The sequence below is a fragment of the Lissotriton vulgaris genome, chromosome 2_1, assembly GCF_964263255.1.
Source record: "Lissotriton vulgaris chromosome 2_1, aLisVul1.2, whole genome shotgun sequence".
NCBI lineage: Eukaryota > Metazoa > Chordata > Amphibia > Caudata > Salamandridae > Lissotriton > Lissotriton vulgaris.
This window is the reverse complement of record NC_141687.1, coordinates 362,815,716-362,887,804: the sequence shown is the minus strand read 5'-3', so window position 1 is coordinate 362,887,804 and position 72,089 is coordinate 362,815,716.

Below are 72,089 nucleotides of genomic sequence, written 5' to 3'. Positions count from 1 at the left end.
TTCTATTCCAACTATTCTTGGGGGGTTTCTATTCTTATACGCACTGGACTACCTTGGCAAACCTCCCATGCAATCACTGACCCCAATGGGTGCTTTGTTAATCTTCATGGTTTCCTCCAGGCTCAACCTTTGACGACCGCTGCTATTTATGGCCCAAACAACGAGGACCCAAACTTCTTTGCGCAGGTGTGGCATCACATCTCATCCCTTGGCCCCACTGCGCTCCTCTGGGGGGGGGAGTTTAATTTTACACTGTCCACGGATTTAGATCGCTCTGGTCCCCATGCCTCCCACCCGCGCCCTGCGGCACTCCTAAGCTTCATTATTGCTGACAATTCCCTGTATGACACTTGGCGACACATGCGCCCTGACACTTGAGAGGGTACTTGCGTCACTGGCTCCCAAGTTTGTTGGTTCTGTCTGGATCTCTAGATTACCTCCCCAGATATATTCTCCTGGCTCGCCTCTGTTGATCACATGGAGCGCACACTCTCAGATCATGCACCTGTTCAGCTTGGGCTCCGGATACCGCAATCTCGTTGGCACGCTTTCTCCTGGCGGCTTCCCTCTAACGTGCTGCAAGATAATGTTTTCTGCGACGAGATTCAGACCGCGATCACTAACTATTTTGAGCTTAATGAGGGTTCTGTGGACTCTCCCTCCACCCTTTGGGAGGGATTTAAGGTTGTTATTTGTGGCGAATGTATCTCTAAACACTCCGGGGTCCTACGCTCCATCCGCAGCACTCTCGACAAACTTGAATCGGAAATTAAAGTTCTGGAAACCTCTCATGCTCTTGACCCTGGCCCGATATACTTGCTTTTCTCTGCGAGAAACACACTGAATTTGCCAAGGAGGCCGGCAGAGAGCCGTTTCTTGGCCGGGGGGCCGGAGCGTGCCGCTTTGGCGAGGGCGATCGGCCTGTTAAGACCTTGGCTACTCTTCCCTGCCCGCCACGTGCTGCATCTTATATTACTGCGCTTCAGGATGGTGGCCAGATCAAATCACCTCCTCTGAATAAATCAACACACGATTCATGGATTTTTACAAGCAATTATATAAAGCGGGACCTTCCCCCCGTGTGAGGTCTTTGACCAGTATTTCGACACTCTTGAGCTTCTGTGGCTTGAAAACTAGCACTGAGAATTCCTCAACAAGCCTTTTTCCAAAGAGGAAATACTTGCCACCATCAATGGTATGTCCCCGGCCTTGACGGCTTGCCTGTCTCTTTTTACAAGGCCTTCGCCCCACTTTTGGTGCCGCATCTAGCCGCCATGTATAATAAATCTTTCAAGAGCGGCCAATTCCCACCCTCGCTCTGTGAGGCTATGCTAACTCTTCTCCTCACACCTGAAAAAAACTCACAAACTGCGAGATTCTTATCGCCATCTGTCCCTTATTAATACGGATAACAATATTTTTGGCAAATTGGTCGCTTCGCATCTACTCCTTCTCATGACACACATTGCCCGACCTGACCTCTCCGGTTTTATCCCTGGCCTCGCGACCTCCCATAATCTCCGGACCATCTTCTCAGTCCTCCACCAAATCAAACCAGTACTCACTGCAGTGGCCGCCTTGCTTGACGCCACAAAGGCCTTTGATACCCTGGAATGGCCCTTTATTTTTTTCCTTCTTCCCCGTCTCGGCTTCAATCCAGTCTATTATACGCAAAATTCTGCTCCTGTACTCTTCCTACTGCCCATCTCCAAATTAATGGCCTACTGTCTGACCCTATCCCCAGTGGGCGTGGCACATGTCAAGGGGGGCCCGCTCCAACCTATGCTATTCGCTATCGCAATGGAACCACTGGCGGCCAGACTCTTGGTCTCTATGTACGTGGACGACATCTCTTTATATGTTTGCAACCCCCAAGAAAATTTAAGTCCACTGGTGCGCAAGATCATATGGTTTGGAGGTCATTCCGGCATACAGGTAAACTGGAACAAACCAGTCCTCTTCCATCTCACTGATGGCACCATGCCCTTCACACAAGTCTACCCCTTCGTGTGGGCGACGGGCCCCACTCGCTATTTAGGCATCTGACTGAGTGGGGACGTGGACGAACTCTGGAGGGCTAATTTCGGTTGTGCGGTGGACTGGCTCGAGTCAAAGATTTCCTTATGGTGCCGACTGCCACTGTCGCTAGTCGGTCGTATATCGATTGCCAAAATGGTAGTACTCCTGACTTTTTTATATTTATTCTTGAACGTACCAGTTACCCTCACCGTCCACTTTTTCCGCAGGGTCCGCTCGGTGATCATCTCCCTTATTTGGGCAGGCAAGCAGCCTAGGATCGCGTATGACTTTCTAACTCTTCGGATGTCGTGTGGAGGCCTCGGCGCCCCTAACTTTAAACTCTATGCAATGTGCACCCAGGCAAGCTTTCTGCATTTTTGGCTTCACCCCACTCCTATCCAACCACACAAGGCGGTTGAGGCGGATCTCGCTGCCCCCCTCGTGGCCGCTTACAATAGCCCTGTTCGCCGAGGCCAAACTCACACGTACTGAAATTGAACCTACGCTGTGCTTGGGAGAGCCTTCGCCGTTTTCCAGTGTCCCCATGCTTTCAGCAAACATCACGCCAATTGTTCGGCACAGAGCCTTTCCTCCTCTTTTGCCCTCCAGTATGGCTAAACACACCACCTGTCCGGGGTTGAATGCAGTAGCGGATCTCTACCCCGGGAACACATTCTACTCTCTCGCTGACAACTCTGGTACCATGGACACCCTGCTTTTTTACAAGTTGCGGGCAATTTGCAGGGAGCCACACACTGCTTTCCCCTTGGCCCCTCCCTCGATAGCCGCTCTAGACCTTTTGTATGCGTCCCTCTCTCCTCGAAAGTTGGTGACTAAACTTTACACCCTCACGCTGGCGGCCACCCCTATTTCCACTGCCCGTGCTCGTGTGGCGTGAGGCGAGGATCTCGGCGTTTACATATCCCAAGCTTACTGGCTGTATTGTTGTAACCAGACTAAGCGACTGTCCTCAAATTATCACTTGCGCCTTGTACATTTTAAATACTTGCATAGGCTTTTCCGCACTCCCGTTCAGCTGCACAAGCTGGGTCTTATCCCCAATGACATATGCCTGCTCTGTTCTGTTCCTGCTGCAGACTACTCTCATCTTGCCTGGTTATGCCCTAAGGTCTCCACTTACTGGCGTGAGGTCTGTACTGCCATTTCAGAGATTACCTCCTCGCCGGTTCAGCCTGACCCCCCGCTCTACCTCCTTGGCTTTGTTAAATTTTGCCCTGACACTTCTTGCCACCTGATTGCCATGCTGCTTGTCCTCGCGTGGCGTTGAGTCTCCGTTTGCTGGGGTCGCAAACCTGCACCTAAGTTCGCTCAGTGGCTCGAGGATGCATTGTGCTGCCAGACCTTATTGTCTGAATTCTGGGACCTCATGCCAGCTAGATCTCGCCCGCTCGATATCTGGGGCCCCTCAGTTACCTACCTCCTGGCTCGCACCTCCCAAAGCCTGGCTACCTCTCCCGCGCTCCCCACCGGCACTCTTCCCGTCTACGTTGGTTCACGACCTCCCCCGTCTCTATTCCTCCTCAGTTAGACACGCTCCCTCTCCGTAGCCTGTGCCCCTCCTATCAATCACGCTTCACTGCCCAGTTGTGCCTATATAACATCTTTTTGGATATATGGGTGACTTTTTGCACCCTGACACCCCGTGTTACTATTTGCACCCAGCGTCTTAGGAACAGTGTCCTTTGTTGGTTTGATACCTATATAACATCTGCCATGTTATCGCCATCTGATGTTTGGTGCTATTGGTCTACCTCGTTATTTTCCATTATGCTTATGTATGTGGTGCTTTGTCTCGCTGCAAGAATGTAACTTGTCTATGCAATCTTGTTAATGAAGGTTTTAAATTAAAAAAAAAATATATATATATATATATATATATATATATATATATATATATATACATATATATATTCAAGCTCCGCAGGTTTACCAACCGGCATCAAATCAGCACTCACAGCAGAGATTAAACCAGGTATGGTTTATTTTGCGCAACAATCCAAACCAGACGCGTTTCAGCACTTGCCTTTGTCAGTGTCAGCTGGCGACGGCAAGGCGGAAGTAAATAAAGGCATTACTCACTGAAAGTGAAAACGGACCATAATACAAATAAGGGCGCCATCTTGGAGTGATGAAATAACGCTCATTACAGTGCAAAAGTAAACTCTTTCCGAGCAATGCATACAATGCTGTACATATTGATCACATCTCAATAAGTCACATTAATTGCGATATCCATTTGCAAACATTAAGCCCTGGATGGGCAATTCATTGGTTCAAAACTAAAACCAAAATCATAAATCAGCATCAATTTCATAGCTCGAGTGATCATATTTCTATGCTGGTAAACAATTCAAAAGTTCTGTTCCCCATCAATCTTTGAATTATTGGCAATGCTTAAAGCCTAAATGGCATGGTTAATAAAAATCACAATTAAATTAACAAAACTAACATAACCATGTTAAATCAAATCCAATTCCAATTCATCAAAGGGGTTGAACTGTGAACCAATTGATAGCTTAAAGCATTTTGTTGTAAGTGTAGATAAACTCTGACAGTGACACAGTTCTGGAAACGATCATCGTGTTTATAGGTGTGATAATAGCTCTTCCCCTGCATTCAGTCCTCCTGGTGACTTAGTTTGGAGGTCGATGATATATCGTGACTCCAATCGTCTAAGTCTCCGTTTCTGGTCTCCACCCCTGATGTCTTGAGGGATGCAGTCTAGGCTGAAGAAGCTAAGCTGAGTCCTATCGCTGTTATGGTGGCTAGCAAAATGACAGGCCATCGGATAGCTTTCATCTTTGTTGGCGATGGCCCGTTGATGCTCTAAGATCCTGAGCTTAACTGCTTTCGTAGTGCTCCCTACGTACATCCGTTCGCAGGGGCACTTCAGGCAGTACACCACAAATGTGGTTGAACAAGTGATAAACTTGTTGATTCTGATCTTAGACTCCTTATGTGGCACCTGATAGCTTAGTACCCTCTGACTGTTACTGCAGGCTTTGCATTTACCGCATGGGTATGAGCCATGCATGGCCTGCAGTTCTCCCTTGGACTTTCCCTTTGGTAAGTGGCTTGTGACTAATCTGTCTTTTAGTGACCTTATTCTTCTAAAAGTTATCATTGGGTGTTGTTGTAGGTCCTTTCCAATTACAGTGTCTGATTGCAGGATCCCCCAATTTTTCGACATGATGGCTCTGACTTTATTCGCTGCCACCGAATAGTTCGTAATGAGTCTTATAACGCCACTCCCTCCTTTGGGAATATCAATCTTTTTGTCCTGTAAGAGGGTATGTCTCTCAACTTGTTTTGCTTTCTCCTCAGCCTGTTGGAGGGTAAGTGTAGAATAGCCGCGGGATCTAAAGCGTTTCACGCTTTGTTGTGCGGCCTCTGTGTAATCTCTCTCTAGGGAACTGTTGCGCTTGATTCTCAACAATTCCCCATATATATAATGCACGCATCAACTCTAATTCATTTATAGGGAGTTAATCTATTGGATCGGTATGTAGCAAGAAGCAACCATAACAAATTATTACTAATTTTACTTTTAGGTCCTGATTGTGGGGTGGTAAGAAAGCCTCCGACCTCAGGTCGGAGGCTTACTGACAGACATCATAGGTTTCAATTCCGATCGCCTAATTTCAATGGGAAATTTAAATCGGCTAGTCATTTCAGCTGGCTTCCGACGGGCTCAAGGAGCCCGTCAGCCAGTCGGAACTGGTACTTAATCCCTATATGAAGGCGTTTTCGCTGTCGGGATTACGATGTCGGTTTCAGACAGGCTTTCCATGTCGGGCTTTCCGACATGAAAAGCCTGTTGGAAAGTAACTTTGGATGCCCCTGGCTGGGCCCCCTTTCCATGCGGCTTCCACTGGTGGCCAAGGGGGCTTCTATGATGCCACTCCTGTTAATCCTTGCACCGTGTGGCTGGCACCTTCAGGTGTACAAATACACTTTAAGGGGGGGGTCCAAGGGGAATGAGATTACCGACCCTCTAGTATCCTATCCCCCAATCCAACTATACTGATAACAAAAACTGGATACTAGTGGTCTAATAGCATGAGGCTAAAAAGAAAAGCCACTGTGGCGTAAATTGTGTCTCTAGTGTGTCTATGATATACAAAAAATGGAAAAAGAACCCATCAGCCCACCCAAATGGCTGAGCATCATCATCTGGGATTTTGTAGAAACACTGGTATCTGTTATAGGTATCTCACTAGTTGTTATCGTGAGATATACGAATTTAGATCCACCAGTGATGTGAAGCAGCCAAAAAGACGTAGCAGTGGTGCTGAAAAATAATAGTTTGCAGTGTTGTAAATGTGAAAAACCACAAAACGTGAAGCTAAAATTAACTATTATGATGCCAAAGAACAATTTTAATATGGGGTCATCATAATGTCAAAATTAAAAATAGTGTTAGATAGTATGAATAAATGGTAACTATCTTGTGATGGTTAAAGAGGTCGTCATGTTTCAGCCATTCCAGGACTGTAGATAGACCAGTGGCTTTCTTCAGGACCAATTATATAACACTACTGCTAATAGAAGTGAAAAAACAGAGATACATCCTACCATGTATGAAGTTCCAAACTCTGGAGGTGATGTCTCTGAGATAAGATTCTTTTCCTAAAAGATAACATATGCATACATACAGACACAAACAATTTATTAGACGCCACTGTGAAAACATATAGCTAGTCACATAACTTGATGCTGTATCTACTGTATTCTATCAGCATACTGTATTGATATCCATCTGGTATATCAACTCACCCAGAAATTTCTTGGGATCAAGCCTCACCTCTCCTGGCGCTCGCTCAGGTAATGAGGCCCCGCTCTATAGACGTAGAAGGAAAAATAGCGAAGAAACAGATATTATCCTGCCATTTTCTATCATGTTAACATTCTATCAACCTTGGTAACTGGTAAAGACAAGAGGAAGCATTCTCTCGCAGACCCTTGCATATCTAATGATGACTGTAGATTTGTATCCTTTTATGTTGTATGCAACCCAAAATTAATTTGCAAAAGATTCAATGAGTGCCTAAATGAGTATGGACTGATGTTGAAAATCCAGTGCCTATGTGCATCGGCCAAGCTCTCACCACATGGAGTGAAAGGTAGTAACGGAGTTCATCAAAACCCCGAGCGGATTTTTAAAGAAGTGGTTATCAGGTCCTCCTCTCAACAAGCTCCTCATGAGAGTAGACGCCGCATTGCCAATGCAACGGACAAACGCCAGAGACAAATCCCTCAAAACGCCTTCCATATGTCTAGCAGCCGTACCAGTCCGTCGGTACCTCGGGCTTAGTCCTAAGCCAAGGGGGAGGTACCCGACTGAACAGGAAGGCCGCTATTTATATCCTGTTTGAATGTGTTCCAATTAGAAATGGCCGACCAGAGAGGCACCTATTCGCGGGACTGGAAGATGAGTTTATATCCGGCCCGCGCTCGCTATGATTGGAATATCCAGGTATACTTTCCTCCGATATAGTGTCGGACCAGACAGGGAACTGAAAACTACTCTGAAAACCGGAAGCAGACTCTATATCCGGTTCAGGCTCGCTGTGATTACTAGGGTCATCTGGACAGGATCTCCACCCCCTGGGACTACTACTTCCTCCCCCAAATTAACACTAGCTATTTGCCGGGGTGGAGCACCAGTGGGTGCTGGTTTACCAAACAGGCGACACTTAGGGTCAGTGGCAATGTGACCCGGGTCACCACATCTGTAACAATTGAAGGGCCCTCTTGGAACAGGTCAACCTGTCGGGACCCCGGTCTGCTTCGGGGGTGGGGGAGGCTGAGAACCTTTCTGCTGGTTCCCTTGGGGATTACTTTGGGGCCTCGCTGGAACCCTCTCTGTTTACCCCTGTCCCCCCCACTCTTCTGCGGGGACCCTGCCCACCCTTGGCGGAGTCTCCCATTAGACCCTTGTGGACCCTGGTGCTGAGCCAGCGGTCCGCCTCCTCAGCAAGCTTCCTCGGGTTGGACAACTTGCTATCTATCAGGTGCTGGCGTAGCTCAGGAAAACAATTCTGCGACAAGTGCTCCCATGCCGTTAAATCAAGAAGCCCTTGAAAATCATTCACCTTACTACCCTTCACCCAACCATCCAGTGCTCTGCAGAAAAAGGTGACATACTCCACATACGTACCGCCAGGATGTTTTTCACACCCCCTGAACCTCTGTCTATACATTTCAGGAGTTAACCCAAACCTGGTCATTAAGGCATCTTTCATGCGGGAATAGGAATTGTGTTCTTCAGGGGGCAAATCTAGGAGGGTGTCCTGCCCTTCGCTAAGGAACTTCCCCCACAACCCCGCTCCCCAATCCTTGTCAGGGACCCGGTGGGAAGACATGGCTACTTCATAAGCCCTAAACCACTGTCCTATGTCATCCCCCTTAAAGTATTCCTTAACCACATCTTTGGGTATGTACACCCTGGACTCTACCTGCACCGGCGTTGTGCTGCCACCAGGAGGAATTGTTTCCAAACTTTTTGCTCTTAGCTCCAAATCCTTCAATCTCATGTCATGATCCATTAGGCGTTGTTGCGCTTCGATTGCCAATTTTGGCTTCTCCATTTCCATTTGTCCAGCCAACATTGCTATCTCAATTGCATGTGCCCTGTCTGCTGCCCTGTCTGCCAGCTCCTCTGGTGACAGGCCTCTGCTGGGATCCACAATGCCATCTGGTGGTATGACTTCAACCGCATTCTGTGGCTCTCTTGACTCCTTCCAGGCTCTCAGCGCCTTGATGTATTGGGCTTTCTTTTTGCACCCTGCGTGTGCAACTCTGAACTTTACACAGTAGCCTTTCAACTGCTCCACTGTGTAGCCCTCCAGTCCTCTGTGTTCCCAATCCACATATTCAATTCCAGATATCTCAGAGGGTGCTCTTACAGCAGGGAGTGAGCCAGGCATGGCTTCCAAAAAATGGGAGATTTCTCAACAAAGTTAAAAAAATGGAAATCTGTGGCTGCGTTATAGGTCTACTCTCACTATGTGGTGATAAATAATTCACTGTATGTTAACTACAAACGCAAATTCGCAAATCCTTACTGCTGCGTCCAATGTTAGAATTGGGGGTCTCTGGTTGGCGCAAGTATTCACTTGTGACAAGCAGGGACCCTCTCCTCTAAGTCAGGGCGAAGGATGACCTCTTAGAATTACCCTTGCCCACCCTCTAGGTGCGTGGCGTGAGCAGCCAAGGCTAATCTTCAGGCGTTATTGGGTTAAGCATTTGTAATCACACACACAGTAAATGTACCAATCCCCCCACAAATGGACACCAGGCTGTGGATAGGTAAAAATACGTCTTCTTTATATCTATGCAGATAAGACTTTATTACAAGACCAATATAAAGTTGTTAGCGAAGCCACAGGTTTGGAAAATAATGGCAAGTTCTCTTTTGGTTGGTATGCTGCTTCCTTCAAGTTTCTTTCACTTAGAAATAGTTCTTGTAGTTCATTGGGCTGCTTCTTCTTTACTTTTAGCACCCCAGCGTTGGGTTCTCTGTGCGGTACGTCTCTTTCCTGGGTGCTTCTCAGCGCCTGCACCGGCTGTGCGCGTCGTTCTAGGTTAACCGCTCTCCACCTCATGCGCCTCGTGGACTTGGACGTCATAGGCGTGCTTCCACTTATGAGGCGTACTGGGGGTGGCAGGGGAGGCGAACAGCGCCGGCAGCGTATGAGGCGTACTCGTCAGGAGCTCCTCGCAGTACGGCTCCAACGGCACCCACAGGCGGTGCGAAATGGTACTCTTCGTACGTACGCTACCAGTGCACTCGGACGGCTCGGAAAGGGTACGCTACACGCGTACACGGCACACAGAGCGGGAGATGCGTGTCATATGGGGAAAACAGAAGGGTACGGACCCCAAGTCCGTTGTAGACGTCGTGGCGTGTATCCAGTATATTAAGGGTGAAGCAGGGATGACTCACACTCCTTCAGTGCGTGTCGTAGGGACCTTTGGACTCTCAGCAGGCGGCGGCTTCCGTGAGGCAGGTGCGGCCCAGGTCCTCCAGTACTGTCCGTACTGGGGGCGCTTCAGGGGGCGGCACGGCCTCTTTCCAGGTCGGAGGGCGAAGCGGAGCGGCCGGGTACGGTGAGACGTACGGCGGCCGTCCGAGGCGTAGATCGCGCTCTAGATGGAAATTCCGGCGGGAGAGGGCGAGTGAGGGCACACAACGCGCTCCAGTGGCAGGCAGGCGACAGGAGAGCCCGGTCCAAGGTGAAGAGAGCGACTCTGCACGAGCGAGGCTCCCACAGGACACGGGCGGCCAGGCTCCTGGGTGTCACGGCCCTAGGAGGGGCACAAAGACTCAGCTCCAGCGGGAGAAAGCACACGGTCCAGTTGAGGGCGAGCGAAGGGACCAAGAACCCACTAGTCCTGGGGTTCAGATTAGGGGGCAAGCTCATCCAAGCCCTTGGAGAAAGTTCCAAGCACAAGTTAGCAAAGTCTTTTCAATAAGTCTTCTCCTCTCCTTCCTCAGCAAGGCAGACAGCAGGCCAGTCCTTCTAGCTTCTTCTTCTCCTTCTAGTTGGGCAGAGGTTTGTTGTGGGAAACAGGGTTTCTTGGGAGCAGGGCTCCTATACTTATACTCAGTTTCTTTTGTTGTTTTAGGCCAGGGGGGGTCTTTGCATAGCCTAATTCAGTTTTGAAGCACTCTGTTGTGCTGTTCCTGGCTTTTCCTGGCTTATCCTTTCAGTGTAAGGGGCAGGCACATCAGACGCTCCGCAGGAGGTGGAGCCGGCATTCAGATGACAAGTACAGCCAGGAGTATCTTGTTGACAGTCTTCCCTCTTCCTGGACCAAGTGTCGGGCAGAGTTATCAGTCGCTCCCCAGGGGGCGGAGCAAGCATTGTGGTGGCAGAGCACAGCCCTATTCAGAGTCCAGGGGCACTCCTACCTCCCACTAAGGTGTAATCCTTGCATTCACCACCTGTCATCCCCCAGCCCTGTCACTCACACAACCCAGACAGCAGATACACATCCTAGCAGAGGCGGGCTGAAATGGTTAGGCAAGCAAATGCTAACTTTCTAAACGTGGCATTTGCAAACACAGGATATTAAAATAAAGTTTACTAAAATAAGTATTTTATTATTCTGAGCTCAGGCATACTAAACTTGACTTTCTACCATGTTCCCTGAGCCTGCTGGGATTATATAGTGTAATAATTCCAGCAGCCCATCTTGGCCTAAGAGAACAGGTAGCCTTACAATAGTGAAAAATGAAATTGGCTTTAATTCACCATTAGGACATGCCACACACATCAGGGCTTGTCCTACCTTACACTTACAATGCACCCTGCCCTAGGGCCTACCATAGTACTCCTGAGGCGGAAGCCGGGAGCGGTAATTGTTTTAATCATTTGAGTGTCACTTTCGATAATAACTTGTGTTTTTTAAAACTACCTTACCTTGGTGAAAGCCCTGGGACGTAATTGCAACCTGGCAAACCGCGCAGCGGATCTTAACGCTGTCAGGGAACCTTGCACAAACAACCACTCGCTGACGCCATTGCCGGCGTGCACCGAGGCCACGCCCCCTTCGAGGCCACGCCCCCCCACACTCAGTTTAAAAGGTGCTGAGAACTAGCGCTTCACTAGAACTTGTACTCCTGAGGCGGAAGCCGGGAGCGGTAATTGTTTTAATCATTTGAGTGTCACTGTCGATAATAACTTGTGTTTTTTTTAAAACTACCTTACCTTGGTGAAAGCCCTGGCACAGTAATTGCAACCTGGTAAACCGCGCAGCGGATCTTAACGCTGTCAGGGAACCTTGCACAAACAACCACTCGCTGACGCCATTGCCGGTGTGCACCGAGGCCACGCACCCTTTGAGGCCACACCCCCCAACCCCTCCCAAACCTTAAAATATGTGCCTGTGGAGGAAGCGCAGCGGACGAACGCAGCGGGTGCGCCGTCTGCTCGCCGAAGGCGCGCCTAAGGCAAGCCCGCCTGCGCCCGTCCGCGCCAGAACGGGCCTAGGGCCAGCAACCCTGGACCTTTCCAATCACACAAGTCTGTCATACTCCAGGGACTCCCTGTTTCGACTGAACCAGCCCCTACAGCCTTCCTGCACCAACTCCCTCACAGGGGAGAATCACTGCTCTCGCTGTCCAAGCTGTCCTTTCAAATTTACCCCAGCTCTGAAGAACCAACTCCCCCCGACAATCATTTAAATGGGCCTGTTAAATTGTCGATCCTTACCCAAGCATACCCAGGAAATATATTTGCTACTAGAAGAGGAGAAATTTGATATCCTATTTCTCACAGAAACGTGGCTCAGACCAGATTCGGACTTCGACACTGTCCAAACCCTACCTCAGGGCTTCCTACTGCAACATCTAGACCGAGGGAAAGGTATGGGAGGAGGTATCGCGATTATCTGTAAAAACCAATTCACGTGTCGTTTTCACGACAGCCCTCTATCAAACTGTGAAAACGTACATTTCAGCATCCAACTGTCCCCCTGCAACTCCCTTTCAGGAGTCCTCATTTACCGTCCACCAGGACCCTTAGGTCAATCAATTTTGCAGCTCCCTACAAGAAGTTTCAACTGCTCTTTCGAGCACATTGTCCAACATGATAATCCTAGGGGACCTCAATTTTCATTTTGATAAAGACGACTATGAGACTGCAGCGGAACTACTGGCAGATCTAGCGACTCTTCAGCTTCATCCCCAGAACAACCAACCTACCCATAGGCTTGGACACTTACTTGATCCTATCATATGCAACATTGACGACCTGAAAACTAACGCCCCGATCCCTCTGCCATGGTCGGATCACCTACTCATCCCTTTTAGATGGGAAATACCTAACATCCCTCCCTCTAACAAGCCCTCTGCCGCGCCTTCGCGTCCCTGGGCCAAATTAGACATAGAAAAATGGAAACAAGCCTTAGAACTCCGAAAACCAATCCATGATTTAGACCCTACAAGAGCAGACATAAAGTTCTCCTCTTGGATCGAAAACTCCCTTAATACGATCCCCCCTAAAAAACCACACCTCACCTCCCGTAAAAAAAACCCGGCCCCATTGTTTACACAGGAGACCCGCCATCTAAAAAAACTCTGCAAAAAAGCGGAAAGAGTGTGGCGAAAAGATTTCGACCCTGAACGCAAGAAAGACTATAGACTGACGATTCTTGCGTACAAAAAAGCCTTGAAAATGCACAAACCGTTTTTTTTCAAGAGAAAATCAGCGCGGCTTCCTGCTCATCAAGGGAGACGTTCCAAATCGTCAAACAACTCTTAAAAACACCAGAACCGTCTGGAGCTGTCGACCCCTCAGATATCCAATGTGACAAACTGGCCACATTCTTTGACCAAAAAATCCAAAATATTCTACAAAAACTTCCCCCCCTTCCTAACACGGATCACCCTCCGGTAGAGGTAGAACAGACCAACACGCTTAACACGGGACTTCACTCCTTCAACCTCGTAAGCCCCGACACCTTACACCTATTCTCCAGTCACTAAAAAGTGGCTCCCCTTCAGACCCGGCCCCAGTAAAAATCTTAAAACTGGTAACTCCGGCCATTCTTGAACCACTGGTAAATGTAATCAATGCCTCTTTGACCAACGGAACGGTTCCCCCCAGCTGGAAAAATGCGACGGTTAGGGCTTTATTAAAAAAACGAACCTTGACCCCCTCAATCTCTCCAACTTTAGGCCAATTTCCCTTCTCCCATGCACTAGCAAGATAGCAGAAAAATTCATAAATTCTCAGCTATCCAACTATCTCGAGACTAACGAACTACTCAAGTCCTCACACACAGGCCTTCGCCCTGGTCAGGGCACTGAAATCACGATGCTGACAGTGGTCGAGGAGGCCAGGAAGATCATGGACACAGGAGGATCAGTGGCAGTGATCCTCCTGGACCTAAGCGCGGCCTTCGACACTGTCAACCATCAGATCCTGGCCCAGCGACTTAGCGATCTTGGGATTTCAGGCCTCGCTTTATCCTGGCTTAAATCATTTCTGCAAGACCGATCATTCCAGGTCATAGAGGGCTGATATTCTTCCAGGGAGACCCCTGTATGTTGTGGAGTGCCCCAGGGCTCTTCTCTGAGCCCTACACTCTTCAACGTGTATATGTCCCCCCTGGAACAGATAGTTGCCCCACATGGGATAAAACTCCTAACATACGCAGACGATACACAACTGGTGGTCTCCATCACCCAGCAAAAAAATCCCAACATAGATCTCTATTCCTGCCTGACTGACATTGTTAGCTGGATGGACAGATCTCACTTAAAGCTCAACGCGACAAGACGGAGATCATGGTGATGGGCAATCAGGCCCACCTCCTCACAGACTCCTTGTGCCCCCTTGCATGGGTAAACCACCAACCCCTAAACCCGAGATTAAAAGCCTCGGTCTATGGTTAGACAAAAACCTTACCATGCAAACCCAAGCAAGAAAAACCGCCGGAGTCTGCTTTGGTCTCCTACGATCCACCCGAAAAATCCTACCTCTACTACCTTTCCAATCAAGTAAACTATTGATACAGGGTCTCATCCTATCAAGGTTGGATTACGGCAATGCACTCTACCTTGCTGCACCCCTAAAAGTCACAACCAAACTTCAAGTAGTTCATAATACCGCCGCCAGGATCCTGACCAACACTAGGAACCGCTGCTCAGCCAAACCAGCCCTGCGAGCACTGCACTGGCTGCCCATCAGAGAAAGAGTGCAGTTCAAGTCACTCTGCCTCACACACAAAATTTTAAATGGGAAAGCCCCCCCCCCATACTCAGAGATCTAATTACTCCCTATACTACCTCCAGACCCCTTCGATCATCCAATGCCAACCTTACGAAATTACCTAAGATCTCTCGAGCAGGATCAGGGTGTCGGGGCTTTTCTTATCATGCGTCTAAAATGTGGAATTCCCTCCCCCCTGACCTCCATGCCCAACATAATCTACTGGCATTTCGTAAATCCTTAAAGACATGGCTGTTCCCGTGAGCCTTTCCCCCTCTCTCCTCAGCAGTACTGTTCAGCGCTGGGACGCTCACGGGCAGCTATGCGCTCTAAAAATCCGTTAACATTAACATTAACATAGGGGTGACTAATATGAAGCAAACTGAAGGTTTTGAGGCTGGCAAGGGTGTGCACTTGCTCACCCAGCATGACAGTACCAGACTGCACGCAGGTTCTGCAATGGCAGACCCTAGACACATTTTAAGGCTGCTTTTGTGGGTGGCGCAACCAGTGCTGCAGGCCCACTAGCAGTATTTGCATTTACAAGCCCTGGCACTCCTGGTGCACTTTACTGGGGACTGACAGTAAATCCAATGCGCCAATCATGGAAATCAATCACATATACCTTTTACATTGGGAGCACTTGCACAGCGGCACGGATTGGCCGTGGCGCGGTGCCCTGAGCAGCGGACACCAGCAAAACATCTGAGGCACATCAGCAAAAAGTGGAAGGGAAACTCACGCCAAGGTGCCAGGTCTAACAGGAAACGTACCAAACCCACACATTTCTGAAAACTAGACACCCGGTGGAGTCCAGCCAGGTATGGCTTGCGTAGGTCCCACAACAGTTCCCTACTCAGAATACCCTGCAAACCTCAAATTTTGTCCCAAAAAATCAAAATGTTCTCATATATCTGTGTGAGAAAGTTGTAGGATCACCGGGCTGACAGAAATGTCCTACTATCCAGCGTTCCTCCAGGTCTCCCAATAAAAACAGTACCTCACATGTGTGGGTAGGCCTAGTGGCTGCAACAGAAAATGGCCCAAATCGTACTGTGGAGGCTTCAAAATTACCTATAACAAAAATACCTAGTTTTGGGGGTGGAGGGGACAAATGTTTTATTTGGCCCCGGGCTCGCCGCCATCTAGGGAAGCCTCCCAAACTCACACATTTCTGAAAACTAGACACCCGGGGGAGTCCAATGAGGTATGGCTTGCGTGGATCCCCAACATTTCCCTACTCAGAATCCCCTGAAAATCTCAAATTTAGCTGGAAAAAAACACATTTTCCATAAATATTTGTATGGAATCACCGTCCCAGCACAAATGTCCTACCCCACAGCATTCTCATTAGTGATACCTCTTTTGTGTGGGTGTCCAGTGCAGAATGGGCTAAAAACGCATTTTTTTTTTAAATGTAGCGCTTAGAATTGTCAGTATTATACCCTAAGTCCCTATGTTTTGGGCTCGTCACGGGTCCTTGCCCCACCCACACAAGTGAGGTATCATTTTATTTGGGAGACTGAGAGGAACGTTGTGGGGTAGGACATTTGTGCCGGCACGGTGATTCCACCCAAAAATATTGTTGAAAATGTGTTATTTCAGCTAATTTTGAGTTTTGCAGGGCATTCTGGGTAGGGAAACATTAGGTGATCCACGTAAACCATACCTCGCTGGACTACCCGGGGTGTCTAGTTTTCAGAAATGTGTGGTTTTGGTAATTTCCCAAGATGGTCTCCGAGCCCGGGGCCAAAAACCCAGATGAGACCCCCCCTTGCAAAACCAGGTTGTTTTGTGATAGGTCATTTTGATGTCTCCTCAATAGGTTTTGGGCCCTTGCCTGTCGCGGGTACTTAACCCACACAAGTGAGGTATCATTTTTATTGGGAGACCTGGGGGAACGCTGGGTGATAGGAAATTTGTGGATCCACGTAGATTCCAGAACTTTCCCAGGCAGAAATTTGAGAAATTTGTGATTTGCAGGGGATTCTGGGTAGGAAAACATTTGGGGACCCACGCAAGCCATACCTCGATGGACACCGCCAGGTGTCTGGTTTTTAGAAATGTGGGGGTTTAGTAGTTTCCTAAGATGGCCACCAAGCACGGGGCCAAAAACTCAGGTGACCCCCCTTGCAAAACCAGGTTGTTTCGTGATAGGTCATTTTGATGTTTCCTCAATAGGTTTTGGGCCCTTGCCTGTCGTGTGTACTTGACCCACCCACGCGAGTGAGGTACCATTTTTATGGGTAAACCTAATAAAACGCTGGGTGGCAGGAAATTTGTGGATCCATGCAGATTCCAGAACTTTCCCACACAGAAATTTTAGAAAAATGTGAATTCTTTTTGCTAAATTTGAGGTTTGCAGGGGACTCTAGGTGGGAAAATGTTGGGGGACCCACGCAATTCATACCTTGTTGGACTCTCCCGGGTGTCTAGTTTTCAGAAATGTGTGGGTTTGGTAGGTTTCCCTAGATGGCCGCCAAGCACTGGGCCGAAAACTCATGGAACCCCCCTTGCAAAACCAGGTTGTTTTGTGATAGGTCATTTTGATGTCACCTCTATAGATTTTGGGCCCTTGCCTGTCACAGGTACTTAAACCACACACACAAGTTAGGTGCCATTTTTCTCAGAAGAATTTGGGAAATGCGGGGTGGGTGGAATTTTTTAGATCCACACAGATTCCAGAACTTCCCACAACAGAAATTTGAGGAAAATGTGTTTTTTAAAAATACATTTTTAAGTTTGGAAGGGATTCTGGCTAACAGAACCTTGTGCGAGCCAGACAAGGCACCCCATCCTGGATTTCCCTGGGTGTCTAGTTGTCAAAAATGTATAGGTTTCCTAGGTTTCCCTAGGTGCCAGCAGAGCTAGCGCTCAAAATGTACAGCTAGGCACTTTGAAAAAAAGGGTCAATTTTCACAGTGAAAATGTGGTGTGTCCACGTTGCGTTTTGGGCCGTTTCCTGTTGCGGGCACTAGGCCTACCCACACAATTGAGGTGCCATTTTTCTTGGAAGACTTTGGGGAATGCGGGGTGAGTGGAATTTTGTGGATCCATGCAGATTCCAGAACTTTCCACCACAGAAATGTGAGGAAAATTTTTTTTTTGGGACACATTTTTAGGTTTGCAAGGGATTCTATGTCAGGACCGGAGACTTCAGATTATGCTTCATCTCTCTTTGCTTTATTATCATCCAAAAAACAGCAACCAGAAAGATAAACAACACATTATGAACAATAAAAAAGTACAGCTCCCTACAACCAGGGAGGCATGTGAGTCCATAGTCCTTACACCATTTCCAGCATTCACAGTAGATAGTCCCATGTTTGTCTTTCTTCTTCCTCTTTCTTCACTGCTTCGCAGCCAGTTAAGTACTCTATTGTTGTTTCTCTGATTTGGTACCTTGTTTGGTAATTTGTGGTTATTTGGGAGATATTGTACTGCTTGTGCATAGTCTCTGATATTGCCTTGCACTGTTTATGGTTTGCTTTGCAGATTCCCTCGCTGCCGCTGGAGCGTTTTCATTCCGTTCCTCACGCGGCTAATCCCCTGCTGTTGTGTCTGTTAAGCTCGTATTTGGGTTTTAACCCCTACTTTAGACGCGCTCTTTCGAGCGTTGTATCTGCACAAGTCCTGCATTGGTTATTTACACGCAAACGCGCCCTATCATTCCTAACGCATTTGGTGGTACACGCACAGGGGGGCAGGAGCCCCGGTCAATTTTTTGAGGGTCGTGCACGTTTGGGGGTGTGTGCAGCGCTGATTGTGACCCTTGGGGTTACCAAAAATGTGCGCAGCCTTTCAGCCTGCCAATTCTTGTTGGGTTATTTCTTCCCACTTTATTCTAGGTGCTCAGCACCTATTATTGCTCATAGATGCTGGCGATTAACCTGCCCTCCCGTATTGTCATTTGGGAATTAACTTTGGGTATTGCTCTAATAATTAAACAATGGAAGGTCACTCTGAATACTACGAGGAAGAGGTTCAGGGTTATTTGCCCTGGGATGATGAGTTCTTTGAGGCGGCGGATACCTCAATTTATAGGGTTGTCAATGAGGTAGTTGGCCCAATGGAGCAGCGTCTCTCGGAAAAAATTGTACAGGAGTGTGCGAAACTGGCCGCAGCGCATGCGTATCCCTCTGCGGTTTCTATCCAGCATCCTGGGGATAATCGTCCACCTACTAAAAGCAGTGCCCCGAAGGACGATGATGGCACACAGGGATATACCGAAGACAAGGCTGGCTCTTCACAGCCTTGGCTTCCGTCAACGACACCTTCAACCTCCACCGTTACAGCACAGGAGGATTCTGATATGCTCAACCCCAATGAAATCATGCACCCTGGTTCGGCGTCTTGGGTTCGTGGCGATAAGGTGGCCGGATTTGCGGCTAGCAGGCTACGGAAGCCCCTTGAGAAGGAGCCTCGAGGCTGTCTTCATGCTGAGTGCCTTAGACCCTCATTGGAGAATAAGATCGCGTTCACACCGGAGCTGGATCCCAAGATGGCTACATTTATGGCTAAGTATATGTATATGAAGGATCCCGGGAAGGGCATTGACAGGTCCTGGCAATCCTGTCAAGAAAAACTTCTCGATGCCATCGGTCCAATGACAAAAATATTGGACCTAGTCGAAGAGGTGAAGGTCTCTGGGGCTCCTATTTCTCCTGAAGTTCTTTCTAATTGGGCACATCGTGCTATCATCTTTATGGGCAATGCTAATTGTGCTCTGTCCACCAAGTGCCGTTGCTCTCTTTTGATTAAACTAAATCTGAGGCAGTAGCTGTAGCCGTTTTGGCCACCCCTTTGTTAAAAAACTGGGGAAATTCGTCGCGACTTTCACTTCACTGGACAAAGCCCAGTCTAGTATTAAAAAGGTCTTTAACCAGCGGGTTTTCCATGGTGCCGGGCGAGGCAGGGGCCGCTCTCCCGGCCGCGAATTCCAGCAAAACTCCAGCAGGGGACAAGGCTCTGGTCGAGGACAATATAATACCTCCGCAAATTACACTAACTTCTATCCAACGCGAGGACAACGGTTCCAAGGACGCGGAGGTTTCAAGACCAACTCTGGCGGCAATCCCAACGGTAAGTGTGCTACCAGCAGCTCAAGTGCGCATTGGGGGTCGGCTAGCGGACTTTCGAGGCGCTTGGGCATAACTGCAGAGGCATGGGTTCTCCAAACCATTCAGGGTTTTCCTATACAGTTCCACGGGGACCCTCGACAAGAGGCTCTTCCCCGACCAATTTCTTTCAGCGACTTAAATGTTCAGTTAATGGACTAGGAGGTCTCCGAGCTGCTTCGCAAAGGAGCCATTTGCCGATCAACGTTACATCCTCACGGGTTCCTCAGCAAGGCCGACGGTGGCTGGCGTCCGGTGATCAACCTCAGAGACTTCAACGGCTGGTTAGTTTATCGTCATTTCAAAATGGAGGGAATCCATCTTCTCCGCGACATTCTCCTGCCGTCCGATTGGATGGTCCGCCTAGACTTGAAAGGTGCCTATCTGGTGGTTCCCATCCATCCGCTGCATCGTAGGTTTCTGCAGTCCTGCTGGAAGGGTTTGGTGTTCGAGTTCACCGCCCTTCCGTTCGGTCTGTCTTCAGCACCATGGTGTTTCACAATGGTTCCTCCACGCTCAGGGCATTTGCATGATCGTTTACTTTGATGATTTACTGCTCATGGCACAGTGCCCTCGGGCCCTTGCCTCCCAGCTCCAGCAGACTGTTTCTCCTGCAAGGCCTGGGGTTCATGATCAACGAGGGCAAATCGGTCCTACCTCAGAAGGTAACTTTTCTTGGCTTTGTGGTAGACTCTGTCTAAGCGACTTTGAGTCTCCCGTCCTGGAAAATGGCGAAGATTCGTCACGAGTTGTGCCAAATGATTTCCAAATCCCACATTTCCTTACGACAACTGGCCCGGGTGGTGGGCCTTCTTTCTTCGTCGATTCAGGCAATCTTTCCGGGCCCCTACATTACCGGGTGCTCCAACACCTCAAGGCATTGCACTTGAGAAGGGGGAAATCTTACGACTATGTAGTTCCCCTATCGGAGGAAGCCAGGGAAAGAGATATTGTGGTGGTTGTCCCACATAGAAGCCTGGAACGGGCGTGCATTTTTCGGCTCGGTTCGGGATCTTGTCATCGAATCCGACGCCAGTCGCCCAGGCTGGAGCGCGCAATGCGTGGACTTTTCCACCGGAGGAGTGTGGTCTGCAGACGAGCATAACGTCCATATCAACTGTCTGGAACTGTTAGCGGGGTCCTTTGCAGTCCGTTGTTGGACCAAGGACAGAGTGCAATCCTGTGTCCTTCTGAAAATGGACAACGTCTCCGCGGTCCGTTACGTGAATCGTTTGGGAGGATCCCGTTCTCGAGCTCTGGCAAATTTAGCGAATGACTTTTGGACGTTCTGTCTGGATCATCACATTTCGGTCACAGCTGAGTATTTCCCGACCTGGACCAATCAGATCGTGGACTGGCATTCACAGAACTGCAATTCCAGTAACTGTAAGTAGGATCCCCACATCTTTCAATTGATCTAGTCTCTATGGGGTTCGTTCTCGGTGGACCTCTTTGCCTCCCGGTTGGACAAGCAGATTCCCCGGTTCTTCAGTTGGAGACCCGATTCGATTGCAGTGGCCACGGATGCCTTCCTTTAGGTTTGGACCTCGGAGATCGGGTATGCGTTTCTTCCGTTTTCAATGATAACAAGAGCAGCGGTCCAACTCCGTCGTCAAGAGACAGAAGTGATCATGGTAACACCTTGCTGGAGGTCTCAAGTTTGGTTTCCGGTTCTTCTGGAACTTTCCTGGGATTTTCCAATCCTACTCCCACGGTATCCTCACCTGCTTCTGAGCCCAGACAGGATGCCACACCATCTAATCACGCAGGGACAGCTCCGCCTCATGGTGTGGCGGCTTTCCGGCAGCGTTGGTTGCTGCCAGGCCTCTCGGAGCCGGCTGCAACCCTCTTATCAAAGGCTTGGGTAGACACCACCACGAAACGTTATAGGTCCGCTTGGACAAGATGGATTCGTTGGTATGTTTGAAGGGATTTGGATCCCGTGATCGCAGATGTTGTGCATGCCTTGAACTTGCTGGCAGATTTAGTGTCTGACGGCTGGCGTATCGCTCAATAAATGCAATTGGGGAACACCCTTTGGTCTGTAGACGTGGTATCCGGTTGTCCATGTCTCCGGAGCCTCTGTATTTGGTCCTTTGGGAAATTAATTTAGTTCTGAAGCTCTTTTTATATTGGCAGCCCAATAAATACCTTTCTTTGAAGGAATTGTCTTCGAAATTGGCTATGCTGCTATGTTTGGTCTCATGCAGGAGAGTTTCGGATGTCCGAGCTTTGGACATCTCTGCGAGAAAATTTTAGCCCGAGGGGGTGTTTTTTTTACAATAGGGTGTCGAACCAAGTCTCATACTCGAGGCTTATTGAAGATTTGACCCTAGAATTTCATCCTCCGGGCGAACAGCAACTCTTGATAGCACTCAGGAAATCACACAAGGCTGTGTCTTCTCCTACAACTGCAAGATTGCAAGATGGATGCATTGTTGTGTCATGCAAGAAGCGGGCATTGATACAAAACAGTTTGGTGCTCATTCCACTAGAGGAGCCATGGCCTCCAAGGCGTTTGCCTTGGGGGCGCGTCTGGAGGATTTGATGCAAGCAGCAGACTGGTCTTCGGACTCTAAGTTCAAAAGGTTTTATTTTAAACCGGTTTTGGATGTGGCTCAGTTGGTAGTAAGTAAGCTTTAAACTAGCATAATGTAATGTAATGTATGTGGTCTTGTAAAGCGCACTGCTGCCCTGAGGCGTCGTGGCGCTGTAGACCGCTAGGGAACCCCTGGCTATCCCTGTGAGATGGTCCCTACTGGGTATCTCCAAGGTGAAACTAGGCATCCCGGCGAATGTGGGGGGCCGTTGTAGAGATGAGGCAAGCTAATGCCCAGAGTTGCCGAGTGTGATCCCTGGTTAGAGTAGGCACCGAGGCGAGAATTACCAAGTCCGCTTACCCTGGTCCGCGACCCTGCCGCGTCAGGAATTGAAGCCTGGTCCCGGGACGTTTTTTGCTTCCAGGTCCGCTGCCTCTAACCAGTGAGCCACACCACTCCACTAAAGCCTCCGGTCCTGACATAGAATCAGAATTTGCCAAACAGTGTGAGAGTTCCAATTCTATTAAGGACACGGAGGCGAGGATTATTCGACCCGGAGCACGTTAGTGCGAACCCACCCGTATTGTGGTAAGTAACCATTTTTTGGTGTCTTCTTGGGGGTTTGTTAAGACTGTGTATCCAAACTCGGTTCTATACAGTCGTTCTTGTGGTATTTTGCAGATTCTTTATTTTCTTCATGTTCTGATTTTATCTTGTCCTTTCCAGGAAATGATGGGTCGAAACAGGACCAGTAATGCTTGGGCGTGTCTCGCGCAAAGAAAGAGGAAGAGGAAAATAACAAGGGACTCTCTACTGTGAATGCTGGAAATGGTGGAAGAACTATGGACTCACATGCCTCCCTGGTTCTAGGGAGTTGTAGTTTTTTCTTGTTCATAATGTGTTGTTTATCTTTCTGGCTGCTGTTTTTTGGATGATAATAAAGCGAAGAGAGATGAAGCATAATCCTCGCCTCTGTGTCCTTAATGGAATTGGAATTTACCCTCACACTGTTTGGCAAATTCCGATTCTGGGTAACAAAATCTGGCAAGAGCCAGTCAAGTCACCCCATCCTGTATTCCCCTGCGTGACTGGTTTTTGAAAATGTATAGGCTTGCTAGGTTTCCCTAGGTGCCAGCAGTGCTAGGGTTCAAAATCTACAGCTAGGCACTTTGCAAAAAATGGTTCATTTTCACTGTGAAAATGTGGTGTGTCCACGTTGCGTTTTGGGCCCTGTCGCAGGCACTAGGCCTACCCACACAAGTGAGGTACCATTTTTCTCGGAAGACTTTGGGGAGTGTGGGGTGGGTGGACTTTTGTGGATCCACTCAGATTCCAGAACTTTCCACAACAGAAATGTGAGGAAAATGTGTGTTTTTTTTTACAAATTTTGTTTGCAAGGGATTCTGGGTAATAGAGCTTGGTGAGAGCCAGTCAAGTCACCCCATCCTGGATTCCCCTGGGTGTCTAGTTTACAAATATGTATAGGTTTGCTAGGTTTCCCTAGGTGCCAGCAGAGCTAGGGTTAAAAATGTACAGGTAGGCACTTTGCAAAGTAAAAATGAGGTGTTTCCACGTTGCATTTTGAGCCGTTTCCTGTCGCGGGCACTAGGCCTACCCACACAAGTGAGGTACCATTTTTATCGGGAGACTCTGGGTAAGATAGATTTGTAGAGCAACTGTTATTACCTATTGACTTTCGATGCATTTCTGCCTTCCAAATGAAAGACAATGTGTAAAAAATAAGTCACTTTGAAAAATGCCTATAATTCTCATGTGAGTATGGGTACTCACAATTTCGGATATGTTCTAATATCTACTGTTCCTAAACTCTATATTGTGTTCCAGTTTCAGAAATACATAGGTGTCTCTCATACCGATTTTTTCATGTATATATTTTCCCAAATTAATTGCTATATACCCGGTACATGATAAAACAAAAACATTGCAAGGCGCTTCTCAGTTATTGGCTCTGGGTCTGTCAGATTGTTGGTAAACCCACAAGTCCTATGTATCCCCATAACCAGAAAGGTCCAGCGGATGTAAAGGTATATTGCTTTCAAACAGCTGTCATAATTAGAAGTTGTTACAGGCGAAAACATTGACACAAATGGCTGTTTTGTTCAACTAATTTTCAATTTTTCCTATAGTCAACGGTTAGTTTCTATAAAGAAACCTTGAAGGATCTACACAAATGACCCCTTGCTGAATTTAGAATTGTGTCTACTTTTTCTAAAATTTATAGCTTTTCAGGATCCATTATTGCGTTCATACCCATTTCTGCCATTAGCTGGAAGAAGGTTGAAAGCACAAAAAATAGCAAAAATAGGCTATGTCCCCAAATAATGCCAAAACTGTAAAAATTGTTGGTTTTCTGACAAAAGTCTGCTTGTCCTTGAAAGCTAGGAAAATGGTAGTTTCAGCACCACAACCCCTTTTTTGATACCATTTGCAGGGAAAAAACAGACACTCATCTGTAGCACTTTTTTATCCCATTATTCCCCCCAAAAACTAAATGTAGCTGTGTTTTGGCTAATTTCTGGGTCCCATCCAGGCAAATCCACAAACCCTGGGTACCTTTAGAATCCCCATGATGTTGGAAAAAAAGGACACAATTTTGGCGTGGATACCTTACGTGGTCAGAAAGTTACAGGGGCCTAAGCGCGAACTACCCCAAATAGCAATAAAAAGGCTTAGCACAGGGGGCCTAGCAGCATAGAGGTTAATATTTGTTATTCTAGACAGTAGATCAAAAAATAATATTAAATGGAGAATATGCATAAAAATATATATATGGAAAATAAAATGTGTCTATTTAAAAAAATGTGTGTAGCATAACAATGTGAATAATTTCCTTAACAGAAAATCCTTGAAAGAATAACCTTTCAGGTTTGACCCAAGGAGGTTCAGGTGCATCTTTACATTGAGATAATAACGTACAAGGTTGTCAGATGATGAGAAATGCTTGGTATTGTTTGAAATTGGGGAATCTAACCCCACCCCCAGTTTCAAATTTCTTTAAGTGTCGCTAAAGCAATCAAGTTCCTTTACTCCATAAAAATTATTTAAAAGCCGGGGCTCTGAGTTTAAAATGTAACCTCTAAAGAACAAATAGAATACAAGGGCCAATCATCATTTTATTGGTGCCGGGTCTACCTAACCATAAAAAGGAAAGAGGAGACTGATAGTAAATTTTGTATCTTGGTTTTAAGGTTAAATATGTTGAATGGATTAGTTTTCCTGAGTTTCGTTGTAACTTAAATACCCAAATATTTAATCTTTTATGTGGACCTACATAAAATTGTTGTTTTTAAACTTGTATCACATCTATATTGGATTCAAAAGAAGAACCTCTGTCTTATTTAAGTTAAGTTTATAATTAGAAATGTATGCGTACACTTCAACTTCATCCACAAATGGTTGGTAATGGAGGGGTAGCAATGTATAATAAAATGCCATCATCTGAAGCTCAAATTTTTATTTCCAAATAATTGCATCAGATACTATGAATGAGGCTACCTACCACATCTCAAATATTACAACAGGAGTAAATATAACACAAACAATGAAAATGAGAAGCGCAACCCTGTCTAGTCCTACAAGATAAATTAAATTTGAAGAAAAACAATTGTGGTTCTTAGGGATGTATGTAATAGTTAAAAAAAAAATTAAACAAGGACAAAACCCGTACCATTGAAGAGTTTAGCACATATATAGGCAATTAATGTGATAAAAAAAATCAAGATTAAGGGTCAGAACCACAACTGTTATGGAGGCAAGCAAAATCACATTGGAAAAGATGTCTGCATTGTCTACCCTTTATAAATCCTGATTGGTCAACTTTTATGATATATTTTATGATATACTGCATAACATGCTCTAAACATGTGCCTAATATCCTTGCATATATTGTTACAATCTCAATTCAATAATTAGATTGCCCTATGGTTTTTACAGAACTTTAGATCTTTGGCCTGCTGGGTATTAACATGAGAAAAGCATCCAAATAACTTCCCCCAGTACTTGAACAATAAATGAATAAGATTTTGTTCTGACATGGTTTTTGGCTCTATTTCTGAGTGATGATGACTTTAAGCTTGCTAACATCTTGAATCTGTATTCTTACCTTGTGTTGGCCCTTTTAAGCCCTTTTATCCAGACCTAGAAGCATAAACTAGAGGATAGCTGCTTAATATGATGATAGATCCCTTATTCTTGATTCTAATCCATTTATTGCCTATTGGCTTTGACATAATTATGTGTCCTTTCATCATCCTGCCTATAGTAGAGGGTGGATTCTGTAGTCCTGACTTTATATTACATATTGGTATGGTTTGTGTAGGTACTCTGATAGAGCTAAGTGTTATAACATCCTTCTCAGGCCTACAAGACCCAGAACTAGAGAGACTCCGTTTTGCTTTCTGTCCCTACAGAACTGAGATGCTTGCAGGGTAAAGGTAATGTTTTAGTTTTGAGCTGTTGTCCGCTAGGGGAAAACCAGCCCGGACTGGTTCTTATCGGAAGAATGTGTTTGTCTCTTGGGCCCAGACGTAACATGCAGATGTGCCCTGCGGTTGCGCGGAGAGCTCTGGAGCTAGCACAGGAATTCGGTGGGAGGCAGCCCTCTGTTGGAAATTTCCATGAGGGGAGAGGATTCCATATTAGCGAATTGCAGGAGAAGAGGAGGGTCAGTTTGGTTCTTGAAGAGAGAGGAGTAGGATGGTTGCTGGAGCTGAAGAGTACAGTTCAGTTCAAATGGTTTTCTGGAATGGAGAGAGAAGGCAGATAATTGCTGAAGCTGGAGAGAGCAGTCAGATGAACGAAGTTGGAACTATCAGCTGGAGCTGCCAGTTTATAAGAATGCATTATTGTATTGTATTGTATTGTTATTTGTATAGCGCGGTTGCTGCCCAGAGGGCGTCCAAGCGCTGAAGCATAAGACACAACTGAGTATGACGGAGGGATTTAGGATTCGGTGGACCTTGCAAACAGGTAGGTTTTCAATTGTTTGCGGAAGGAGAGTAGATTTGAGTTAGTCCGGAGCTGTAGGGGGAGTGAGTTCCACATCTTAGAGGCGTTTAAGGAGAACATCCTACCTCCGGCCCTAGCTCTCCTTACTCTGGGTACCACGGCCAGGAAGGCATCCGTAGATCTAAGGTTTCTCTTAGGGTGGTATTGAGTGACTAGTTTGTCAATGATAGCTGGACCCGACTTCCAGAAGGCCCGGTGGGCAATACATAGTGCCTTGAATGCCACTCTCTGTCTCACTGGAAGCCAGTGTAGACTGTTCAATGCGGGTTTAGCTGACTGAGTCCGTGGGATCTGTAACAGGGTGCGGGCTGCACAGTTCTGCACCACCTGTAGCTTTCGCAGGGTCATTTCAGGAGCTCCAACATACAGGGCGTTGTTCGAGTCTAGCCGGGACTGAATTTGGGGATGGGAGGGGTACCCAGGCACGGAGGCCAAAGGGAGGTGAGAAACACTGGAGATACTGAGCCCAGGAGCATGAGCTCAGTTTTGTCTCCGTTAAGTTTTAAGGAGGAGCATGTCATCCACTCCTTGACATCCTCAAGGCATTTCATAAGGCCTGATGAAGTATGTCTGGTACCCTCTTGAGTCAATAAAACCACTAGCTGGGTATCGTCGGCATACGATACAATTTTTATACCGTATGGTTCGACGATCCTGGCCAGGGGTTTCATATATACGTTGAACAGCGCAGGGCTCAATGAGGAGCCCTGCGGTACCCCGCAGTTCAGGGATTTACAGGCTGATACTGTGTCCCCGTCAAAGATCTGGAAAGATCTGTTGTTAAGGAATGAGTCAAACCACCTTAGAGCATCGCCTGTGACGCCGATGTTGCATAGACGGTTCAGCAGGGTGGCTTAGCTGACCGTGTCAAAGGCCGCACTTAGATCAAGGAGGATCACTGCCACTGATCCTCCCTGATCTAGTATCTTTCTTGACTCTTCGGTGATCGCAAGCAGGGCAGTTTCAGTGCCGTGCTTGGGCCTGAATCCTGTCTGGGTTGGGTCCAGAAGCAGGTTGCTTTCCAGGAATTGTACTAGCTGGGTATTTATGTACTTCTCCAGCACCTTACTTACCCAGGGAAGTAATGAGATTGGGCGGTAGCTGGAGTGGTCTTCTGGGTTGAGAGTGGGTTTTTTTAACATTGCGCGAACCATAGAGAACCTGGAGAAGTGTGGCTCAGGGGTTAGAGGCGGCAGACCCGGAAGCTGAGATCGGCCCTGGACCAGGGTTTAATTCCCCGCCTCGGCGGGTCCTGGGCTAAAAATTTCACGGACTCGATAATTCTCGCTCCGGTGCCTTCTCAACTCACGGGTTCACACTCTGCGACTCTGGGCAATAGCTTGCTTAATCTCTACAACGGCCCCTCACGGCGGGATGCCTGGCTTTCACCTTGTGGATACCCTGCCGGGGCTATCTCACAGGGGAATACCAGGACGGGTTCCCTAAGCAAGCGCCGGGAAACCCACTGCGGGTAGCTGTGCGCTATATAAGCTCAAATACATTTACATAGCTCTCTTCCATCCAGTGGGTACTGTGCAGGAGGAGATTGAGGAGTTGAGTAGATCCAGCACCACGGGGAGGGTGGCTTGGCTTGCCTGGAGCAGTATCTCCGGAGGGGCAGGGTTGCGGGGAGAGCCGGATTTAACTTGCCGTGCCAGTTGGTGAAGGGTGTCCAGGTCTAGTGGGGGGAAGCGTTCCAGAGTAGGCTGGTCTGGGAGGGGGGAGGTGCTCAGAGGAGTATGATTGGGTGTTCCTGATATGTTGGCTGCTATCGGGAAGGAGGAGTATATTTGAGAGACTTTGTTATGGAAAAAGTCTGCTAGCTCGTTACATTGTTCCAGCGTTTTTGTCGAGGGGGGGGCAGTGTTCACTTTGATGCAATTTTTTACTAAGTGGAAAATCTCCTTAGGTTTTGAATTGGCTGCCATAATTTTGTCTGCAAAGTAAGAGGCCTGTGCCATCCTGACCCCATTTCTATAGGCCTTGATTGCCTCTTTATATTGGGATTTTTTGTCCGGATGGAAATCAAGTCGCCAAGCTCTCTCTTTTTTCTTAAAACAGTTACCAGTCAGATGAAGGAGCTGAAGCTGCCAGCTGGAGCAGTTGAGCAAGAGGAGTGAAGCTGTGGTGACGGAGGCAGAGAGAGAGCCCTGATTCCACCAGAGAGAGAGAGAAACATTCCTTCTAATAGGTGAGGTAGTCTGAACTAGTTTGCTTTACACTTACACCTTAATCTTGTCTTTTATTTCCTAGGCTATTGTATTGCTAATCCTTTTTCTTTCAGCGGTGTGACAGTCCCTGTTAGTTACATGTGGATGTAGTATAGTAATAAAGCTTTACAGAGACCCCGCAGATCTGTGTATGTGTCTATTCCCATTTTATTGTTATTGTAATAAAGATACCCGAGTTCTTAGTAAACCAGTGTGCATGTGTTGTTCTTATGATAGAGCTAACCTTTCTTCTAACCAGATGCTATATATAGCAACTGATGGATCAAAAGGAAATAGGAGCGCTTAAATCAGGGAATAACTCTTGCATACAATGTGTGTCTCTTGTTCTTATAGTGCAGGTAGCCTTTTCTTCTAATCAGGTATTACAGCCAGAACAGATGCTGCCCCTTATCAGGTAAGTAGCCACTGAATAATTAGGGAGAGAGAGGAGCCCTTGAGCTAGGAGAATAAGTTATACTCTAAGTAATTCGGCCATTCCATAATATTATTGTAGTAGTGAACCTCTAGTGAATAGTGAGAGAAACTTCCCAACATAGAGAGAGAGAGAGCTGAAGGTATTCATAGGAAAGTGATCGTCGTTGGGATGCGGCGTTAATGAGAACACTAGGGAGGATACTAGTGCTTAGATCCGCCGGATTGTGGATCGGAATGTGAGGGAGAGAACACTAGGGAGGATACTAGTGCTTAGATCCGCCAGATTGTGGATCGGAATGTGAGGGAGAGAACACTAGGGAGGATACTAGTGCTTAGACACGCAGGATTGCAGCTTGTCGAGTGGGCACTGACTGTGGTCAGTGTGTATTGGTACCTAATCGGAACTGCCCCAGGGTAGATTAGTCTGGGCCCATGTGGTCGCGAGACTATGAGGTATGAGTGTGGTGTAGGGCATGGATGTCCTTAGTAATCAGTGAGTATTCCTAGTAATCCCTATAGATTTAGTGGTGTTTCTGATGATATGAGCTTGTATATTGAAAGTTCCCCATCCTCAGGTAGGTACCCAGGTGCCAGGACAGATGGGTCCTGAGGAGGGAGGTGGTTACGTTCCGGCTGGGTTGGAGGTGCTCTGAGGAGCTGATCCTATCTGGTCCGAGAATCCGGCCATTACATCTGGCGTAGTTGGGCAGTTTTGAATTAAGCGCAGAGGAGGGAGCCCTGGACATGTATTTGGATAGTTTTGCATAAGTTGTGGGAGAGTGCCCTAATCGCCAGTTACATCTGGCGTAGTCGGGCAGTCGCGCAGAGGAGGGAGCCCTAGACATGTATTTGGACTTAAACCCCTTTAAATTTGACATCTGGGAACAGTCTGTGACTTGCATGGTGAGGTGTAGTGCCTGACCTATGGGCTTGAACAGTTGGAGTGTAAGGAGATTGCAGTACATCATGGCATTTGACTTATGCAGGGTGGAAGAAATGCCTTTCATCTTGGTTTTTGAACTGTCAGGCTTGAAGGGTGTCATTACATGAGGGAGCCAATTCCATCTTGGTGTTGATGCAGTTGTACATATGTGTGTGAAAAATGCTTTTAAATTGCCCATTAAATTGCTTGCTGCATTTGCTTATGCTGTGCAATGTGAAATGTATTTAATGTAATATGACTTGTGGAGTTCCTTGTAAATAGCTCCTTGTAAATATGGCTTGTGAGGGGCATGTTCTCATTTTGACTTGCTGTGTTTCTTGTGAATTGCGCCTTGCATATATGCCTTGTGAAGAGCATGTCATTATTTGAACTTGTTAACTTTCTTGTAAATATGGCTTTTGAATAGCGCCATGTCAATATGGCTTGTACAGAGCATGTTATTGTTACGTTAGGTAGGAGAGAGCTGGATCTCTTTCAAATGCTTGGAGAAAATGTTTTGAAGATGTGCGCACTTGTTATTTGAAAACGTGGAGAGATGAGTTCATGACTTTCCCATGTACCGCAGACATTGGGGAATGATTGTGTTTGAGCTGCCAAAGGGTTAATATCTTGAATTGAGACGGCAGTATTTATTTTAACATGCTGTTTAACATGCATGGTTATGTGAGCTGACACTAAAAGTCAGTGATTGTTTAGATTAATGGTGGTTTGATTTGACTTTTTCATTGGTTGCTGGGTCTGCCTATGTGCTTTGTCAGCTTGCTGACAGAATGGTAACATCTTGCATGGAGAGAAAAGCAGTGTTCATTTAACATTCTATTTGAAATGCGTCCACGAGTTTCTGTGGGTTTGCCTTTGAACACATGATTTAATGTGTCTGACTCGGAGGTCGGAAAGTTATAAATCAACCAGTCGGATTGAGATAAAGGTTTTCAGCTGAGCACGGAGGGTGCTGAGGGTGCTTTAACGGTTGTGAAGAACAAAATAAAACAGACCCATCATAGAATGTGCTTTTAATTAGTGAAATGCAACCGTGTGCTTTTAAAAAAAAAAATGTTCTAGAAAATATACATGATTATTTTTCTAATGCAAGCTGCCCTTTTCTCTAAAGTTCTGTATTTTGCACATGATATGTAGCAGACCATTGTGTGAGTAAACCCACTCAGTTAGGTAATATGGTTAACTGAAAAAATAAATCTGGCCCTTTTTAATAGGTAGAATAGAAAACCTTGCACACTAAATTATGAATTCTTGGTTATGACCCTTGTTTAATTTGATGGTGTTTCACATGTTATTTAAAAAAATAAAAAATGAAATGTGTCTGCATGCAATGTTGTTCTAATATTTTTCCTTTTCAGCAAGTAGCAGTACATTATGACAGAATTATTTTAAAATGCTAGCATGTGACAATGTTACAGAAAAATGTGCTTTTTACCACGTTTAAATCTGCTTCAGTTAGTTAGAATTAATGGTCAGTGTTTCTGGCCTGGGAACGGCTGTATGTTTTCAGTTAGTAAGACTTTGTTTTGACCTTGGCTGATATGAGTCAGGCATCTGTTCGCCGCTCAGAGTTTAGAAAGGGTGGAGGCCCCGTGGGTGACTTCTGAGAGCAGAGAGAGCCAGCTTGTTATTCTTGGCTATGTTACAGATTCTTTCCGCGGAGAAATGTTTATATAAGGGGGGGTCAAGTTGCACTTCCTTACAGTCTATGAATGAAGGTGGTCTGCACTCCTTATTCTCCATTTGTATTCCTTACAGTCGGCACAGACAGCTTCATTGACTTCAGATAAGGGATGTTTGCACATACAGAATAATTGGCAGACGCTTGGCCCTTGGAGTTAGATAAATACAGTAGGCCCAGGAAGCTTCCCTGACTAGAGATTAGAAGATGCTTAAACAGAATAATGGGCAGGAGCTTTGCTCCTGCAATAAGATCAGCATTTGGCAGTGATTCAAAATTACATCGCAGTGTAGCCCGGCTCCTGCTTATTATGGTTGGAGCTGATTCAAAACTCTGAGCGCGAACATCTTTCTAGAGGGAGGGGCTGTTTCTCAGAGGAGTGAGGAGTAGCTAGGCCCCAGCCCTTCTGGCTGTGTATGACAAAATTAGATTTTGCCCAAACAAATTTAAAGAATATGGTATAGGTAGACTGTTTAAATCATTCCTTGGAATTAGAAGAATTCTTTTCATGAATTAGGAGGTTTCTTTCGAAAATAAAAAGCACTTGGGGTGCTTTTTAAATGGAAAATGTGTTTTTGCACGATTTATGATGTGTGTTTCTCGTTTCAGATGGCTGGCTGATGTGTGGGGGCCCTGGATGAGTGTGACTTTCTTATTTTGGAGTGATGTGCTTTTTTTTTTGTTTTCGGAATGAATGCCCCCAACCCCCAAAACCCCCGAGGCTGAATCCAGGATTAGAAGCAGACGTATCAGGCTGAATCCAGGATTAGAAGCAGACGTACCAGGCTGACCAGACTGGGAGGATGTACTTCCTTGGTACCGGATACAGATGAAGATGGAGAATCATGGCCTACAAAAATAAACTGTTTTTCTATGAAGAAACCAACTACAGAAAAGAACTTTTTAATAGTGACAATTTACATTATAATTGACAGTTGGCTGCCTCAGCAGTCAGGTTCAAATCCCATATACTCAATTTTTGAAAAAACATTTTTATTGACCTGAAATCTAATTCCTTGGCCTGCATTCTTGACTCTTGCATTTTTTCCCATGTTTCTATTTCAGATGGACATTATGCCACTTTTGCAGTTACCATATACAGGCCCCACTTGAAAAGAATAATTTTTCTTAGTCCTGTTCATGGTTTTGATGTTTCAGTTTAAAAGATGCAGTGCCACATTTAATAATTTGATCTTTGGTTCAATGACTCCTTTTACTATATGACATGATATTTTGATTTTAGTATGCTACGCTATTTCATTATTGATACACTTGTTTGTCTTTCACCTATTTCATAGTTTTCCTGTTTTCTGCAAAACAGTCTTGTCACTGGAAAGAAAGCAATGTTTTAAATGATGGTGCACATATGTGTTCCACAGCATGATACAGAGGAACTAGGTGCAAACTGTTTTCTGAGTTAGATGACTTCTGACCTTTACCTATTGCCTTTGGCATGGTCTACTATTATTCAATTTTCCCTAGTTTAAGTCTATGATCTTTTAGAAAAATATATACACCACACTTAGATACCTTTCTTTGATATATTGCTTGATATGCATAGTGCTACACCAGCTATTTTATAGGAATGGGGTTTGAGTTTGAGTTTGAGTTTAAAATTACTTTTAAAGCGCACATACACCAGCGGTTTCTTGGCGCTACAGCTAACAAAGGTCCGGGGCCAAAAGACAAGGATAAACTGCAGAAGGTTTTAGTCAAAGGACTTCATGAATAGATGAGCCTTGAGGTGTTTCCGAAATTGTGGGTACAGAGTGAGGGATCGAAGTTCAAGGGGGAGGGAGTTCCAGAGGAGCGGGGCAAGGGTCGCAAATTTCGAGCCTCCCCATTTCTTTCTCCGGTAACGAGGGATGGTGAGAAGGGACTGGGAGGATGAGCGAAGTTCCCTGGTGGGAACGTAAGGGGTGATCTCAGATGAGATGAACGCCGGTGCCAAGCCTAGTCGAGCCAGAAAGGTGATGGAGGCGAGCTTGAATTGGACCCGAGCCCGCACAGGGAGCCAATGTAAGGACTTCAAGAGGGGGGTGGAGTGGTGGAATTTCGGGAGTTTGAAGACCAGGCGGGCCGCCTGGTTTTGGATCTGTTGCAGACGCCGTAAGCTATATGCAGGAATACCTGCTTATAGGGCGTTGCCGTAATCCAGGCGGGACACCACCATGGCCAAAATGATAAGTTTGAGAGCAGTAGAGGAAAAGAAACGGGACACCCTGCGTATGGTGCGCAGTGATAACAAAGAAGAAGAAACCACAGAGCTGACCTGGGAGTGAAGGGTGAGTTGAGAATTGAGTTTTATGCCTAGAGTTTTGACTGAGGTAGAGGGAACAGGTGAGGGGCCAAGAGAGGGGGGCCAGAATAAGGAGGACCAGGGGCTGGATGAACCACCCGTCAACACCAGCTCGGTCTTGTCGGGGTTGAGCTTCAGGTGGTTGTGGTTCATCCAGTCCCGGATATGAAGCATGATAGATTGGAAATTTAGAACAGAAGAGGGGGAAGAAGACAGATTGAAAACAAGCTGGAGGTCATCCGCATAATTAAATACGGCGACCTCCATTTGATGCAGAGAGGAGATAAGAGGGGCGATATAAAGATTAAACAGAAGAGGGGAAAGGGAAGAGCCTTGGGGGACCCCGCACTGAACTTTCCTAACGTCCGCAGTGAAGTCACCCAGACGGACAGCCTGGGTGCGGTCGCTCAGGAAGGAGGATAGCCAGACCAGAGCGGTGCCCCCGATCCCCGCCGCCTTGACACGGGAAAGCAAGATGGTATGATCCACTGTGTCAAAAGCGGCAGAGATCGAGGAGCACCAAGGCCTGGGGCTGGTTAGTATCCATACCCTCCCTGAGGTTGTCCAGGACCGACATGACTACGGACTCCGTAGAGTGTGCGGGGCGGAACCCGGCCTGGCGGGGAGCAAGTGCTCCATGCTTCTCCACAAAGGAGCTCAGAGCGCAGGTGACATGGCGCTCGAGCACCTTTGCCAGAAATGGCAAGAGGGAGATGGGGCGGAAGTTGGCAGGGATTGAGGGGTCCGCACCCGGCTTTTTTAGGATGGGCACAATTACCGCAGATTTTAGAGGGTTCGGTACTACGCCTTGAGAAAGGGAGCTGTTGAGGAGGTGGAGGGGGGGGTCTGGACAGGTGATGAAGATGTGGCGGAGAATATGGGCAGGACAGGGGTCTAGTGGAGAGCCAGATTTGACGAGGGGTACTAAGGAGGTCAGAGAATCCTTGGTTATAGGGGGGAGGGTGGTGAGTTTTCCCTTAGGAGGGGGACATTGGGGGTCAACAAAAGAGGGGGAGGGGGGATGTTGGCTTTGATGGTAGCTATTTTTTGGATAAAATAGTTATTGAGGGAGTGACAGAGTTCTTTGGACGGGGCGGGCTTTAGGGTAGTTCTATCTGAGAACGCCAGGTTATGAACGATCGCAAATATTTCCTTGGACTGGTTTTCTGCAGCGAGGATTTTGGAGGAGAAGTAGGTGGTTTTGGCCTCCAAGATGTCTTTTTCATGTTGGGTCAGGGTGTTAATAAACTCCAATCGTAAAGCGGGGTAATAATTTCTCCTCCAAGCCCGCTCCGCGCGACGTACTGCTAGTTTGGTGGCCTTGAGCTCTTCGTTGAACCACCGGTTGGCGTCCTTCTCACGCTTGGAGGTAATACGTTTTAGAGGGGCAACAGAATCGCAGCCTGAGGAGAGCCACTGTTCAATGGCCTTAACCTGGGAGAGGGTGGATAGGCCATGCAGGGAAGGGAGGGAGGTGATGAGTAGGGAAGATAGATCTTGCGGGTTAACTCGGCCCCAGGCTCGGACCCAGATGTTTTTGGGGCGAGGGGGCTTGGTTGGAGGGTGAATGGGGAGGGCGAATGAGATCAGGTGGTGGTCAGACCATGTACAAGGCGAAATTGAGAGGGACTCCACAGGACAATTCAGGGACCAGATCTGGTCTAACGTGTGACCTTTAATGTGGGTAGGGGAGTGAACATGAGGTGTGAAGTTAAGGGATTGGAGGGTTTCAGAAAATTCTTTTGAAGACGAACATTCTGCTGGGTCAGAGGGCCAGAAGTTGAAGTCGCCAAGAAGTAGGATAGAGGAGTTGTTAACAGTAATTGTAGCCAGAACTTCCAGAAAGTCAAAGAGAAACGGTAAAGGGGATTGAGGAGGGCGGTAGATAAGAAAACAGGTAAGAGGGGGAGTAATAGAGGTAGTGCGGATAGCCAGGTATTCGGTGGTCGCGATGTTTGGCAGGGACAGGGTTTGGAAAGGAAGGTCGGTACGTGCGATGACCGCCACGCCGCCCCCGGCTCTGCCAGTGGGGCGATCTGCCCGGAGGCCATAGTATGGGGCTGGTAAAGTGGCTAGTAGGGCAGGGAGGGAGTCGTCGCAGAACCAGGTTTCCGTTAGAAAAAGAAGATCTGGGGCATGAAGGTCTAGCAGTACCGAGAGTTCATGCGCATGGGCTACTGCAGACCGGGTATTGAGATAGAATGCCGTAAGAGTTTTGGAGGTTGCAGGGAGAGCATTGTCTCTAGGAGAATGGGGGGGGGGGGCTGACTAGAGAAGGGGGGATGTGAAGGGGAGCAGTAGGAGATAGGCCGAGGGAAGAGATGCGAGAGCAGATGGAGGCTGGTAGGGTCCATGGTCCCTGGAGGCTGCGTAGATGGTCGGGGGTATAGGTGGTGAGTGGGGCAGAGTGACGTGCCCCTAGCCCCGGACAGTCGCGGACGGGCGCAGACGGGCTTGCCTGAGGCGCGCCTTTGGCGCGTAATCGTCGCGCCCGCTGCGCCTGTCCGCTGCGCCTCCGGCCCAAACACATCCTTTTATGAGGGAATCAGAAGGAGAGAGGAAAAGGAAGGGGGCGTGGCCTGCAAAGTGGGCGGAGCTTACTCGCTCGCGGTCGATGGCGGCAGCGAGGGAGGATTCCCCAAGGCAGTGCCCAAATCGGCTGTCTGGGACCTCTAGAAGCAGGCAAGGATCGTGGCAAGATGCCGGTGAGTTGTCAAACACAGCAGTGCAAATACAATTTTAAAAACAAGTAAAATGAGCAGCGCTCCTGGCTTTCCGCCTCAGGAGTTTGTTAGTAGGACGCGCTAGTGGTCAGCGCGCCCTTATAACAGATGGAAAGGGGGCGGGGCCTGCAAAGTGGGCGGAGCTTACTCGCTCGCGGTCGATGGCGGCAGCGAGGGAGGATTCCCCAAGGCAGCGCCCAAATCGGCTGTCTGGGACCTCTAGAAGCAGGCAAGGATCGTGGCAAGATGCCGGTGAGTTGTCAAACACAGCAGTGCAAATACAATTTTAAAAACAAGTAAAATGAGCAGCGCTCCCGGCTTTCCGCCTCAGGAGTTTGTTAATAGGACGCGCTAGTGGTCAGCGCGCCCTTATAACAGATTGAAGGGGGCGTGGCCTGCAAAGTGGGCGGAGCTTACTCGCTCGCGGTCGATGGCGGCAGCGAGGGAGGATTCCCCAAGGCAGCGCCCAAATCGACTGTCTGGGACCTCTAGAAGCAGGCAAGGATCGTGGCAAGATGCCGGTGAGTTGTCAAACACAGCAGTGCAAATACAATTTTAAAAACAAGTAAAATGAGCAGCGCTCCCGGTTTTCCGCCTCAGGAGTTTGTTAGTAGGACGCGCTAGTGGTCAGCGCGCCCTTATAACAGATGGAAGGGGCGTGGCCTGCAAAGTGGGCGGAGCTTACTCGCTCGCGGTCAATGGCGGCAGCGAGGGAGGATTCCCCAAGGCAGCGCCCAAATCGGCTGTCTGGGACCTCTAGAAGCAGGCAAGGATCGTGGCAAGATGCCGGTGAGTTGTCAAACACAGCAGTGCAAATACAATTTTAAAAACAAGTAAAATGAGCAGCGCTCCCGGCTTTCCGCCTCAGGAGTTAGTTAGTAGGGTTATCTTTGTTTTCCTGTTATTACACTTTCACTTTGATTCATCAACTCTTATTTAGAACAGTGAGATTAGTTCCAAGGGTGGTCACCCTAGACTTTAAGTTGTCCTGGGAGGTGTGTCTTTTAGTCAGGTTATGTCCTACATCTATTAGTAATAGTTGCCCAGACCTTGAGGACCCTTTGTTATGTTTATTTGTCAGATTTTACCAAATCCTTTCTTAAGTTGACCGAAGTAGCTAGGCCTCATTTAGGCCCCCTTGTTGTTCTCATTTCACAAACATGGCCCTACACCAATAGATTTCATTAGTTATCACTAGAAGTTGAGGCACATTTAGTTCTTAAGTTGACCGAAGTAGGTAGGCCCCATTTAGGCCCCTTGTTGTTTTCATTTCACAAACATGGCCCTACATCAATAGATTTCATCAGTTATCACTAGAAGTTGAGGCACATTTAGTTCAAGGGTGCTTTGGTTAGTTTCTGTTGTTATCAGATCAATCTTAGTTACATATCAGCATTCAGGTCAAGGGTGCTTTGATTTGTTTTCAGTTGGTTGTTAGATTTGTATTACCTACATCAAGTTTTAGGTGGAATTTCCTTAAGTTGTCATCTATCTTAGGGAGTCTTTTGGTTTTTGGTTTTGTTGATAGATTATGTTGATGTTTGTTTATTAGTTTGTTGTTGTTTACAGATGTTCGCAAGTTAAAGTCAAGGGTGCAGTGTTCTGACATGGTTTTTGGCTCTATTTCTGAGTGATGATGACTTTAAGCTTGCTAACATCTTGAATCTGTATTCTTACCTTGTGTTGGCCCTTTTAAGCCCTTTTATCCAGACCTAGAAGCATAAACTAGAGGATAGCTGCTTAATATGATGATAGATCCCTTATTCTTGATTCTAATCCATCTATTGCCTATTGGCTTTGACATAATTATGTGTCCTTTCATCATCCTGCCTATAGTAGAGGGTGGATCCTGTAGTCCTGACTTTATATTACATATTGGTATGGTTTGTGTAGATACTCTGATAGAGCTAAGTGTTATAACATCCTTCTCAGGCCTACAAGGCCCAGAACTAGAGAGAACATTTTGCTTTCTGTCCCTGCAGAACTGAGATGCTTGCAGGGTAAAGGTAATGTTTTAGTTTTGAGCTGTTGTCCGCTAGGGGAAAACCAGCCAGGACTGGTTCTTATCGGAAGAATGTGTTTGTCTCTTGGGCCCAGACGTAACATGCAGATGCGCACTGCGGTTGCGCAGAGAACTCTGGAGCTAGCACAGGAATTCGGTGGGAGGCAGCCCTCTGTTGGAAATTTCCATGAGGGGAGAGGATTCCATATTAGCGAAGTGCAGGAGAGGAGGAGGGTCAGTTTGGTTCTTGAAGAGAGAGGAGTAGGATGGTTGCTGGAGCTGAAGAGTACAGTTCAGTTCAATTGGTTTTCTGGAATGGAGAGAGAAGGCAGATAATGGCTGAAGCTGGAGAGAGCAGTCAGATGAACGAAGTTGGAACTATCAGCTGGAGCTGCCAGTTTATCAGAATGCATTAAAACAGTTACCAGTCAGATGAAGGAGCTGAAGCTGCCAGCTGGAGCAGTTGAGCCAGAGGAGTGAAGCTGTGGTGACGGAGGGAGAGAGAGAGCCCTGATTCCACCAGAGAGAGAGAGAAACATTCCTTCTAATAGGTGAGGTAGTCTGAACTAGTTTGCTTTACACTTACACCTTAAGCTTGTCTTTTATTTCCTTGGCTATTGTATTGCTAATCCTTTTTCTTTCAGTGGTGTGACAGTCCCTGTTAGTTACATGTGGATGTAGTATAGTAATAAAGCTTTACAGAGACCCCGCAGATCTGTGAATGTGTCTATTCCCATTTTATTGTTATTGTAATAAAGATACCCCAGTTCTTAGTGAACAGTGTGCATGTGTTGTTCTTATGATAGAGCTAACCTTTCTTCTAACCAGATGCTATATATAGCAACTGATGGATCAAAAGGAAATAGAAGCGCTTAAATCAGGGAATAACTCTTGCATACAGTGTGTGTCTCTTGTTCTTATAGTGCAGGTAACCTTTTCTTCTAGTCAGGTGTTACAGCCAGAACAGATGCTGCCCCTGATCAGGTAAGTAGCCACTGAATAATTAGGGAAAGAGAGGAGCCCTTGAGCTAGGAGAATAAGTTATACACTAAGTAATTCGGCCATTCCATAGTATTATTGTAGTAGTGAACCTCTAGTGAATAGTGAGAGAAACTTCCCAACATAGAGAGAGAGCTGAAGGTATCCATAGGAAAGTGATCGTCGTTGGGATGCGGCGTTAATGAGAACACTAGGGAGGATACTAGTGCTTAGATCCGCCGGATTGTGGATCAGAATGTGAGGGAGAGAACACTAGGGAGGATACTAGTGCTTAGATCCGCCGGATTGTGGATCGGAATGTGAGGGAGAGAACACTAGGGAGGATACTAGTGCTTAGACATGCAGGATTGCAGCTTGTCGAGTGGGCACTGACTGTGGTCAGTGTGTAATGGTACCTAATCGGAACTGCCCCAGGGTAAATTAGTCTGGGCCCATGTGGTCGCGAGACTATGAGGTATGAGTGTGGTGTAGGGCATGGATGTCCTTAGTAATCAGTGAGTATTCCTAGTAATCCCTATAGATTTAGTGGTGTTTCTGATGATATGAGATTGTATATTGCGAGTTCCCCATCCTCAGGTACGTACCCAGGTGCCTGGACAGATGGGTCCTGAGGAGGGAGGTGGTTACGTTCCGGCTGGGTTGGAGGTGCTCTGAGGAGCTGATCCTATCTGGTCCGAGAATCCGGCCGTTACAGATATATAACTCCAGTAGTTTACTGGCAAAAAATGTAAATGAGAAATAAGCTCAATTGAAAGCCCTACTGTGCCTTGTGCTTTATCTTTATTTTAGGATTTTGATAGCTCATAAAACTTCCTGTAAGGAAATATCTTTTTTAAGATCATCATGATCACTGATTTGTAAATCATGTGTGGAAATACTTTGAAAAATGCATCAAAATTGTTAGTAGAATTATCATAATCTGAATATAGTTGCTTATTAAAATGTTGAAAAGAGGAATTGTCAAAATTGGAAATAGCAGTGGAATTATCATGTTCATTGATAATTCTACCAAATAATGTGTCCTCGCTTTTAATCGTTCAAGAATTAGTTAACATTTTGTTAGATTTATTTTGTCTACAGTGAAGCTTAGATTTAAAACCTTACAAGATATAGTAACAATATTTTCCACCAAAACTCAAATGGAGAATGGATCACTGATACTACAGCACCAGGGTATTTTGAGACCTTCATAAAAAACCCTCATACACACACGTAAGCGATTTACAGGCACATGCATCAAAGGAAAAAATGGTCGCAAACGGGCAGATTCTCAGAATCTGCCCCTTTGCGGCCGGTATTTTTGCATTTGGGATGCATCATCCCAAATGCAAAAATCCCAATTTAAGGAATCTCTAAATTGCGATTCCTTAAATTGCGATTGCATTTAAGGAATCTCAAATTGAGATTCCTTAAATGCAAGGCATGAAAGTTAAAAAATTAGCGATTTCGCTATTAGGAGTAGCAAATTACCATGAAGTTGAACTTCATGGTAATTTGCAAAAACTTTGAAAAAAGCACTTTTGTGCATTTTTCAAAGTTTCATGTTGCGCACACACATGCCCTTGGGGCATGTGTGTGTGCAACATATGTGCACAGATCAATTTCAGGGGGTGCAACAGGGTGTCATTTTGAAATTGCATGAACAATTTGCGAGTACCTACTGGTACTCGCAAATTTCTCATGCAATCTCCAATTCATTGGACAGCATTCCTTAATTGCAACTAGCAATTTGCAAATAGCAATTAAGGAATGTGTAGGAATCACTATTTTTATAGCAATTCCTACATGCATAGGCTTTTGCGATTCCTAAATAGCGATTCCTTAAAAATCGCTATTTAGGAATCACAATTCCTTCTGTTAATGCATGTGGCAGGTGGTGGTATATCTTGGTTCTTCGCCAATATACATAGCGTGAATGCATCATCATAGGGTTTTTTTTGTTGTATGCAACCTCCACCCGGACGTAACCACTGGCTATGTAGCAGTGTCCAGAAACAGTGCTCCCAAAAATATACTTGTGCGTCTAAAAAACCTTGGATCAACAGAAATAGTTTTAATAAAATATATGATTCAAGAATTGTTTAAAAAAAGGTTTGGTATAGATTAGGATCGTGTTACTATATCCTCTATACACCAAAATTAGTCAGAGTTGGCCGACATGTTTCAGCCTCGTAACCCGGCCGGGTCAATGAGGCTTTCTTCAGGACCAAGATGGAAAATGAAAATTAAAAATTGGTGTACTCACATGATTTGTGTAGCACTAAGGTGATTCTATTGTACCTTCTTTTTATCGAGGACAGTAGTACCGTTTGTAATTCGAAAGTCGCTTCCTTTGGGGCTGCTAGAGCCAGTTTCTCATTTGTCAGCGTTACAGGTCTTCCCTGCTAGTGCTGACTCTACCCCCGGAAGGCACCAATTTTAAATTTAAAATTTTCATCTTGGTCCTGAAGAAAGCCTCATAATACTTACATGTTTAAAGAATTATGATATAAAATTGTAACTCCCCCTTTATGACAGACTTAAGGTGAAAATAAAAACATCGCTAATCCAATTTCTCTATAGTGTTACATATTAAGAGAATTATTACCAGTTTGGTGGACTGTGAACCTGTGTACACATGATTGCGGTCCAACCGCTGCAAGCTCAGCGGTACGCCCATCCTATTACAAAATGGGCAAATTGCTATTGCAAATACGCAGTTGACCCGCCTACACCTCCATTACACAGCCGACCACTGGGGTCGCAGTCGGGGAAAAGCAACTGCCATAGGGCGGTACAGAGGGCTTTCATCGCCATCCATATTACGGGTTGGCTTTCCAATGAGCCGACCACTGCGGTGGGACCGCTAACTTCAAGTCAGCAGAAACTAATGATTTGGGGTGCGTACTCACCCCTTTCCTGTTATTTCTGTCAGACTTTGGCGTGGATCTCTTTCTTCAGGTCCCCCTCACAACAGCATCTTCACGCCGAGGATTACAACCTTATTTGTGGTGATACACTGGTGAGTTCTTTTTGTACCATATACCCATTGCATGGACTGCCCACCTATGGGCTAGACACCGGCAATGGGTAGGTGGTATTTTTCCACATGCATTATGCATATGTGTGTGCATTCGGCACATATGCAGTCAAAATGTTTACACAGGCATCGATAGATATGGAAAACTAATCACAACCAGCACAAGATCTCTGCAGCCACACAGCTGGTACCATGGCAAACTCATAATTTTGTGGTCGGAAGACTGCCAGTGCTGTGGTATCCTAGTGGATACGGCGTTTGGAAGGTTGGACCGCCAAACTTGTAATCAGGCCCTTAGTTGTTTTTAGTGTCATTTGTAAAAATGTAATTTGAGCATTTAGTCTGGAAAGATAAGAGAGTACTTTTTTGTCTTATGAAAGGATTTCCCAGACCTCGGACGTTCCAGGAAAAAAGTTTACCATATGACTCAGGATTTACAAGATGACAGGAACAAACATGGCAATCTTTAAGAACAACAGATAACACATAATCAGGTGGGGCTCTAAACATAATAATAAAAAGAAGTTACACAGGAGAAGATTCATAAAAAGTATGCAATTGTAGGTTAAATAGAATAATCGTAGAAAAAGCTTAATAAAGAGAGAAAGGACAGGAAAAAAGAAGACACACAAAAGTTCAGCAGCTCGAGAGTAATAACCCAAATAGGAACTGGCTGTGCCAACAGCACAAGATGACCATACAGAAAAACAAATATGTTCAGGAAACATAATATCATAACCAAAGGAGGGTTTAAGGTGAGAAGTGTCCATGTTTGAAATAGAGTGAGGAATTATTTTCTGTTTACCTCAGTGACATTCAGTAGATCTTGAGAGATATAAATGTTATGTGTAGACTAAGGTAGTTTATCTTTGTCTCTAGAAGCATTCAGACTATTCAAGAAACAGAATTATAATTCTGTGAGGTTTAGGTGACATAAAACTCTTCTTCCTAGGTAATGCACCCTTTGTATGTTGGGAGACACAGCAGAAGGAATACCAACAAGCTCTGGAATTATTTCTTCTTCTTTAAAGAAGTTGGGAGACCTTCACCCTCAACTCACTCCTTCAGTCCTTGCATTTGCAAATGTTTACATCTGTTTGTGTCTTCTAAATATTTCTTACTCATAAGGATTTCCATTTCCATCCTGTCAGTGTTTGAAGTAGTATCTTAAATATCTGTATCCTAATCTCCATAGCAACCCATCTGTCTGCAGTCTGCTGTAGTTTTGTGTTTCTAGTAAATGGCTGCAGGGTTTTCATTTCTTCAAGAATTATGTCAAGAATCAGGTTGCTTGAGGTGACAATAGGAGAGGGAGGATAATGTTTTGGTCTTTTGGGTTTTGCACCATAGGAAAATAACTGGGGCATGTTAGTAGATAAAGATTCAGTTGCAATTTTATTAGAGCATGCTTTGTTCTAGATGACTCTCAGAAGGAATTTACATCTGCCCATTCAAAAGGTCTGGTAAGTAGAATTACAATAATAAAAATAGGGTATGCTTGTACTGAAATCTACTTGAAGTAAACCACATGAAGCAAGATAAAAAGTCAAATTCAGAGATACTCGCACACCTATGGATCATCTGCTGCCAGTATAAATAGGAAAAACTGATAAATATATCAGAATATCATATCTACTGGATGGTCATTTTGAAAGGCATTTGAAGCAAATCTTAGTATGGAAAGACCAATAAATGAGATAGTAATGGTCAAATAATGCAAAGTCAAGAGTCCCAAGGCCCCTGGGGCTCACTGGCTTCCTTGCCAGCACCCATGGCTTAAATCTTGCCTGGCAGGGAACAGTTTTTTTGTCTGCTCCTGCTGGGAAGGAGAAAACCTATGTTCCCTGCCCACAAAAGCATTGGCAGGGAGTTGAAGTGCAGCACAGTTTTCTGGGAATGGGGTCCCCGGGACATTGTTTAGGACCATAGGGTTGCCTGGGCCCTCTACTTGGCTCAGAGAGGAGGGTTCTACCACCTCCTCCCTAAATAATGATCACAGTCGGTCGATAGTACCCTAATCCTATAAAATGCCTCAAGGATGGCGAGCGCACGACCCCTCCCCTTTTTATCAGCATGCAGCTTCCCCTCCACAAAAGATTTTTGTCCCAGGAGGCAGGGGAGGGGGAGAACACTCCCCACAAGGCCAAAGGGTTCAGAGAAACACTACCCTGCCCTCCTGTATATATATATATTGTTTTTCATTTTCCAGGAAAGGAAACAGTCTTCAAGTCCTGAAATGGCTGCCACGTCATCTTTTTCAGTTTTGTAACAGCCAATCAAATCTTATTGTTGGATCTGCTAGGTTTGTAGATCCTATGTGGCGGGAAATATACATACATTTAGGACTTAAATTTCTTTAAAACTACTAAATGGGTTTACACCAAATCAGAAAAACCATGATTTACTGGATCAAGATCTAGCTATCTGTCAAATTTGGTGTAATTCTGTTAACCCGTTTCTGCCATATCAGTATTCAATTTTTCCTTTTTGGGACCCTCCCCATTTTCTTGGTCCACAATTGATGGATCACCCTGAAGCTTTTCAGGAAGAAGGTGAGGTGGATGAGACTTTTTTTGGAGTGTTTCGTGAAGATTCATCAACACCGGTGCCAAAGTTATAAGCAAAGCAAAAATCCAGTTCCTATAAAAACGTGGCCCAACTGCCACTGGGACATATATATATAGATCTTTATGTGTTTTATATGCCTCTCTTCCAATATGTGTGTCTATTTGGTTAGATTGGTGTGTATGGTGTTTGTTGAGGCTTCGCACAGCAGTACCCCAACTGCTTGCCTCCCCTGCCTCGTCTTGAGAACACCTTCAACGAGTGAGGAAGTTTAGTGGACTGTCGGAGCCGCAGGCCATTTACCCCGCCTGCCCGCTGCAGCGTAAGCGGCTGGATCCGACACCTAGAGACTGCGGGGCTGAACATCCTCCTGGACCGAGTGGTGCCGCTGCCTTCCCCGACGATTGTTTGGATGCTAGGGGGGCGCGTGCTAGCCGATTCGTGGTCGCGGAACACAGGGACGTCTGCACCTGGACTCCGGCCTGTGCTGTATAGTCCCGCAATCCGGACTGTGCAGGTGGAGCTGCCCTGCTGCATATGCTGGTATACAGGGCTGGATCTGTGACAAGTAGCGGTGTTGTGGACTCTCCAACGCCTCATGGTCTGATGGTCTGCTGAGACGCATACCGGGCCACGCGGACTGAGCTTACGGTGTCCCTGGGGGTCTGCTGCCTGACGGCAGTGCGGAGATTGTCATTAGATCCGCAAGTGCCACCTAGTCACCAGACCCATACCCCCAGTACTTTCAGTGCACAAACTAGTCTGGCTGATAGAGCATCATGGATTAATTAGCAGGTCAAACTCCCCATACCCTGAGATTGCCAACGGTCAGGAGATAACCGGCCGCCAGGTTACCTCGGTCAAACTAAACGTTGTCATGAGGGCCCAGAAATCCAAATCAAAAGGTGGATGCAGTTTTGCACCACCGCCAAAGAAAAGGAAAGGGCAGGCAGCAACTAAGACACATAGACAAAGCCAACTGATATCTAAATCATTGGGTGGGAGGAGCAATCAAGTGGATAGGGAGTCCACACATGAAGCAAATCAAGATATAGCTTCAGTAGAAACGGTTTTCATGTCAACTCTGACTTATAACCTGGAGGGGGCGTTTGGGAAAAACTGTAATCACAGCAAACCTAAATCCTATTGTTCAAAAATTGACTGACATCGAGAGTAGATTATCATGTTTAGAAAAACATTTATCTAGCGTTTCTACACTGCCTACAGAGTATAGGCCCAGGTCAAACATGTCCATGGGAGGAGCCAATAGAAATGTTGCTTATAATTTGGAACCTTCTCAGAAAAATATGACACAGGAAGGGTCTCATCGAGGCAGACAGGAAGACAACCGCTCGCAAATTACAGTGTCTTTGCCTCAGACAGAAGGATTCCCCCAAAGCGATTGCCAGTCTTTAAACCCCCAAACATTGAGCAAGTGAACAGGGTCCGTAATAATGTCAATGAAAGGCCCCAAAGTTTAGGTACTCCTGTAGATCGTCACTTGGGTCATTCACGTTCTAGTGGTAAAAACTTAAATATACATTTGCCCCCAGAAGCAACACCCTATATTGTTCTAGCTAATGTTCCACCACTGTTGCCTAGTGATAGGGAAGACTGGCAATCTTTGAGGAATAAATCCCTGCATTTTGTAAACACAAAGACGGGTATAAACAACAAAATATTATTTTCTGAACTTAGGATGGCATGCAGGGTTAGGTGGGTAGGGACAACTAATAAGACCCTGGCGGGGGATTGTATAGTATTGACCTTCAGGCTACCAGGCCTGGTAAGATCCATATTAGATAGGATGGTTGACCAACCTATAAACAAGACAAGGATTCCTATATTACCACTATACTTCTTCTATCGACCGCCCAGATTGCAATCCTATTTAGCGCAAGAAGACAGTTCACTAAGGACGAAACAGTACCCACAGTTTCCACCTTGGTATCATGAAAATCGTTTTGAGCCATTAAATGGTCTTGCAGACATAGACTGAATAAAGCAAAAAACTAAAGTTCATGTATCTGAGATTAGTCCTAATATATGTGGTAGTGTTAAAGAGCGTACATACAACTATTGCCCCCGCAGCAGTTCCTTAATAAATGTTTGGAAACGACAGGGGCTACTAGGATAGATCTGACTGCTGCCCAAGTTGAACGACCACCAAATAGTGGGGATGGCAATATCTTAAAATCGCGAATCTGCCAAACCAATAGCCTCAGCCTCCGTCTAATCCTTGGATTAGACGGGCATTTCACGAAGGTTATTGGACGGGGTATGAGTCCAGTATATTAAAACGTTTGATATTATCTGCACACAGGAGACCTGGAGTAGGGATGATTTTTCTTTGGATGGCTACAACACATTAACTGTCCAAGCTGAACCATCAGTGGCTGGGAGGGCAAAGGGAAGCCTAGTGACCCTAATTTCGGTACAGTAGGAATCATTAAGAATTGAAAAAGTAATTGACTCCCCATGGTACCAGTTGATTTTATGTTTTAATTAGATTAACATACCTATTTTATTAGTCCAGTGTTCTTCAATCTTCCCAGGGGGGGCGCGCACTCCACACTGACCTTTGTTCCCTGCTTTCCCTGTCTTCTTGGAGGACTCCGGTATTTGAAAGGGGGAGGGAGGGGAGATCGATGAAATCTTTTGTGTTCTTAAGTCTCCCAGGAGAGGGGTTAATTTGTAGGTGACATGCTCGAGCTGCAGTGGGAGTCAAGGAGTCTCATCTGCTAAAACCGAAAGAAAACAAATAAACACGCTTTTAGTTTTAGCAAAGGAGATCCCTTGCCTCCCACTGCAGCTGAAGCATTTCAGCGCAATGAATTAACCCCCTCCTGGGAGAGTTAGATCTTTGCAGAGAAGTTTACGGCATGGGCCCTAGCCTTTCAAAGGGGGTGTGAGGGGGGGGGGGGTTGAAAGAGCCAGCTCTATTCCAGTGGCGTCGCTATGGGGGTGCGGGGGGTGCAGACACAGTGACAGTTCCACAGGCCCACACTAGGAGACAGAGACACTCGCAGACAGACACACAGGCAGTGGAGGGTCACAGAGATGCACACAGGGTCACGGACATCTGCTTCCATTTCCAAGTTCCTAGAAAGACGGTGGCAGAAAAGCAGTCAGGCGGAAACTCTGGCTGTGGAGCCCCCATACAGGGTGAATTGACAGGCAGATACCCAACAGAGGCGCAATGAAAAACACCCACCCATGCACAAAGCGAGTGAAACCCTGGAAGGAGGGTTGGGGTGGCGGGTAGGGGGTAACGGACCAGCATTGCCTCAGTGTTTACTTGTCTTCCGGTGTCGGTTCATTCGCCTCATCGCACGTCGGTAGAGACGAGCTCCATACCAGGCGACCCAAGCTCTGTGTCCCTGTGTCTGCGGCCACGGCTCACCCTTTCACATTTATTTATTTAATACATTTCTATATAGTGCGGACTTTACTCAAAGGTGTCAGAGTGCTTCACAATAGAAGCATGTGCGTTACATGATGAACATTTACATATTTACATGTTACAGATACAAACAAAATAGATGAAAAAGTAAAATAAAACAATAGGTGGTAGTCACATCAAAAAATAAAAACACATTCAGATTCATAGTAAAGGCTTAGCCTGTGTCCAGGGTAGGCTAGGATGCGAGCCAGGAAGACCTCAAGGTCAGGCTGGAACAGTGCAGACAGGGGTCAGACATGTACAGGCATACTTTGACCCTTCCCCCCCCACCTCTCCATGTTTTCCTCTGTGACTCCCTGACAGATACTTGTATGTCTCTCTGCTCTTATCGCAGCCTCTCTTCCCTGGTGTCTCTCTTCGCTCCCTATCTGCTCTCTTCTTGTCTTTATTCACTTTGCCCCACTTCTATGTCCCTTTCTTTCGCTTCACCCTTAATCTGGAGTAATCTCGACAGTTTTGTGCCACTCTTGTCACGTCTCTTAGTTGGCGGCCACATAGTAGAACGAATTAAGTGATAAGCTAGCTGTGTGTGAGTTGCAGGTTTAATTCCCGCTAGTATTGAGTCAGCTTCAGTCAGAGGTCACTGAAATCAGTATTGTCTTCGACTGAGGGAAAAATTATGTATATAAAAATTACAGTGGCGTCACTAGGGGGGTGCGGGGAGTGCTGACCGCACGTCACCTGAGTTACCGCACTGGGTGACACCAACCCTAGTGACGCCGCTGCTCTGTTCTACAGTCTTGCCCTCATGACCTTGAATCCTTTTTAAACACAATGTTGTAAATAGCGTTTTTCAATCATTCATTTTTTATGTGTAAAAGTCTATTACAGACATTTTGCAGACAAAATGTGTTTATGCGTCATGCAACATCCATATAAAAAGTTTATTTTTGATCAATACATTACCTCACATATGAGAAATAGAAGGGTGTGACAGATTATTTGCAGTAATATTAGTGAACTGCTGTTGTGTTACATGGTGAAAACACACATCACTATCCCTGAATATCCAATGTACACACATTTAGTATTTGACCAAAGAAGGCATGAAAGAGCTGAGACTGGATCATAAAATCAAAGCTGGTCCGAACGGGGCCCCAAAAATACATTTGGCCCAAAAACGTCCCTGAAAGTTTTTTTTAAATGACACAGACAGGCACACAAAATACCAGTCAGCCATGTGTTGTTTAACCCCTAGCATGCTGGTGACGAACCCCAGCCGTCATGCTCCGCGGTGCTCGTGTGCTGATGACGGCTGGGGTTCGTCACGACCCCGCCCTGTTCGTTTGTTTACCACACACCGGGCCAGCAGCGAAGGGGTTAAACAGCTTGCAAGTTGCTAAATTGGTTATAAATAAGAAGTATGTATTCATTTGTAATGTTAACAAGCTCCCGGTCCCCCCTTCTTTTTGTTGATTCATTTGTAATGTGACTTTTCTATATTTGTTCCCTTTTATTATCAGTCATGGATCATTCATGCAGCTCTAGAAAACAAAAGTTCTTTCTATTTATGTTTGCTGTTTAAAGTATGCATAGACAAGTGCTGAAAATAAATCTTTAGGGGACTGATTATTTTTATACCATCTGTGACATCAAAATAATGAGCTGGCAACCCTAATCATAAGACTGGAAGTTTGTTGAGGGATCAGCACATTATTTATTTGCTCCACATTGATGCCTGGTTACTGCCATAATAGCAATAGTTTAACACATTTGAAACCCTACGCTGCCGTCAATAACATGCTGAGTTACCTTAAGTGTCCGGGAATGCACCCTGCATTCAGACCACTCTCTACTCATTCTCGCCCTTCACTTTCACTCTCACCCAGCACTCACACTGACCCCGATGCACTCACACCATTCACCCACTTACCCTCCACTTACAGTGATCACTCTGCACTCACAGTGATCACAATGCGCTCACACCGATCACCATGCACTCACACTATTCACCCACTCACCTTCTCACCTTGCTCTCACACTGATCACCATGTTTTCACACCGTTCACCCCCTTACCCTCCACTCACAGTGATCACTCTGCACTCACAATGCACTAGCGCTGTTCATCCTGTACCTCACCCTGCAGTCACACTAGCACACTACTCAACCTGCACTCGTGACACTTCACTCACCTGTCCCCCTCACTGTTCAATCTGCAATCTCACTCGAATAAGCCCACCACTAACCATACATTCATTCGTCCCAGTCTGCACTAACATGCACACCCAAATTCATATGGTCGCCTCACTCACCCCTGTACACAAGTATGGGCATGTCGTGCCCCATTAAGGTTTTCGTCCTAAATTACAAAAGGAGACATCTAAATGCACTACAATCCAGCCTTCCAGGTGCCCCTTGATAGAGACAGTTCTGTTTTTTCCCTGATGGACTGGAATAATTCCTAAACAAATTCTTGTAAATGCCGTTTTGTTTAATTTCTTTTTAATGTAATTGATGTGAGGGTGTCTATTACTATTTGTAGAGAAATGTTTGCTTCATGCAACAACCATAAAAAACGTATTGTATTGAATGGTATTCGCTGAATATGCCCGGGAATGTGCGCTTGGCGGTCAAGTCCAGAAATTTCTGTCAGGTGGTGGGGGGACCTCTGTATTAGTCCATTGGTACTGCAATATTTTTGATACAAAGAAATCTGGGATTATTAACTTGCTCGATTTAGAGATTGTTAAGGTAGCATGGAGGGTTTCCCCTTTGCCTATTATTTAGGTGGGGGATTTTAACTGCGCCCTATGTCATCATAGTGGGAGTAAGGTTTGTGGGTTGGTAGATACCAATGACCAACCTTTGACACACTTTAAACACAAGGTGATGCGTTTAAACTCCATTATTGTAGTGAACGACCTACGTGTGATTGATACTTTGGTTAGTACCCCATTGGTGCAATATCTGACATATCGGGGGGTCGTGTAAGTACAATTGACTTTACGTTGATCTCTAGTAGGTATTCACACCTTGTTAATAACTTTGCAGTCAAACCTAACCCTAATAGTGACCATAGCCCTCTTACTGTCTCTTTACATATTGTTGCACAAAAGGGTAAGGTCTCTGACTGTTTAACAAAATATAACCACAATCAAGGGATAAGGCTAAAATGGAACATGATAATTCATAAGGATTTTGAGCAGTCTATCATTAAAACAAATTTAACACAAGTAATGACCTGTTTAACCAATACATCGCAGCCAGATGTAATAATATAAAATTTCAAAACTATTTGTGATGACGTGGCCAAGAATTTGCTTAGATCAGTGAGAAAAGGCAGCCTCCCTGAAATAAGATGGTTTAACGCCAAGTATTCTGCTGCGCAAAATAAATTGAAGAAGGCATTACATACAGTCCCCCGTGATAGGGATATGATAAAGGCAGCCAGGCAGACTTATATAAGGGTAATTGAGCAGAGAAAGGATGAATTGAGAAGGCAGGCTTGGGATGACCACGAAAGATCAAGTGCCCTGAAGGACTCTAGGATTTTCTGGGAGGTGCTAAATCGCCCACTCTTCACCAATGAGACAAGGCCCATGGATACTAACATAAAGGGGGTGGCATAGGAGACCCATTTTACCAACATATTCAACCCAAAGAGTGTCTTACTAAGCGAGTGTGAGGAGGAATAAGTATCAACACACAAACCGCACAACAGCTTAGTATATCACTTTCATTAAGTGAAGTAGAGGAGGCACTGAGAAAGGGTATTCCCCTAAAAGCTCCAGGGTCAGACGGTGTGCCCTTGGACCTATTTTAAAGCAACCCACAAGTATGGGCCCCCCTCTTACTCAATGTTTTTAAGGCAGTAATTATGGCCCGTATTCCATCATCGTGGAAAAAAGCAGTGGTGGCGCCAATTTTTATAAAGGGAAATAGAAATGACCCCACATGCTATAGACCATTTTCTCTAATAGATGCTTCATTCAAGCTGCTTGGGTGGGTAATCCTTGCACGCCTGGAGTCATAGGCCACTATCTCTGGCCTTATAGTGAATACTCAATTTGGCTTCAGGAAGGGAAGGGGAACGATCGAGCAATGCCTCAACCTGTCTATGATTATGGGCAAGTCCATGAACGCCAGGGGTGTTTCGATCCTCTTGGCCTTCATGGACTTGCCCAGCGCCTTAGACACAGTATGCCATGGAAAATTGTGGACACTAATGGACACCATTGCATTTGAGGAACCGCTTGTTACCCTGTTGCACAGACTACATGCATCTACTACTGTAGCTATCCAGAATGGCCCAGAGGGAGAAAAGACCAAACCAATTGCATCAACTGAGGGAGTGTGCCAGGGTTGTATATTGGCCCCTTCTTATTTTTAGTATATACAAATGGCTTAGGAATGTTTTTGTTACAACAATTGGATTTTCCAAGAATAGAAGGTAAATGGGTACCTTTATTGTGCTTTGCGGACGATACAGTCCTGAGGACCTTAACAGCTATCAGCCTACAAAAATGTCTGAATACATTTAATGAGTTTATGACAGGACTGGACCTTAAGGTTCATTTTAGTAAATCTTTTATTATGACCCTTGGCCCAAATAAAACTAAAACCCACAAGTATATAGTAAATGATATAGCTATCAACAAAGTGCCAAATTTTACCTACTTGGGGAATCTTTTTAATAATAAATTAAGCTAGGACCACTTTATCATGACAAGGCTACAAAAAACTAGTAGAACTATAGAGGGGCTTTTTTGTTTTGCCAGAAAACTTAATCATAAGCCGATAGCTGAATTGAAAACATTGTATACATCCAAATGTCTGCCAGTGGCCACCTATGGGGCAGGAGTATGGGGATACCACAAAAGTGCACAGATTCAAATATTAGAGAATACATTTTTAAAACGACTCATACTTATCCCCAGTAGTTCCTCTACCTCATTCTGTCATTCTGAGGTGGGTTTAGAATATGTGATTGACAGAATTCATATTGCCCCCTTGCTTCACTGACCATGTCATGTGACGTCATCAGCAGTTCATTGCGGGTGCGCGAGTTACAGTTAGCTCAACTAACTTTAACGGCCGAATTACTCTGGTTTTGTACAAGTGAAATGTCAGCCTAACCATAACGTTCCTGAAAACTGTGTTTTTTTCAGTGAATTTCTAAAGTTTTTTAAATGATAATTCGTAACTAAAAGGTCCCTGAAACCTCTGTTTTTTTCTGTGAATTTCTAAGTTTTTTTTAAAATGTTTATTCATAACTATGCAAACATAGGTAGGACATGTGCAGAAAGGGGAAGAAAGGTGCAGAAAGAAGGAAGAGAAAGGCAGAAAGAGGCAACACAACTCCGAAAGAGGAAGAAAGGTGCAGAAAGAACCAAGAGATGTGCAGACAGAAAGAGGCCTACTTTGACTGCACCTTACAACAGACTCATACAAAGTAGCCTAAACACGAATCCTTCTCACAAGATGTCTTAAACCTCACTTTTCTCTTGAAGGTTCACTAATATTCGACTGCTCAGAATGTTAGGCCTACCAAATATAAAACAGAAATCCTAAGCATATCACCGTTGTAAATCTGACCAAGTTTATGAAGGTATGCATGTGTGTCTCTACTTTTACATAGTGACATGTTACATAAAAATAAACATACAAATATTTAAATACCTGTGTTTCAAACAGCATACTCTGTAAATTTGTGTACAAAAAAGTGCAAGCATTTCTTTCTGCTCACAATAAAGGGCACGTGGGTATTCAATAGAATATTTGAGGAGATCTATAACACACACACACATATATATAACTAAGAGCAAAAAGGCAGATACAACGACAGTTACTGATAAAGATAATAGCATCAAAAACCTGTGTGAAAAACTTCGAAAAAAGGAAGTGTCAAAATGGTGGGAGATAAAATCTCTGCAACGTTATCTGGACGTGGGTAGAGTACCACGAGGACTGAGAATATTGGTTGCCCCCACCTATGAGAACCCGGATCCAACAATGCTGCAAGATTGGGCGGACAATAATGCCCTAGCATCTCAAAACATGCTCAAAATACTTATTAAATATGCGGCAAGTGATCGGGAGAAAATAATAACAAGAATTGAAGAAATAATGAAAGACTTGGAGTCAAGGGAAAATCAAGAAGAAATAACCATGGCACTTAAGGAAATAACAAACAGACTTTCCAAATTAGAAGAAGAAATAAAGGAAAGGAAAGCGATAAAGTTTCAAAGAGACCGAAATGACTATGTAAATGGCCGAATTTATACATTCGCCAGAAAATTTGACAATATAAAGAGGCAACAACTATCAGCAACAGCAAGCGGGTCACAAATAACACCCGCTACGAGTGGAACAGACCTCAGTACCTCGTTGGAGTCAGATCCAGAAAGTATCAGTTCCTTAGCTCTCACGGGAGAAGTACCGAATCCGGCCCAGGAATTGGCTTATTTTCGTTTACAGCGCCTCAAATCGCTAAGGCCTCGGAAAAACTCACAAACAGAATGGAACAAGGGGAAATCCAAGCAAGATACAAAACAAAAAGCAGAAGAAGAAAAGACAGGCGCTGGGGGTGGCGGAACCACAAAACAAAACAAGCCAAAATACAGAAGAAACAGGAAACGATAATGTATGACGAACCAAAGAAAGATTTGGATAACACGGTCATCAATCTGACCGATCTGGAACTAACACCAAGGGAAACTGAAATACTTTCGTTGGGCTTGACCTTTTGTACTTCAACTAACTTTGACTACACCCAAACTCGAATAGATCTGTTCCAATACATACGTAAGCTCAAATTGCAAAAACATTTTATAAACTGTACTAACAAAGTAACAGCTCTGGAAAACTCAGGCCAAGGAATCGCTGATAATCTTAGTATTGCGGATATGGCAGTATTAGGAGAAATGAATGCCCTGGAATATGATGAATCACTTAGCCAAATGACACCAGGAGAAATAGCTAATCTAGCAGATCTAAACACACACCAAACTGTACAAACACAGTTCAAACCAAAATCTATATTCATGCCAGTACTGCTTAAAGATGGGCTGGACCTTTTCTCTGAGAATGAGATAAAAGATTTGAAAGAACTATCACTACTAAGCACACGACAATTTTGTACTAAAGATCACAACAGGAGAATGGAATACAGTGTGCTAATTGCCAAAATACAAAAGAGATCAGATATCGTTGTACGTTGGTCGGACAAAGGTGGCAATGTGGTGTTGTGGCCACTTAAGATGTACAATGAAGAAGCTATGTCTCAACTACTAGACCAGGAATGTTACTGTAGAGTGAGCCCCAACATCATAGTGGGTATACAGGAAAGGTATCATAGTGACTTATACAACTGGAGGAATCTGGGCTTAATAAGCAAGGCAGAACTGGCTTTCCTCAAGAATGACTATCCAACCACCCCTCAACTATACCTGATACCCAAAATTCACAAAAACCCAACAAGGCCACCTGGAAGACCAATTATATCTGCCATTGGCGGTCTATTTGAAAACACCAGCACCTATGTTGATCATTTCCTTCAGCCATTGTCAAAGACCTTCCAGCTTATATACAGGACAGTGGAAACTTTTTAAGACACTTATATGATCTAAAGTGGGATAATGATTTGGTGTTTATGTCATTAGATGTGCAAGCATTGTACACGAGCATTAGACACACGGATGGGCTGAAGGCTTTGGAACATTATTTGAACAAACGTCCAATAGCATTATATCAACATTCTTTGATGTTATTACAGATGGTAGAATGGTGCCTAAATAACAACACATTTTTATTTGATAAATTGCACTATAAACAACTGCAAGGTTCGGCAATGGGTACTTGCTTCTCCCCCAGCTATGCGAATCTGCATATGGGCTGTTGGGAAGAGCAGGTATTAGCCGTCAAACACGAGGTGAACATGTCTGAGAATGTGGTGTTATATAAACGCTATATTGACGACATCTTTATCCTTTGGAGGGGTACTATTGAGAGTGCAGAGACGTTTGCCAAAGACCTGAATGAGAACAGCCTCAATTTGAAATTCACTTGCACTACCAGCAAGGAAATGCTCCAATTTCTAGATATAGACATTTTTGTAGAATGACAAAATTCAGACAAGAACCTACAGAAAGCAAACAGCAGGTAATGCAGTGCTTCATGCACAAAGTTTCCATCCTACCAAACTCAAAGAGTCTATCCCCTATGCGGAATGCTTGCGTATGACACGCAATTGTAGCACAGTGGAAGGAGTTACCAAAGCTAAGACAGACTTATTTGAGAGATTAAGTAAAAGGGGATACAAATCGCAAACCCTTAAAAAAGCTGAGAGTAAATGTAAAACTAAAAACAGGAAGGATCTGTTATTCCCCAAGGACTTGGAGAATAAAACGATATCAGCAAAGGTGGCAGGCACCCCCCCCAGGATGATAACTGGCTACAATATGTACCACAACCAGGTGAGAAAAATTTTGCAAAAACATTGGCCCCTGGTTAAAAATGAACCAGTAATAGGGCACCTGAATGGAACCAGACCTAGTTTAACATTTAGGAAGGCCAAATCCATGCGCGACCAGTTAGTGTGTAACTCACCTACACTGAGGAAACCAGTCACTTGGCCTCCACCACAAAAAGGCTTTAAGAAATGCACGAAGTGCAAAGCCTGTAAACAAGGGTTGAACACGAAGGAGGTCATTGTACCATTTAGGAATAAACCTTATACCATCAGGGGCGGCTACTCATGTAAAACGGAGTATGCCGTATATGTTCTGGTCTGTAGCTGGGGCAAACGCTATGTTGGGAGCACTATCCACCAAGCTCATGTGAGAATTCTCCAACATTTGCGTGCCATTACAAATAACGACCCAACATATCCTGTGGCCAGACACATAAACACTCATCATGATGGGAATATCAAACATATATCCTATTATGTTATAGACAGTGTCCCTAGAAATCCAAGGGGTGGAAACCGTAGACTTGCTTTAAGACGTCTTGAATCAAGATATATAATCTTGTTAAATTCAAAAATCCCGAATGGATTGAATTCAGACGAAGCCTTAACTGTTCATTTATAATCCAGAGTAGGACCCTTCCTGACTAGTTGATCCCATTCCTATTTTTTATCTCTGCACTGTATAAATAATTTGAAAATGTATTCTTTGGTTATTATTTGGGCGAATGTTATGTTTCAACATGTATGACACACACTAAATACAATGGGACTGTGTAGTACGCCATACACAGCATAAGCGGATGACTCGTGCATATGTCAAGCGTATACATGAATACCAAAATGTATATATATGCAGCGCAAAAACTCCACTTGGAGAGGATGTAATGTGAAGTAAACACTACGATTTATAATTAACATATATTATATTTGCACCATAGTGAGCCAACATGATCCACAATATTTTATGCAATGCACAATGAGGCTTAATTGTTCAGCATTAGCTCGCAGTCATGTTAACTATGGTAGAAACGTTAATCAGACAGAAGTAATATATTGTTATAGGTCTCATGCAGTGATATTGTTAACAGCATCGAGATGACAACGTTTCTATACTTAGCATGTGTCACTTTCCGCTGGTGTCATAGTATGAATCACGGGCACTTGTCTTAAAAAACTACAGAATCTTCCGTGTCTATGATTTAGTGTGTTTAACCATGACTCATAGGTTACTATGACTACGAACAGCCTATCATGATGTAAGGTCTGCTCTTGATGTGTCAGCATGTTGTTTGTTATATATACGTATGCCATTCACAGCAGAGTTAAGTGAGCAAGGCGGACGCTTCCGCCGAAACGTGTCTGTGCAGCATGTCGGATTAAAACTTTTCTTGAGTTAAAGTCACGGAGTCAGTGCCTTCCTTTCATCAGAGGGAAATGGATTGGTCACAATATATATAAATATATATATATATATATATATATATATATATATATATATATATATATATATATATACACATAAATACATATAACGCATGTCTGCCTGTGCAACTGAATGACAGAGCAGAACTGAGAAGATTTGACCACTTATAGAAGTTACCCGCTTTTTAAGCTACCATCTTCAGATGGATAACACATATAGGAATACATGTACAAGTAGACATATACCTCAGTCACAAGAGCTCACAGGCCTTTAAACTTGACAGCTTGCACTTCCCATTTGAATACAGAAAGAGGAGAGAGAAGTTCAGAAAGAAGCAAGAGAGTTGCAGAAACAGGCAAAAGAGCTGCAGAAAGAGGGAACAGGGGAGCGGAAAGAGAGGTGCAGAAAGAGGGAAGAGAAGTGTAGAGGTGCAGAAAGATGCAAGAGGAGTGCATAAAGAAGCAAAAGAGGTAGAAAAGAGGCAAGAGGGGTACACACAGAGGCAAGAGAGGTGCATAAAAAGGGAAGAAGGGTACAGAAAGGCAAAAGGGGTGAACACGGTGCAAACGGCTGTAAAAATTTGCAAGAGAGGTGCAGAAAGAAGCAGGAGAAGTGTAGAGGTACAGAAAGATGCAAGAGGAGTGCATAAAGAAGCAAAAGAGGTGTGAAGAGGCAAGAGGGGTACACACAGAGGCAAGAGAGATGCATAAAAAGGGAAGAAGGGTACAGAAAGGCAAAAGGGGTGCACACATTTACAAGAGAGGTGCAGAAAGAACCAACAGAGTTGTAGAAAGAGGCAAGAGGGTGCATAAAGAGGCAAGAGAAGTGCAGAAAGAAGCAACATTGGTGCAGAAGGAGACAGGAAAACTGCAGAAAGAGGCAAGAGAGTTGCAGAAATAGGCAACAGGTGTGCAGAAATAGGTAATGGGTGCAGAAAGCGGCAAGAGAGGTGCAGAAAGAGGAAGGGGGTGCAGAGAGAAAGAAGAGGGGTGCAGAAAGAAGCAAGAGGGATGCAGAAAGAAGCAAGAGAGGTGCAGAAAGAAGCAAGAGAAGTGAAGAAAGATGCAAAAGGTGCAGAAATCACAGCAGGGGTGTAGCAAGAAAAATGCACGAAGAAGCAAAGGCGGTGCAAAAAGAAGCAGCAAGAGGTTCAGAAAGAACCAACAGAGGTGCAGAAAGAGGCAAGAGAAGTGCAGAAAGAAGCAACAGGTACAGAAGGAGACATGATGAATGCAGAAAGAGGCAAGAGAGATGCAGAAAGAGAGAAGAGGGGCACAGAGAGGGAAGAGGGGTACAGAAAGGCACGAGGGGTGAAGAAAGAAGCAAGAGAGGTGCAGAACAAAGCAAGAGAAGTGCAGAAAGAAGCAACAAAGGTCCAAAAAGAGACAACAGGGGTGCAGCAAGAGAAGTGCAGAAAGAAGCAAAAGAGGTGCAGAAAGAGGAAAGAGGGCTGCTGAAAGAAGCAAGAGATACAGAAAGAAGCAGGAGAGGTACATAAAGAGGCAGGAGAAATACAGTAAGAGGCAAGTGAGTTGCAGAAACAGGCAAAAGAGGTGCAGAAAGAAACAAGAGCAGTGCAGAAAGAACCAACAGAGGTGCAGAAGGAGGTAAGAGGGATATAGAAAGAGGAGAACAGGGTACAGAAATTTGCAAGAGGGTGCAGAAAAGAGAGCGGGAGCAGTGCAGAAAGAACCAACAGAGGTGCAGAAACAGTCAAGAGGGGTGTAGAAAGAGGCAAGAATAGTGCAGAAAAAGCAACAGAGGTGCAGAAGGAGACAAGAGAACTACAGAAAGAGGCAAGCAAGTTGCAGAAAAAGGGAAAAGGGGTGCAAGTTTAGGCAAGAGGGATGCAGAAAGAAGAGGTGCAGAAGGAGGCAAGAGAAGTACAGAAAGACACAACAGAGGTCTGAAAGAGGCAACAGGGGTACAGATAGGGGCAAGATAAGTGCAGAAGGTACCAAGAGAAGTGCAGAAGGAGACAAGAGAACTGCAGCAGGAGACAAGAGAACTTCAGAAAGAGGCAAGAAAGTTTCAGAAACAGGCAAGAGAGGTGCAGCAAAAGGGAACAGGTTCAGAAAGAGGCAAGTACGGTTCAGAAAGAGGGAAAAGGGGTGCAGAGAGGGAGGATAGGTGCAGAAAGGCGAGAGGGGTGAAGAAAGAAGCAAGAGAGGTGCAGAAAGAGACAACCAGGGTGCAGCAAGAGAAGTGCAGAAAGAAGCAAAAGAGGTACAGAAAGAGGCAAGAGGGGTGCAGCAAGAGGGGTTCAGAAAGAAGCAAGAGAGGTGCAGAAGGAGGAAAGAGGGATAAAGAAAGAGGAGAGCAGGGTGCAGAAATTTGCAGGAGGGGTGCAGAAAGGAGCGGGAGCAGTGCAGAAAGAACTAACAGAGGTGCAGAAACAGACAAGAGGGGTGTAGAAAGAGGCAAGAATAGTGCAGAAAGAAGCAACAGAGGTACAGAAGGAGACAAGAGAACTACAGAAAGAGGCAAGCAAGTTGCAGAAAAGGGGAAAAGGGTTGCAGAAAGAGGCAAGAGGGATGCAGAAAGAAGCAAGAGGTGCCGAAGGAGGCGAGAGAAGTACAGAAAGAAGCAACAGAGGTCTGAAAGAGGCAACAGGGAAACAGAAAGAGGCAAGAGAAGTGCAGAAAGTACCAAGAGAAGTGCAGAAAGAGACAAGAGAACTGCATAAATAGGCAAGAAAGTTTCAGAAACAGGCAAGAGAGGTGCAGCAAAAGGGAACAGGTTCAGAAAGAGGCAAGAGAAGTGCAGAAAGAGGGAAAAGAGGTGCATAGAGGGAGGAGGGTTGCAGAAAGGCAAGAGGATTGAAGAAAGAAGCAATAGAGGTGCAGAAAGAGGCAAGAGGGGTGCAGATAGAAGCGAGGGGTACAGAAAGAAGCAAGAGAGGCGCAGAAAGAGGCAAGAGAAGTACAGAAAGAGACAACAGGTGCAGAAGGAGATAAGAGGCATGCAGAAAGAGGCAAGCAAGGTGAAGAAATGTGGAACAGAGGTGCAGAAAGAACCATTAGAGGTGCAGAAACAGACAAGAGAGGTGTAGAAAGAGGCAGGAAAAGTGCAGGAAGAAGCAACAGAGGTGCAGAAGGAGACAAGAAAACTAACGAGGCAAGAATGTTGCAGAAAAAGGGAACAGGGGTGCAGAAAGAGGCAAGAGGGGGGTTGTGTAAGTACAATTGACTTTACGTTGATCTCTAGTAGGTATTCACACCTTGTTGATAACTTTGCAATCAAACCTAACCCTAATAGTGACCATAGCCCTCTTACTGTCTCTTTACATATTGTTGCACAAAAGGGTAAGGTCTCTGACTGTTTAACAAAATATAACCACAATCAAGGGATAAGGCTAAAATGGAACATGATAATTCATAAGGATTTTGAGCAGTCTATCATTAAAACAAATTTAACACAAGTAATGACCTGTTTAACCAATACATTACAGCCAGATGTAATAATATAAAATTTCAAAACTATTTGTGATGACGTGGCCAAGAATTTGCTTAGATCAGTGAGAAAAGGCAGCCTCCCTGAAATAAGATGGTTTAACGCTGAGTATTCTGCTGCGCAAAATAAATTGAAGAAGGCGTTACATACAGTCCCCGGTGATAGGGATATGATAAAGGCAGCCAGGCAGACTTATATAAGGGTAATTCAGGAGAGAAAGGATGAATTGAGAAGTCAGGCTTGGGGTGACCACGAAAGATCAAGTGCCCTGAAGGACTCTAGGAGTTTCTGGGAGGTGCTAAATCGCCCACTCTTCACCAATGAGACAAGGCCCATCGATACTAACATAAAGGGGGTGGCATAGGAGACCCATTTTACCAACATATTCAACCCAAAGAGTGTCTTACTAAGCGAGTGTGAGGAGGAATAAGTATCAACACACAAACCGCACAACAGCTTAGTATATCACTTTCATTAAGTGAAGTAGAGGAGGCACTGAGAAAGGGTATTCCCCTAAAAGCTCCAGGGTCAGACGGTGTGCCCTTGGACCTTTTTTAAAGCAACCCACAAGTATGGGCCCCCCTCTTACTCAATGTTTTTAAGGCAGTAATTATGGCCCGTATTCCATCATCGTGGAAAAAAGCAGTGGTGGCGCCAATTTTTAAAAAGGGAAATAGAAATGACCCCACATGCTATAGACCATTTTTTCTAATAGATGCTTCATTCAAGCTGCTTGGGTGGGTAATCCTTGCACGCCTGGAGTCATAGGCCACTATCTCTGGCCTTATAGTGAATCCCCAATTTGGCTTCAGGAAGGGAAGGGGAACGATCGAGCAATGCCTCAACCTGTCTATGATTATGGGCAAGTCCATGAACGCCGGGGGCGTTTCGATCCTCTTGGCCTTCATGGACTTGTCCAGCGCCTCAGACACAGTATGCCGTGGAAAATTGTGGACACTAATGGACACCATTGGATTTGAGGAACCGCTTTTTACCCTGTTACACAGACTACATGCATCTACTACTGTAGCTATCCAGAATGGCCCAGAGGGAGAAAAGACCAATCCAATTGCATCAACTGAGGGAGTGTGCCAGGGTTGTATATTGACCCCTTCTTATTTTTAGTATATACAAATGGCTTAGGAATGTTTTTGTTACAACAATTGGATTTTCCAAGAATAGAAGGTAAACGGGTACCTTTATTGTGCTATGCGGACGATACAGTCCTGAGGACCTTAACAGCTATCAGCCTACAAAAATGTCTGAATGCATATAATGAGTTTATGACAGGACTGGACCTTAAGGTTCATTTTAGTAAATCTTTTATTATGACCTTTGGCCCAAATAAAACTAAAACCCAAAAGTATATAGTAAATGATATAGCTATCAACAAAGTGCCAAATTTTACCTACTTGGGGAATCTTTTTAATAATAAATTAAGCAAGGACCACTTTATCACGACAAGGCTACAACAAACTAATAGAACTATAGAGGGGCTTTTTTGTTTTGCCAGAAAACTGAATCATAAGCCGATAGCTGAATTGAAAACATTGTATACATCCAAATGTCTGCCAGTGGCCACCTATGGGGCAGGAGTATGGGGATACCACAAAAGTGCACAGATTCAAATATTAGAGAATACATTTTTAAAACGACTCCTACTTATCCCCAGTAGTTCCTCTACCTCATTCTGTCATTCTGAGGTGGGTTTAGAATATGTGATTGACAGAATTCATATTGCCCCCTTGCTTCACTGACCATGTCATGTAACGTCATCAGCAGTTCATTGCGGGTGCGCGAGTTACAGTTAGCTCAACTAACTTTAACCGCCAAATTACTCTGGTTTTGTACGAGTGACATGTCAGCCTAACCATAACGTTCCTGAAAACTGTGGTTTTTTCAGTGAATGTCTAAAGTTTTTTAAATGATAATTCGTAACTAAAAGGTCCCTGAAACCTCTGTTTTTTTCTGTGAATTTCTAAGGTTTTTTTAAATGTTTATTCATAACTATGCAAACATAGGTAGGACATGTGCAGAAAGGTGCAGAAAGAAGCAAGAGAAAGGCAGAAAGAGGCAACACAAGTCCCGAAAGAGGAAGAAAGGTGCAGAAAGAACCTACAGAAAGAGGCCTACTTTGAGTGCACCTTACAACAGACTCATACAAAGTAGCCTAAACACTAATCCTTCTCACAAGATGTCTTAAACCTCACTTTTCTCTTGAAGGTTCACTAATAATCGACAGCTCAGAATGTTAGGCCTATGTGAGAAGTTGGCCTGGTATATAATGCTCACTAATTCTAGTGATCACTTTGTACCATGCCAAGCAACCCTTATGATGATGGTTGTAATTCAACCTTGTAGACCAGTTATCCTAGTGGTAACGTGGACAAAGCAGTCTTAGGCTAAACTCTGAAAGGCATGTGAAGCCAGCTGTTATACCATACACAACCCCCTTGAATACCAAATGAAAGGGACACCACACAGATATATATTGAAAATATATATTGATTTATTAACTATTAAAATCCCCTGGGCTCTTTATGAGCACAGAAGCACAAGCGTAAAATCACAAGACAGTTTAAAATACACAAAAGTTGCACAATATGGATGAGCCCTAGGGGCCACCTAAACCATATACTAAATAAGTGGTATAAGAGATACCTAAAGGAAAGTGAAGAGGCCTAGGGCCTTGGGAATCGCTGGAGCTATTCGAGACTGGAGTTAACTAAGTCGGGAAAGGCCCACGGGACTCGGGTGCAGTGTTCAAAGTGCACGCACTTCTCAGTACAAAGTCTATGGTGCGTAAAAAGCACAAAGTTAGAAAGTTAGGAACCTTCCGAGTGACCTACGGAGCTGAAACTTAAAACACAGGCCCTTGGGATGTGTACCAGTGCAGGAGCACCGGCGGAGCTGAGTTACCTCACCCACAGGAAGCGGGTGCACAGGGTCGAAGATGTGTCGGGTTTCGTCACGCTGGTCGATGGTGCTTGGAGCTGAAGATGCTGCAGGCGGCTCGATGAGAAGAGTTCCGGTGGATCCAAGGGTGGATCAGAAGAGTTGAAGACCTGAAAGCAGAGGGGACAGTGTTCAAAGTCACTAGCCAGTGACTACCATGGAACCAGATTGGAACCAGGCGATGTCGGGTGCAAACAGGCGTTGTCGGGTAGCTTCTTTCTGCAGCCACGTGGATACCCGGGGTCGAGGACGTCCAGGAGTCGGTCACGAGCTGTCCCACGTAGGCTTCTCGCTGTTGGCGGTGTCGGCGACCTGATCGGAGCAAACAGGCCTTGGCAAATGCAAGTCACGCAGAAGTTGAAAGATGCTGTTCACTCGGACCAGCAAGGTCAGAGCGGGTGCTCCTTTTCACAGGAGCTTGGGTAGGTCTGGAGCAACCAGACCTGCTGTTTAAGTCTTCGGGTTCGTCGCCAAGATGGCCGCTGACCACGTGGCTAGTGGCCGGGATGGCGCGTCGAGTGGCACAGTGCAAAAGGGCCCCACGCAGATCGTGGAGATGCTGGGGGGCTGATCTTCGGTGCAAGGGCTGCTCGGTGGTGGGGGTTCTCAATCCCCAAAGCACAACGTCGAGGATGCCTCAGAAGCTGCGCAGTCAGCTTTACGAGTGTCTTCCAAGAGGTCCGGTCCCACGTCACTCGGTGCCTCCACGGGTCCCTTCTTCGCAGGGACTGTGGATCGGGCTTTGAGAGGTCTGGGAGTCTGGTTCTTGTCGGGCTCTGGGCTCGGTCTCCGGCGGGAGGCGGCGGCAAAGCAGACGTCGAGTCGCTGGTTGGTACCTGTTTTCACAGGGTGGTCACTCCTTGGCCACAAGGGAGATTCTTCTTCAGTCTTCTGTGCAGCAGAATGTCGAAGTCCAGTCTTCTTCTTAGTTTTAAGTTGATTTCGGGATGATCTGCTGTGCAATGGCACTGCTCCCCCTCTTATTCCCAAACTGGGGGTGGATCACCTACTAGGTCCCTCCTCTGGGAGGAACCAGGAAGGGGGGCGGTTACACCCCCTTTCCTTTGTCCAGCTCCGCGCCAGGACTGGGGCTGGAAGGCCCCAGAACCGGTTTGGACTGGCCTATGCACGGGGACACCTTGTGTGCCCCGGGCATGTCTGATTCTTTTCAGCCCTGTCCTACCTAATACACAAAATCCTGTCTGGGGTGGTGCTCGCACCTCCCAAGGCAGGAAACCCTTTGTCCAGGCCACCATCTGCCGAGTTTCGGTCAGCAGCAGGAGGCCAGACTTGTGTCTGTGGTGGCAGCGTCCATTTTGTGAAGCTGAGGCTCTGTTTAACTTTAACCGGGGTTAAGGCTACACACATGTCGTGTCCCTCTAGAAGGGTGGAATGCTATCCCCGTCGCCAGAATTGGCGAGGGGATAGTATTCCAATTCGTATGACACCTTACTCGACATGTTTTGATAAAGCCAAACCAAAGATAGCATTTAACCGCGAGGATTATAATGCACTTAAGAGTATATGGTATGGCAATATCCCGGAACAGCTTAGGGAGTGGTTCCCGACAGCTGCAGACAGGCTCAGCTCATGCCAGAGCACCATCTCACATATTTCCAAGCACTCTGCCTCCAGGATTGATGAGGCCTTCCATAGGAGTGGCTGATAGGAACATATGTGTCCAGTTTAGGGTTAGGCACAGACATACTGTACCTAAGTAAGAGGTGGTTACACCGACTTACCCCAGCTGAGTGATCAGCCAGTTGTGTCAAATATGGAGGCCAGGCCAGGGGTGGCACAATACATGCTGCAGCCCCTGGCAGGCCTTGGCTACACCTATGCCCTGGGTACCTATGGTACACTGTTACAGGGGCCTATAAGGTGAACCAATTCCAATTGTGTTATGCACCTAAGGTACATGGAGTCCATTTTAAGGAGAGAGCAATCAGCCTGGGGCCCTGAATAGCAGGATCCCAGGCCAACTAAGTCAAAAACCAGCTAAACACCAGGCAAAAAGTTTGGGGGTAACCATAGTCAGATATCCACCTTCCTACATAAGCCCCCCCCAAACGAAAGGAGATAAGGCTATCCTTGACCAGGTAAGCCTATATTGCCTAAGTGGCCATATAAGGAAGTACCAGCTCTGGCTTGGTAACCCCCTGTCTCATGGTCCACTAAGCAATCCCTCACCCTAAGGGTATCTGAGGGTCTCCACCATAGGGAATCTCTACCTGTGGTGTGTCTTTGCAAAGTTAAAGGCTGGTGTTGAGATGGAGTACTGAAGTGAGTTTCCTCTGTAGGGCTCAGCTTCCTCCAATCACTCTCCACCATGTGTGCCTTTCTTTCTCTGACTGAGTTGCACTGTGCTCTCAGGGTCAACCTCTGGCTACCTAAAGCTGGAGGCTGGGTCCCTCTGTTTGGCTTACTGGAGGGACAGGTCAGGTTTGGGCCCTTAGGGTCCCAGGTTTGGCTGTGCCCAACAATATCCATCTGGGGGAGGTCCCTAACTACTTTAAAGGGGGATCCCTCAGGAGTTTTTAAAGCTTGCACCTCACTAGGGCTACTAGTTTCGGTGCCCCTAATCTGCTGATGGGGGTGCTTTATTTGACAGGGGGCCCTTTGGGTCTCACTGTCCTTCTTGTCCTCTGCAGCCCTGGGCTGAGTAAGGCAAGGTAGAGAGGGGCAGGTTACCTGCTCCAGACTGGGTCCCTCCTGAGAAGGGTCCACTGCCATCAGAGGCTCTGTCAGGCCAGGCCTAACAACCTCTGGGACAGTTCCTTCATCAGGGGTAAGATCAGTTCCCTGAGGAGGCTGATCCTTTCCTAAAGTCTGGTGGGAGGGAGATTTCTCTTCCTCCTCAATGCTCTCTGTTTGGGTGGAGTGATCCATCATTTCAGGCTTCACTACCCATGTATCAGTTTGAGTTTGGGCTGTGGCCATCACAGCCCCACCAACCTTTTCAGGAGGAGACTCAGTTTGGGTATGGGCTGTTATCAGTACAGCCCTGCTACTCTTTCCAGGAGGGAAGTTATCTAAAGATGGGGCTGAGGTTTGCTCAGCCCTCCCAACCTTTTCAGGAAGGACATCTTGAATTGGGGCTGTAGCCATTACAGCCCCACTAACCTTTCCATGGAGATTTACCATTCTAGAATGGGTTTGCTGTTCAACCTCAGCCCAGGCTGAGATTTCCAAATCATTACCCAGTAGGCAATCTACAGGCAAGTTTGCTGACACTGCCACTCTCTTTGGGCCAGTGACACCTCCCCAGCTAAGATTGACTACTGCCATGGGATGATTGGATTCTATGCCATCAATGTTTGTCACCTGATATTTGGCATCAGGTAAAAGTTGCCTTGAGGGGACTAGACATTCAGCCACCATGGTGATGCTAGCCCCTGTGTCTCTGAAGGCCTCAACTTTCAAGCCATTGATGAGGGGCTCCTGTCTATACTTGCTCAAAGTGTTTGGGCAATCTGTGAAATTGGCAAACCCCATGCCAGTCTCATAGACAAGAGTATCTGAGTTAGGGGACCTGGATAGGCCAGAGTCCACCTGTCCTCCAAAAGTAAACCCACCCAAATTCTTGGGGGTGCTCCCACCACCTGGGGGACCACTGCTAACAGTGACAGGAGGTGTTGGAGCCTTACCTGGAGGTATATTCTCCTTATTGCCATTCTTGGGACAACAGCTATCTGTTTTGTAATGCCCCACCTGTTTACAGGTATGACAATAAGGCTTTTTCTGGGATGTAGAAGTGTCTTGGGACCCACCCCCATTCTTGGAGTTTTGGGGCCCTGGGGAAGTCTTTTCCTTACTTTTATCCCCACCCTTCTCTTGAGGCTTGGTAGTCTCTTTCTTTTGGTCACCACCCTGGTTCTTAGGCCTGATTCTGGTTCTGACCCATTTGTCTGCCCTCCTACCCAATTCTTGTGGGGAGGTCAGATCAGAGTCAACCAGGTGCTGATGTAGAAGCTGATTTTGACAATTACTTAAGATTTGCTCTCTCATAATTAAATTATACAATCCTGTATAGTCAGTAACCTTACTTCCCAGCAACCAGCCCTCCAGAGCCTTAGTGGCACACTCAACAAATTCAGACCAGTCCTGAATCTGTGTCTTCTGGGTATCTCTGAACATTAACCTGTACTGTTCAGTGGTTAAGCCTAACCCATCAATCAGAGCACTCTTCAGGACCATGTAGTTTCTAGAATCCTCATCACTAACTGTGAGGAGTCTGTCTCTGCCTCTACCTTCAAAGGAGAGCCACAAGATTGCTGCCCACTGCTCCTGAGGGATCTGCTGTACCATGCAGGCTCTCTCAAGTGCAGTCATCCATTTGTGGATATCATCCCCAGCTTTGTAGGGGGGCACAATCTTACTCAGGTTTCTTGTATCAAAGGACCTGTCTTTATCCTTCTGGATATTGCTGCCACCAGTGGATCCTAATCCACTCTCTCTAGGCTGTCTTGCTCTAGCAAGTTTCTCCTTAGCCAGGGCAACCTCTAACTCTTGCCTCTGGATCCTAAGCTCAGCCTCTCTCATCTTGGCCTCATGTTCCCTTCTCTGAGGGCTAGTCATCTCCTTTCTGGAGTGACCATGAGAGCCTCTAGAGACATGGGAGGTATTGGATTCACCTGAGTGATGCCTCCTCCTCCTATGGCCCTGGTTAAGTCCACCTGGGGGTCTGAATGGGTTGTTACCTGATTCACTCCCAAGTTGACTTAAGTTAGCCTGGTTCAGTCTACTGACCAGCACCTGACTATCTCTGTCATCATCTGACTCACTGCTTTCCACCTCCTCCTCCTCTTCTTCTTCCTCTACATCTACCTGAGGAGCTCCAGTGGTGGAGGCTTCCTCATCTACCAGGATGATAGGGGCAGGGGTGTCTACAGTGTCATCCTCTGAAGGATGGCCTCCTTCAGCATCCCCTGTGGGGTTTGCTTTAGAGGTCTTTAGAGCCTCAGACTGATCCAAGAGCTCTCTTAGGTGGTCTGTAGTAGGGGAAGGCCCTGTCTTCAGACCCCTTAAGACACAAAGCTGTCTTAATTCCTTAAAGGGAAAAATAGCAAATTTGGATGGTGCCCTTGGAGGGTCACTCTCAACAGGAGTAAGTCCACTGGACCCCTCTGTTCCAGACATTGCTCTAGTGTGGGTGGATGTGTTGCAATCTACCTACACTGGTGTTTACCTACTAAACCTATCTAGTAGTTGTAGCTAGGGTGTGCTACTCCCTTTGCTCTACAACAACTAAGTTCAGTAGAACTTATGTATACTAGTCTTGTTTTATATGTACCTAGCAGGTACCTGTATGATCTTTCAAATGATAATCTCAAAGATTGTAATGGTAAAACAACAGCAAGCTCAGATCCCAATCCGCTGCTCACCAATGTGAGAAGTTGGCCTGGTATATAATGCTCACTAATTCTAGTGATCACTTTGTACCATGCCAAGCAACCCTTATGATGATGGTTGTAATTCAACCTTGTAGACCAGTTATCCTAGTGGTAACGTGGACAAAGCAGTCTTAGGCTAAACTCTGAAAGGCATGTGAAGCCAGCTGTTATACCATACACAACCCCCTTGAATACCAAATGAAAGGGACACCACACAGATATATATTGAAAATATATATTGATTTATTAACTATTAAAATCCCCTGGGCTCTTTATGAGCACAGAAGCACAAGCGTAAAATCACAAGACAGTTTAAAATACACAAAAGTTGCACAATATGGATGAGCCCTAGGGGCCACCTAAACCATATACTAAATAAGTGGTATAAGAGATACCTAAAGGAAAGTGAAGAGGCCTAGGGCCTTGGGAATCGCTGGAGCTATTCGAGACTGGAGTTAACTAAGTCGGGAAAGGCCCACGGGACTCGGGTGCAGTGTTCAAAGTGCACGCACTTCTCAGTACAAAGTCTATGGTGCGTAAAAAGCACAAAGTTAGAAAGTTAGGAACCTTCCGAGTGACCTACGGAGCTGAAACTTAAAACACAGGCCCTTGGGATGTGTACCAGTGCAGGAGCACCGGCGGAGCTGAGTTACCTCACCCACAGGAAG